Raw genomic sequence first — 72089 nt, forward strand, 5'->3', positions numbered from 1 at the left:
CCCTTCAACTCATAGTTGAGCACCACATATCATATGCCTCACCGTTTTGCCCACTCATCTTGAAATCTATAGACTTTTTAGTATATTGAAGTAAGAAGTCTTAACGGCAATTTTTTTACTTCATTCATTTAAAAATTAAAAGAATGCAATTAATTTAGAAAAAAATGACATTGCTATCTTAGATTTGAAATTTATGTATTGACTTTAAGAATATCACTAATATTTTAAATTTTATATAACTTGTAAACAAAGGGAGATGTATGTTTCAAGATTGTAACTTATTACTATTTCATTTTTATAGGATTCTCTTATCTCATTCTGATTTATGATAACGATCTTGGAAAGTGAAAATAATCTTATAAGATCTCAATATTGACAATCTTATTTTCAACCATTATAAACAAATGATAAATTTGAATTTTATTTTATTGTTACCGTGCCAAGCTTGTAAAATTTAGAAATGTTATAATAAAAAAGGAACCTCTTCTAACTCGTCAAACATCACTCATGACAAAATCAAGTGTTTATAGCCTCCTAGAACGGATCATTGTTTAACAATAGTTTTATAGTGACATTTAATTAATGGCTATTTATTTATACAGTCCACCCTATAACACTCCATTCTATTTTGACTTAGATTAATTAATTATTATTATTATTTTAGGCTTCTCGTACAAAACAACCACCTAGTTGCCGACAAAGCTCTTTGGGTCAAATACAATGCTTCCAATAACTTTTTTTCCCTTTCTTATTCAAATTTTATAAAACATAAGAAAAAGTTTTACTACGCAACGGGTAAACGAACAACAAGCTGTGCCGCAATCCTTTTTTGGATGACAAAACTAATTCTTTTAAAAACAACATCTATAGATCTTTGAGTCATAACATTACTATGCATGACCCGTTGGACTCTATTGAGTAGCTCCATAGTTTCTGGCGCAAGGAAACCGAAAGTATCAAATGCAAAGGGTATAAATGTGTGTTGATGTTCAATGCACACTTTCTTATGTATTGCCACTTCGCTTGATGCAACTTTTAAAGCAGTTTGCCCCACAGTGAAACCCCACTCCCCAGACCCACAAGAGGGGAAACCTCTGTTAGATCCATGCATGCATGTTTTTCTCCAACCCATCCAAATACTAAAACATTAGTTGTTCTAAGTGCTGATCTTCCTTCCAATGGGTCACTCAAAAAACTAACAGATGCCTCTTTCTTGGCGGAAACCCCAGCGCGCCTAAATATGTCGAAAAGAACATCCCTAACCAGATCGTGTTGGTACTTGAAACCCGAGAGCTATTTACAATGAACTGCATGCTCCCCAAAAGAGTCCAAACATGCCTTACGACAAACAGGACAAGTCTCGTCAGCCGGAAATAAGGGGATCATAAGACGATACTTGAGGATGACATGATACTCCACTGACGACATATGTTGGCCAAGACTGTCAATAGGAATAGTAATAAGGAAATCCTGAGCATGTGGGACCCTTAGACACTCAAAAATTGCTTTCTGCCAAATCGTCATGTCGAAATGAACTTCCGTGTCTTGGACAATTTTACTAAAAATGACACTCACCAATGAATTATGGGCTTTTGGATGGGCGATGTCCTTATTAGTGAAACCGCTGAAATCAAAGCCCGTGATTGTATCACGAAGACATGTTTACTTTTTAATGTTTTTTCTAAATTTTGGTATTTATAATCATTTATTGTAAAAAAATGTTTAAAGAAAATTTAGAAAATAATAAGCTTAGTAAAAATTTGAGGGTCCTACTAAAGACACATTTTTATTGTTCTTAATAATAATTGTTCTTACTTTATTATTGTTTAATTATTATTAATTATATTATTTAGCAATTACATTTTTATTACCAACTAATTTATTATATTACTTTTTGGTTATTTAAATATTTAATTTCAAACTTATTTTTTCATAAATAAGTTAAATAGAACAAAAATATAAAATTATTATACTTTTTAAACTATGATATACATCATTAAATGCATTAATACTTTAAGTTACAAAATGGTTTTACGACTTAATGAAAAAAAAGTTACTTTATTTTTCAATTTCGTTGTTTTTTTTTTGTCTTGTTTTCATTTTTTTAAGTTAAGAAACACATAAAAACAAAATAATAATTAAAATTTAAATATTATTACGAAAAGTAAAAATAAAAAGTTCTATAAAATCATAGTTTTCTTTAAAGTACTTAGTAGTGTATTATTTGATTTAATGAAAATACTCAAAAAAAAAAAATTATGGGTTTATTTTACGATTTTGTAATTTATTTATAATTAAAAGTTGATTAAAAAATTAAGGGCGATAATGATAGGAGGCATTGGGTACATCAAATAGTTATGCACACATAAATTAAAGATTTGAAATTATATGCCGCCGTCGTTTCTCCAGACCACCGAAACCACCAAATTGTAGTCGTTGGACCACCCTCAGCTACCGAGTTGCCCCCTTGTCGAACCACTGTTTAATATTATTTGTTTACGTATTCTGATTAACTTATGTAAAAGTCTAACGACCGAGCAACTGAATAAGTTATTATTATTATTTTTAATTTTAGCCTTAAGTTTAAAATGAGAAAAAATTATATATATATATATATATATATATATATATATATATATATATATATATATATAATTAACTATGTGTAGTTAAAATATGTTATAAAGTATAGCATGGTTAATATATAAAAACTAGTTATAAAAGGACATTACAAATAAAAGTAGCAGCGATATAAAAAAAAAACAAAAGAGAATTATACTATTAAAAAAAGTGGGTAAACAGTTTGACAAGAAAAAAAAATGAGATTAAAAAAAAACAGCAGACTCATAAGAATTAGTCAAAATTCTAGATTTTAAAGAATTTTAGGGCTAAAATTAGATAGGTGTGCAGAAAAAAAAATATGATTTGAATATGGTCTTACAAATGGGAACTGGTATACATACCCCGATTTTATATACCTACGCCCTTCATCATTATTTTATTGGTGGCACCGACAGCTTTTTCGTTTTTTTTACCAATGAGTGAAAGTTACTATTTTCAACACATTGAAAAATGTGCTCTGCCATTTACCTGATATCTAAACAATGGATCCCCTCCATAAAACTGCCGCTGTTTTTTTTCTTTTACATACAAACTCTCTATTTTACATTCATGCTCCCTTTACTTTAGGAGTTTTTCAACTTATTTATAATTATTAACAATATTTTCATTATTCTTTTATAACACAACAATAACTTAAATTTTATATAGCCCTATTAATTTATTGTATTTATTTGAACGTTATTATAAATTAGTTTTTATACATTTATTTTTGTATAATAATTTATTATTTTTTACAACTTGAAAATTTTAAAACTACAAACATACATACTTTTTCCATATAACTTTTACACATTTCGAAAAATAATTCATTACTTTTTATAACTTGCAACTTAAAAGAATAACATATCACTTCATATATAATTTTTATAATATTCAAAAAATAATTCATCATTTTTTTTACAACTTGTAAATTGAAGGAATAAAACATCACTTCGTTTATAATTTTTACAAATTTCAAAAAACAATTCATCACTTTTTTTACAACTTGCAATTTCAAAGAATAAAACATCACTTCGTTTATAACTTTTACAAATTTCAAAAAATAATTCATCATTGTTATTGCAATTGTTATTGCAATTTCAAAGAATACAACCAACTCATAAAACGCATTGTTATTGCAATTCGCCTCGTCTATGGTAATCATTATGTCAAGCTAGAGCTAGAAGGAGAGTACCCGATGTCTCCTATTGCCCCACAATGGACTCACTGCAAACGTCCATGTGCAGCTGAATGGGTCACCCCGTATATCGAACGGCTAAATATATATAATCATTATTATCGTTCTAGTTTTAACGGCTAAATATGTATAATAATTATTATCGTTCTAGTTTTAATGGTTAAATATGTATAATAATTAATATTCTTTTAGATTTATTGTTTGACAATTTAATTGCAACGTTGATTAATTATTTATAATTGTTTTTTATTTATAATAATATTTATTAAAAATATACTTATATATGACAAACTATGTATTGGCCGCGTTTGCTCATCTTACCACCATCTTCAGGTCTGAAAAAAGTGAACTTATATCCCCCCATTCTTAAATCGTGAAGATCACATGAGAGAATAAATTCGTTGAAATCAGCAGCAGACACATTACAAAATCTAGAATTTATCCTCTCCTCACGCCTACGAACAGTGTTAAAGTCCCCAGCAAGGATCCGTAACGCCGATCTACTAGATATTATTTGAGCTAATTTTTGCCATAATCTTCTCTTTTCAACAGGGGAATGAGGCGCATAAACATTAACGATAGCTATGTCAATGTTTATGCCCACCCAACGACCAAATACAATCAGGAAGTACCGTGATTTTATTGTGTCTGTAAGCCTGAATGCTCCATCTTCCCATATTGTGATCAGCCCTCCAAATCTCCCAGTTGCTTCAATTAATTCAAAACCAAAGTTGCCATCGGTCCAGCAATTTCGAATATTTAATTATAGCGAAGAGGCCAAACCTAGTTGAGATTCTTGTAAACACATCACCGAGATCTTTTGCTCTGTGCATAATCTCCTGACCCACCTTTGTTTTGGGGCATCGCCAATTCCTCTAACGTTCAAAGAGAGCACATTCATTGTGGTTATTGCTCTCTCCTTCCATACCCAATACCTCCTCCAATACTTCGTTCCCAAATTCAATGTCCACATCAACCATTTTACCAATTTCTACTGTTAGGGTAGCCTCGGAGTTATCAACAAGACGAACAGTAGATTTAATCTGACCCGAAGATTGAAACGAGCGGTGCGAGATTGTTTCATCATCGCCAATATTTAAATCGTGAGTAGAGTCAGAAGAGTTGCAGGGGTTGCAATTTAAGTCTAGACGTGAGAGGGAAGAGCGTCGCAGCTTCTTTCTAGTAGATCCATCATCTATCGAATCAATCTCCAGCTCCGAATCATCTTTATTTTCATTTAGGGGCCCAAACGATTTTGGCAGTTTCCTACCACCCATATTAACAGGCCCACATTTGAATGGCCCAAAACATCCAAGTTTTAATAGATCCGGGTTTAGCATACCGATATTCACGTTATTTACCACCTGGGTAGCAACGACGTTTGAGTGGTCAACCAGTTGGTCATCACCTCTATCCACCCGTTGGCATTTATCCGTTGGAGTCGGTTGGAATTCCCCATGAGTTGGATCTCCTCCCGACGGTCTAGCTTCACAGATCGGCGTTTCCCCCACCCAAGTTCTGATTTCCGGCGAAGGCTCACGTCTTACATCCATCGCCTCCATCACTTCGTCTTCGGTGAATTCACCATGTCGGAATTCTCCTTCTTCCAACTCATCCTCAGGTAAACCTCCATTAATAGGTTTCCATCCTGATGAAATAATAGTTTCTGAAATACCTTCATCCTTATCCTCCGAGTTTGAATCTTCATTCTTCTCTAAATTCTCCAAATCACCGGATCTATCGTGCCCGTCATAATCATCCATCGACCAATTGCATGATGGAAAAGGAGACCATTCGAAGTCAACTTCAGAGATCCCCACCTTTATTATATTTTTATTAAATTCCACTGCAACCTCTTCATTGATTCTTATCTTCCTTTTTGTAAGGACACAAATCTTACCACACGACACATCTTGCAGACGCATTGAAATTTCGGATGGACTTAGCACCTTCCCGACCGTCCCTGCAATTCGTTCAATTCGTTCAAAATTTCCTTCACTCCACATATGTAGTGGTAGACCAATTATCTTCAGCCAAGCAATTCTTCCCGGCAACGCATCATAGGAGTTCCCCCGTTTAGTTTCGATGAACCATTCCCTCCAGTAGTTCTCATTCTTAAGGAATTCGTCAACGTCACCTTCACTCCTGAACCGAATCCCAACCGATAGGCCTCCTAAGTATTTCATTCCATAAGCAGAGGAATGTCCCAGCCTTATCCCTGTTGGTAAGTTCTTTAGATGTTCTAGGCTGTGTACGACACCAATTAAAGTAAGTGGACTATCAATCCAATGAGCCCAAAACGTATCAACCTCAAGGGAGATAGGTTTTCTAGTTAACTCTGGAGGAGGAGGAGGAGGCGGAGGTGGACCTTCACGCCCAGATAGAACTGCAGCAAAGGATCTGCCGTCCCGGAATGATCCCATAGCATTGTGGTGCAATTTTCTCATGTTCGTTTCGAGGCTCGATCCGGCCTGGTTCTCGTCGAGGCGGCTTTCCTTTCAAAATTTGCCACGTTGATCTCCAGTATTGCACCCATACATTTTAATCCTTGCAGAGACATTTCCAATTGCATCTCATCCTTCGCCCCTTTGAATCTGACCAAAGCAATTTTTTTTTTGCTTGAATCTTTCTTTGTCGCCATGTACACATCAGAGACGATTCCATGTCTTGAGAAGAGCTTCTTTACGGTCTCCTTTCTAGATCCATGAGGCAGATTGGTAACAAACATAGTTGTTACATCCGGAGCTTTCTTTGTCGCCATAGCGTTGAGTATAAAAAAAACTATTAATAATAACTATGTAATCATAATTTAATTATTAAAATAATTAAAAGTAATAATGATTAGTAAAAAAAAGTAAAATGATTAGTAAAAATAATGATTGGAAAAATAATTAGAGGGTAGAGATAAGTGAAAATGAGGTAGGAATAAATGAAACTATTGAAATGTGTAATAATGAAATAATAAAGTTAGTGTAATGACTGAGAAATGTAAAATAATAAAGTTAAAGTTAGATAGAGTTTACTAGAGTAGAATGGAGTTTCTGCAACAACACCCTTAATTATTTATAAAGCTCGTGAAAAAGTGTTGATGGCTCAAATTTAACCTGACCTGTTTTATAGGGGAGATGTTCTTCATAGGTTGAGACGTTTAGTTAAAGATATCGTTTAACGAATCAAATGCAAAATAAAATAAAAAATATTTGGACGATGAAATATGTAAATTCGAGTTTTGGAGTTTTGAACACGTAAATGGTTATTTGTATTTTTATATCACGCACCAAAAAAAGAGTGGGTCGGGCCATATTGTCTCTCTAAATTCCTGTTTGCCAATTGGCGCCACGAATGCCGGTCTTCTTCTTTTCGGCCATTGTGACGCCAACGCTATCATCAGTCTCATCTCACCCGATTCCGGCGTGTAACATCATCACTATCATCATTACGAAAGAAAGGTTGTACCTGGATAATTTCTAGTTCTGTTCGAATAAGAATATACGATATGATGGGTATTTGATGGAATATAACATATATCACTATTTCATGTAGTATGCTCTACATCTATGAACATCTTTGTCTAGTTTGTGAGCTTAATTTTTTTTTTTGTGTGAATCACCTCACTTCGTATATAGCGACTTCACATTTGGCGCGAAGATACTGTTAGGTCTTGCTATTTGTTACAGAATGGTGACTAATAACCTAAGATTTCAGACTTATGATCCTTGCGGTTTCGTTTCAGGCTCATGAGCCCTAGCTAAAGTGCTTAACCAAAATACATTTTTTATGTTTTTTTCTGAGATGAGTGAGGGTGTGAGCTTTATTTCTAAAACCCTAGAAATACCCCCTTTCATTTGTCTCTCTTATTTGTTCCACATGTATCCCGCATATTTGTAATTTTCTCATTTCTTTGCATTTTAAACGGTATCATCACTAGTGGATATCTCAGTAGTCTCCTCTGCCTGTTTTTTTTTTTAAAGTAAAACCTCAGAATGTGTGTCTGTAATCTTAATTTCTTTACTTATTATTGTTGATTCTCATTAGATCTTAGTGATTTGGGTGTTATTCCGCATTATCAAATCCTTGCTAAACTTTGCTAATAAGGAAAATTGTTTATTGTTTTTGCTCATTCGTTTTTATCAGTATTATTCAAAAATTGTCTGTTTAAATCTCTAATAGTTTTTAATCCAAATTAACAGACACATGAAGAAATCCAAGGAAGGAAAGGTGTTAGAGGTAGATATGATCAGTAACTTGCCAGATCCTGTTAGGATCGAGACACTTAACACACGACTCTAAACACACACACAGCTCACGAAAAACAAGAACACAAGGATGAACATGAGGGATTTAACGTGGTTCGGTCCTTCTCTGACCTACGTCCACCGGTAACTAGGAATTTACATTTCTTGGTGCTAATCTGCACTCTTTCTGTGTTACACTAGATACAAGTTTTACAAATACAGAATAATCTCTTATATAGAGATGGAAATCAGAAGTAGTCAAAAAACACAACTGGGTCTTCATTCAACAATTGTGGCTTCACAACTTCACATTGTTCCTGCCATTTTTGACCAGCTTTTCTGTGGATTCATACTCAACATTTCTGTGGATTCACACTCAACATTTCTGTGGATTCATACTCAACAATCTCCCACTTGAAGCCACGGAACAATCTTCACCTGTGCTTCAACTGTGCATCTGTATTTGATCTTAACTCCTTCCTAGTTACCCTGGCCTTCTCTTCAATTAACCTGAAGGCCAGTTGAAGCTTTCTTTAGCTCCAACGAATCAGTCATGGCTAAGTCTGCCACTGACCTGTTCTCTGTCTCCACCGGCTCCCACTGAAATGAACTGCCCGATCCTGGAACATCCTGAGAACAAACGACACTCTCCATGTGAAGCAGATAATCTGGAGAGACTATTACAGATGGAATACTGGTTCTCTTAACCCACTGTGTTCTGGGTATTCTAGCTGAAACAAAGCCCATGCTCCCACTGCTATGAATGCCCTTGACTGGTTTTTTTTTTAACCGTTCCAAACACGTTCAACCTGAATCTGACCTGTGACTCTGGGTTTGCCATCTGCAAAGCAAATCTTCTTCTGTCCACGAGACTCTATGAACCGGATTTTGTTTTTCTTCTGAACTGGGACGGTTACTCCCTCAGACGGTAAACTGACCATATATAATGAACCCCTCTTATGTCCACGAGCTATCACAAGATTTCTTTTGACAACCTTCCACTGCCCATTCCTGAACTTAACCTCGTGTCCCTGTTCATCCAACTGCCCAACAGAAATCAACTGTTTCTTCAGACTTGGAATTACCCGGACATCCTTCAAAGTCCATGGACCGACTGGAGTCTTCAGATCTAAGTCACCTATGCTCGTCACATCAAAAACCTCATCGTTCGCCAGTCTTACCTTACCAAAATCTCCTTCTTTCAGATTCCGCAGTGCTTCACGGCTGTGGGTAGCGTGAAATGAAGCACCCGAATCCATAACCCAGGAATCCACATTGCTCTCCACACTACAGATCAAAACATCATCATCTGAATGGTCTACTGCAACGTTAACTTCTTTCTTGTCTTTTGGACATTGATTCCTGAAATGTCCAACCTCTTTACAGTTCTAACAAGTCACATCATTTCGAGTCCTTGACTGACTCCTTCTCCTGTTCCCGCTCCCACTACCTCTGTTATTTCTTCTACCTCTGACCGCATTCAATTGTTCACTTGATGATTCCCCGGAATTTCTTCGTCTGACGTCTTCGCCTAGAATTAAATCCCGAATTCCCTCAAAAGTGAGCTCTTTCGATCCTGCGGAACTAGTAACGGTTGTAACTGTTCCGGACCAACTGTCAGGTAATGATGATAACAGTAGTAAAGCTTGAACTTCGTCCTCAAATTTTATTCCCACTGACCCAAGTCTGGATAAAATCGAGTTCAAATTGTTGATGTGTACTGTAACTGAACTTCCTTCCCTCATCCTCGTGTTGACTAGTTCCCGAATCAGGAAGACTTTATTTGCTGCCGACGGCTTCTCGTACATATTAGACAATGCCTCCATGATTCCCTTTGCCGAGGTCTCCTTCAAAATGTTGAAGGCAACATCCTTTGACAACGTCAGTCTAATAAATGCCTTGGCCTTCTTATCCAAAGTCTCCCAGTTTGCCTGTGTCATCGCCTCCGGTTTTTCACCTAAAACTGCGTCCAAGTCTTTCTGTACGAGCAAATCTTCAATTTGCATCTTCCACCAACCAAAATCTTTCCCATCAAACTTCTCAATCTGAAGCTTACTGCTTTCTGCCATTTTCTGAAAGATTAGGGGCTAAACTGCAATTTTCTGAAAGTTCAGGGGCTAAACTGCAATTTTCTGAAAGTTCAGGGGCTAAACTGCAATTTTTCAAATCTGCTACAGTGTCTGCTACAGTGTCTGCTGACATCACTGCTGACGTCGTGCTACAGTCCTGCTACAGTGTCGTCTTCTCCGGCGGACTGCTACAGTGTCTGGTGCTACAGTGTCGTCTTCTCCGGCGAACTAGTTTTCCCGGTCAATATTCCGGCAAACCTTTGACCGGCGATTTGGACGTCTTCCGGTGGTCAAAAAATTCAGAAAAAAATATTTTCGGAATCTTCGGAACGAGACCTTTCCAACGGTATACACCAAAATCGTTTTTGACGAAAAAAAAATTTCGACCAAAAAACAGAAAATCACCATCTGGAGCTAAACCAAGGCTCTGATACCACTTGTTAGGATCGAGACACTTAACACACGACTCTAAACACACACACAGCTCACGAAAAACAAGAACACAAGGATGAACATGAGGGATTTAACGTGGTTCGGTCCTTCTCTGACCTACGTCCACCGGTAACTAGGAATTTACATTTCTTGGTGCTAATCTGCACTCTTTCTGTGTTACACTAGATACAAGTTTTACAAATACAGAATAATCTCTTATATAGAGATGGAAATCAGAAGTAGTCAAAAAACACAACTGGGTCTTCATTCAACAATTGTGGCTTCACAACTTCACATTGTTCCTGCCATTTTTGACCAGCTTTTCTGTGGATTCACACTCAACATTTCTGTGGATTCACACTCAACATTTCTGTGGATTCATACTCAACAGATCCTATTCTTCATTTGATTCTTTCACGTCTTCCAACCACAGAAGAAGTTATTCGAACCAGCATCTTGTCGACACGATGGAGGCATCTATGGACTTCAGTTCCCTCTATAGACATCGATTACAACCGTGGATGGAAGTCTGTTACAGAATTCAAAAAGAATAGTTTCGAAAAATTTGTGTCTCAGGTTTTGGCAAACAACTCCATTGATTTGGATAGTGTTCGTTTAGATTGCTTGTTTTTCTACAATATGTCGGCAATATGGCAGTGGAGGAAGAGAGGCCAGCTCTTTGAAGCAGATCAAGTATGTCATGGGTGAAGGTACTGGTTTGGAGGAAGAGAGGCCAGCTCTTTGAAGCAGATCAAGTATGTACTTTCGTTGGGATAGAAGGATGGAATCCGTTTGATAGTGTATCTCGACACCTAGAAAATAGGACAAAACACCCAAATCTTGTATAGCAAATGAGTTGCTTAGGTTGTGCACCACCTGATTAATGGCGTGGGAATTGTTACCTGTGAGCACAATATCAACATAAACCAACATGTACATTAGTATTCCTTAAGAGGAATAAACAAATAAGGATGGGTCGGTGCGAGAACCCCGAAAACCAAGAGCAAGAAGAGCAGTGGAGAGCCTATGAAACCAGGCTCGTGGAGCTTGTTTGAGACCATATAGTGACTTGTAGAGAAGACAAACATGCTTTGGTCTAGTGGGGTCAACAAAACCCGGTGGCTGCTGTAAATACACAATTTCTTTTAAATCCCTATGTAAAAAGGCGTTTTGCACATCAAGTTGTCGTAACGGCCATTTTTGTGAAACGGCTAAGGAGAGAATAACACGAATGGTCGTGGCTTTAAAAACTGGGCTAAATGTCTCCTGATAATCAACACCTGGTTGTTGCTTGAAGCCCTTGGCAACAAGTCGCGCTTTGTACCGTTTTATCACACTAGTTTGATCTTTCTTCAATTTGTACACCCATTTACAATCAATAATATTAATATTCGGTTTCCGGGGTACCAATGACCAGGTATCGTTGCACATTAAAGCAGAGTATTCTTCGAACATCGCTGAGCGCCACTGTAGCAATGAATTGGCAATGGTAAAGTTAGGAGGTTCGGTTCGAGAATAATCTGAAGTGGTGTGAAAAGAGGAATGTTGGTAAGGCTTTGTTGGTTTTGGGTTGGGACGAAGATTAGGGGGTCGTGAACGCGGAAGAGGAGATTGGATGGGAGGATCTTGAGGTAAGGGAACCAATGTATTTTGTGAATCGGTCTCAAGGGTATGATCATCACCCATCGAATTTGGAATGGTGGTGGTGGGTTCGGGTGATGTTTGGGTGGTGTTTTTAGTCGGTTGACGTGGGAAGGTGCCACGTTTGTAGGTATGAAGTAATGGAGGTCGATTAGTGGTAGGGGATGTAGAAGTGGTGAAGTGAGGAGTAGTGGGTAATTGAGGTGGCTCAGGTGGTGTTATTGGATTAGGATAGGAGGAGATATACAGATCAGGGGATGGTGGTTGGTCATTTGGTGGAGAGTGGTGAGATAAGGATGTGGAAAAAGGAAAAAAATGTTTCATTAAAGCGGACATGACGGGCAATGTAAATGCGGTCTGAGGAGAGATCAAGGCATCGATAGCCCTGATGGGAGGGGCTGTAGCCCAAAAAGACACACGGAGTGGATCGGAAATCCATTTTATGTTTGTTGTAGGGACGGAGGTGGGGGTAGTAGCATTGACAGCCAAAAACCCGTAGGAACGAGAAGTCGGGTTTATGATGAAAAATGTATTCAAAAGGTGAAATATTTTTGGTAGTTCGTGAGGGCATTCGATTTATAAGGTATACGGCTGTTTCAAAAGCGAAATGCCAGAACTGTTGTGGTACATGAGATTGGGCAAGTAAGGTCAAACCAGTTTAGACGACGCGTCGATGTCGTCGTTCAACAAATCCGTTTTGTTCACTTGTGTGAGGACATGATAATCGATGAGTGATGCCGAGAGGAGCAAAAAATTGAGAGAGATTCCGAAACTCTCCACCCCAATTAGTTTGAACGGATTTTAGTTTAGTTTGAAATTGGCGTTCAACCATGGCTAGGAAACGTTTAAAGGTAGGAAACACATCGGATTTCAGTTTCAAAGGAAATAACCACATAAAAATAGAGTAGTGATCAACACAAAGAAGAAAATAATTATGACCATCACTAGAAACGGTAGGTGCTGGTCCCCATACATCACAAAATACAAGATCTAAAATATGAGAACTCTTGTAAGAAGACGGTGATAAATGTAATTTAGATGATTTTCCAACTAAGCACGAGTCACAAACAAAAGAAGAACATTTATTTGACAAAAGTAAATTGTATCTAGATAACATAGATTGTAAAAGTTGAATATGTGGGTGTCCTAGTCGTTGATGCAAAATCTGGGACGAAGCACGAACAACAGAAAACGCAACTTTTGGAAGAGATTGGAGCTGAGGTAGACAAATGGAGTAAAGCCCGCCATTACTTGGACCCGTGAGGAGGGTATTGTGAGTAGTTGAGTCCTTGATAGCAAAAAAAGAAGAGTGAAACTCAAAATAAACATGATTATCAAGGCAAAATTTTTGGACAGAAAGAAGGTTGCGTTTAATATCAGGGACATGAAGAATATGATTTAGAGCAAATGATTTAGTTGGTGAGTAAAGTTTGGAAGAGCCAATGTGAAGAATGGATAAACCCTTACCACTGCCAACGTGGAGATTATCTTCGCCATAGTAAGGCTCAGTTCTGTCTAGGCCATGCAGATCATGTGTGACATGGTGACTGGATCCTGTGTCAGTTAGCCAGGAGGTGGATGCTTGTGAGCGGTGATCTGCATAGTTAGCCGATGGTGGTGGTCTTCGAAAAGTAGCGGGGTCACGGTTTGGACATTGAGAAGGAACATGTCCTATTCCACACATGTTACATGTACCATAAACAGTGTTTTGATTAGAAGCCCAAGAAAACTGACCACGGTTACCTCCACCCTGGTTCGTGTTGTTGAAATCTCCTTGGGTACGGTTGTAGTTTCCTCGTCCACGTCGATTGAATTGCCCTCGACCACGATTGTTTCCAGCCCTGTTTGTGTAAAAGGCTTGAGGAGATGAAGTCTTTGTTGGCTGAAGTTGTAGACCAAGTTGTGATAACAAATGTTGTAGGTTTTGCAACTGATTTGTGATGGCTGTTGAGGAGGGTGCAGTGGTGGTGTTATGGCTTGTAGTAGCAGTCGTTAAAGCTTGGACATGTGAGATTTCAGGCACTGATTTACGTATCATGTAGTCGTGATCTGAGAGAAGACCATTCAATTCGGAGAAGGCTATGGGAATTTGGCGAGCAAGGATGGTTGATTTTAAACCATTGTATTCTTCCCTAAGACCAGAGATCACAAGCATAACTAGGTCTTTTTCTTTCATAGGTTCACCAATATTAGCTAAGGCATCGACATATCCTTGAGCTCTGTTTAGGTGGCAGAGGAGGTCTCATCACCTTTCATCTCCAGTTTGAGAAGTTGGGTTTTGAGGGTATACTCCCTGGAAGATGTATGTGGTGCATAGGCTCGTTCAAGGGACAGCCAAAGTTCACGGGAGGTAGTCCCCTGTACATGCTGGAAGGAAGATTCAGAAATTGTAGATAGTAAAAGCATACGTACATGAGCATCGTTAGCTATCCAGATTGCATAGCTAGGGTTTGCAACAGCAGAAGAAGTTTCTTTCTCAGAAATTGTAGTTGCTTGTGGACATAGAATGGTGCCATCAACATACCCGAACATATTATTTGTGGTCAAGAAAGGTTGGATCATGGTTTTCCAGTAACCATAGTTGGTTGGTGATAATGTAAAACCAAATTTGTGAGAGTTATGTGCAGTCTTTTCTGTTGTAGAGAAAGCTTTGAGTGGTTCCATGGAGAAAGAAGCGATTGGCAGAAGCAGGGACCAAAAAAAAAAAAACACTGTTCACGAATGCACTGTTCACGCGGTTACTGTTCCGAATGTACTGTTCATGCGCCCACTGTTCATGTCATCTTCTGTCTACTGATCAGTCAGCGAGGTCTTAAAAAAAAAAAGAAGTCTTTGTTTGACTCCTAGGCTGCCGCAGAATTAGGGTTGTATTTGGGAGCTCTGATACCAAGATAAACTTGGTAAAAGATATCGTATATCATTATTCAGATGCGTATACATGATATGTATATAACTATACATAGTAGACACATTTACACTTTAGACCCTATATTATTATTATCATCTAATTTGTACTCCCAAAGGTGTAGGGTAGAAAAATGACCATTTCCATGGTTGTGGGATGATTTTGGCCTTTGGGAAGGAGAGAAAAGCTGATGTGGACAGAGGGATTGAAAGGTGTACCTTGGATTTTACCTCATAGTCTTCTTATTAGTCTGTTAATATACTGCCTTGTATTGTGGAGATAGTTTAGCTAAACGTGGGTGTTGGACCCTGTATTTATAATACCCTTATAATCTGTTGAATGAAACACACAGAGAATTACACATGATCTTCAATTTTTTATCGATCCCTGATTATAAATAAATTCCGAGTGTGGCTCTAGCTTTTCATCCAAGTTGATCGCTAGGAGCGAATCGCCGATCTCCTTCCTTATCAGCCAGCCATATGGTCACATGTGACGCTAACGCTATATCATCAGTCATCATCCCATCCGATACCGATTACTTCACTTCCACATTAATTAACGATATCACTATCATCATTACGAAAGAAAGGTTCGTTATAATTATTAATTTTTTTTTTTTAATCTTTTTGTTGTCTATGTTCATGAATCATTCCAAGTTCTGTTTGAACAATATATGATGCGCATTTGACGTATATTATGTTGTTTGTGTTGTACATTTGTGAAGATCTTTTCTAATATGTGCGAGTTTTGATTTGGCGTCTTTATGCACCTGAATCATTCACTTGTATATAGAGACACTACATTTGGCAATCTCTTTGGTTCTCTAATAATTGTATTATTAACATGATCACCAGAGTAATTGCACAGGGATGAAGAAATCCAAGTTAGGAAAGGCATCAAAAAGTATGGATATGGTGGATATGATCAGTGCCTTGCCGGATCCTATTCTTCACTCGATTCTTTCACGTCTTCCAACTACCGAAGAAGTAATCCGATCCAGCATTTTGTCGACTCGATGGAGGTACCTGTGGACTTCAATTCCCTCTATAGACATAGATTATTCCCGAGGATTGATGCCCTTTAAAGAATTCAGAAACAACAAATTTGAAGAGTTTGTGTGTGGTGTTTTGGCAAACAAATCCATAGATTTGGATAGTTTTCGGTTATGTTGTGGGAATTACTTCAGTATGTCAACAGTAAGGCGGTGGATTAATGCTGCCATCACTAGAAACGTCAAACTACTTGACTTGATGTTTCACCCGACGGAGGAAAGTAAAATAACTGATGTGCCCCATTGTCTTGTGAATTGCAGTTCATTGGAGGTATTAAGGTTGTGTTTGTTCGGAGGATTATTTTTGTTGCGTAATTATTCAGGGTTTCTGACAATTAGGGTTCTTGAGTTGAAAACTTGTATCTTAATAGACGATGATTTGGTAAAAGATTTTCTCAAAAGCAGCTGCCCATTGCTTGAAGACCTGAGTTTGGTAAACTGCATGACATCCACCATTACAGTTTTTTGTATTTCATGTCCAAAGCTAAAGAATCTGAGAATTGATAACCGGAAAGTACTTGATTGCGAAGAGTTGGGGGATGACATCGACATGTGTGATAACCTAGAGATTTTTTGTCCAAAACTGGTGTTTTTGGAGCTTTCAGGCCATGTAGCTTATAATTTTCTCTTTGAAAATCTAGTTTCTTTGAAGAAAGCTGAAATTCACCCTAGTTTAAGCTGCAGAGAGAATTACCATCTGAATCGATGGACACCATAGTATGTGCTTTGTTTTATGAAATTTCCAATGTGGAACTTTTGTCGACTAGCCTTTTCTACGACCATAAGGTAGATGCTTATTCTCATATGTTACAATTTCGATTTGGCTTTTTATCGGTTAAGTACGTACATGCCTATTTATTGATATAAGAGATCAATCCAAAGTCCAAACACTTACTTGCTGTCATTATTGTAGTGCATTAATCTAGAAGATCTCCCTAAATCTCTACCTAATCTCAAGACTTTGGAGATAACCACAATAGCTGATGCCTTCAACATGGATGTACTAATCCGAATTCTCACCCTTTCTCCGAATCTGGAGTCTCTTCATTTGATAATTGAAAAGGTATATATTCTCATATCAACTGTTATTTTTTTGTATCACATTCTTTGATGTCTTGTGCATTTCAAATTCCTGAGATAGGCGGAAATTTTTGGTCATTTTCCATTTTAAATGGGTTGATCTGATTATGTTTTATTAAATGAGTAAAATAAAAAATTAGCTAAAACTGAAACGGGTCAGTGGGTCCATATGATCGAAGGTGCCCTAGTTGTGTTGAAATGCTTACTGTTGGAAATAAAAGGATCCAAATAGCTGTATGCTATTGTGTTTTAGTACTCAAATCAGTGAGAAAAAGGTGTTTTCTGGTATGGAAGATAGAGGAAACATGGGCTGTAGGCAAAGCTGAATTTTTACTCATAAAAAGGAAGTTAACAGTTACAATTTATTACAATTCAAAGCAATGAAATAGATAATACTTATTATAAGCTTATTGCTCCTAATACTTTAATATAAAAGTACTTTACTAAAGATGGGCACTAGATCGATGTAGCCCGTTTCTGTTACAACTTCTTGCCGTTCTTGAATGGCAGTATTAATTTAGAATTTTTATTTACTTATGAAGGTTTAATTTATAACTTAGAGAAGCTTATATTAATCTTGAAGATGAAAAGTAACCCATTTGAACCTAAGCATCAATGTTCTGATTTTTTTTTTTTTTTTTTTTTTTAAATTTTGGATCCACCGTGTTCATCATCTCTAACAGAAGCTTCCAGTTTGGATTTCTGGGAGATGGAATGCCCCTTTGACTACATATTTGAACGGCTTAAGATGGTAAAGATGACTTGTATATCTGGTGTTCCACACGAGATGGGATTCATAAAGTTTCTGCTTGGGAGTTCACCGGTTCTTGAGACTATGAGCATCTCCCCAAGTGGGAACATAACAGATGGAAGATCAAGTTTTTCAATCGAGTTGCCGAGGCTTCGTCGAGCATCACCAAAAGCTGAAATCATATTTGTTCAAAAGTAGGTGTAAATGATATTTCATATCTCAATCTCTCTGCCTTTGATTTTGATTTGTGATCGATCTCACTTCAATATGCAACCCCTCTTGTGAGGTTGGGTAACAACAAATATTTTTTGTGGCCTTCTCAAAAAAATTCGGAAAAGCTAAGGGCGTTTCTATCATTAACCCTTTATAAAACATATAAAACTATAGTCGGTCTCTTCCTCCTCGAACCTGTAATGAAAGGTTCACCTTTTTTTTAATGGTTTTTGAATATCTTAATAATCTTTTTGCCTTATGTATGGATGTACCTGAAACATTTCAAGTTATATTGGAATAATAAATTATGTGTATCTATGGAATATGAAAGAATTTATAATGTAGTATATCTGTTTCTACTCTACATTTGTAAAGATTGTTGAATTGTGAAAATAGTTGTTAGTCCATTGATAACCAGTACAACCAATAAATAATATTTACACATAGGACCCTATACTCTCAGTGAGCCGAGGTTCACATACGCTTACATTGTTCAAAAAATCAAGAAATAATTGTGTAGGAAGATGCTTTGTAAATATATCGGCAAATTGATGAGTAGATAAAACATACAAAACGCAAACATGACAAAAGACATTTCCTAACAAAATGTAAATCTATTTCTACATGTTTGATTTTTTGGTGCAAAGAATTAAATTAGAAGTTAAGTACATGACACTTACATTGTCACAAAAAATAATTGTAGTACGAGTTAAGGAACATGATAACTCCTTATACTGGGCTTTGGCACTAGACTAAGAAACAATGTGTTGACGTTTGGAAAACCAAGACACAAGGTTGTAACAAAGATAAACGCAAAACCTTGATGTCTATTTAGATAAAGGAAAAAGAATGATTCATTACATAAGGAATACGTACCATTCCTTTAGTTCTTGTAACTTGTCATTCATTTTATGACCTTTTTTTTCATTTGTTTCCCCCTTCTAATAAAGGATGACCATTTGCATTTGATACGTTTGGTTTCCTCGTGCCAGATGCGAAACTTCTTAATAAAGTACAACGGATCATACATAACAATGTTATATCCTCTAGATCTATGGATGTAGTCTTCAAAAGAATTGACTGAGCATACAAAAAGGCTTAGCAGTGCAGCTTGTTGCCCGTTTTCCATCCCACTCGTTGTACGATGATAACAAAGTTTTATTATATTAATATATTACGTTGTCGTGCATATTTATAATGACCAATCACATTGATATCCTATATCAACAAAACTTGTGATATGTTCAACATATCATTCGAAATCACAAAAGTATATTGCCTATAATGAAAAAAACATATTTCTATTTTACATAGAAACTATACTATATAAAATAAAAACTGGTCTAAAGTACGTTGCTATTGTGTGCATTTAACCCAAAATTTAATACATCTCCATAACAGTTGTCCTAACTATCCGAGTAAAATACAAACCTTTTCCATAAACCGACAGTTTGGATTTTTTTTAAAACCAAAAATTTAGGTTCATTTGGGTTTATTTGTCATTAAATTGCGTCGTTTAGGTATATCATTTAACAGTTATTAGTTTATATTGAGAGAGTTATAGTCTCAGTTACTAAAAACTACATTTAATTACAGAAAAGAAGACATATTTTCTAGTAATAATTGAAAATGATACAACATGAAGCAGGGTACCACAAAACTCCAAATCCAAAAGGCATCCACATGAGACATTAATGAAATCTAGTTAGTGCATAATTCAGCCTGATAGGGTATATAAAGAAAAGACAACATAATCATAGATGATCACATCCTCGTTGATAGTTATAACAAATTTCTTTTTCCACAAATAATAAAATTTAGTGTATATCATAATAAGGTTAATGTATCAAATGACAACAAATAATACTTTTAATTTGCTTTTGATGAGGTAATTAAGTAATTTATCTTCTAATTATACTCAATAGGGTATTAAACTCTTTTTTGGTTTTATATTACACAATTGAATGAGACATCAATATGGTAAAATAGTTTTTTTTTAATCTCATTTGGAACCCAGTGTCACAGAATTTGTTCACTTATTTTAGTCACCTGGCTTCCACATGTCGTCCATGTGGATATTTTTAAGCTAATTATAACATTTAGATCTCGCAATAAGAAAATGCAAATACAATCGGTTTAGGTTTAAGTTTACAAAATATGAAGTCACATTAACCAATGTACCATCACCTTTGTCTTTACTGGTTTTATAATCAAGCGAAAGCCTCGATCTATTCTCCAAAAAAATGTGTTATATCCACTTTTTTCCATGACTCTGTAGTCACTTTGAAAACTTACATGTAACTATAGTTATGGCAGCTCATTTTTCATCTTCTAATTTGCTTTTTCAACATCTAACAACCCCATATAATACTTTCTTGCCCCTCCCATCTAACATCCTTCTATTTCTTTCATTAGTTTGGGTATCCTTATTACACAATAGTCATCGTTTTAATATAACTCTATAGTTGGCTGGTTTATGATGACATCGTAACTATACCATTTTGGTATTTTACTAGTGAAGTCATCATCTCTTAACTTGGTGAGAAATACATTTAGATTTTGTATTTGTTAATCTATAAGACAAGCGGTTATTTAAACAGTGATATGAGAGTGTCAAAATATGACAAAATATACTTTCTTTTTTTCTTTTATATAAAATATGGAGAAAATTACATGATATGCAAATGTCAAAATAAGTGCTTAGTTTCTATTTTAAAAAATTAACGCGGACCGTCTCTTATATTATCAAATGTTGCACGTTTCGGCCATATTCTTAGACATGAAATGACTATATTTCTCTTTATCTTTTTATTTTCAGTTTTTTAATCGTTGTTTATTATTTATAAATTAAAAAAAAATTGAATTAATATGATTTACATATTAGTGGGTTCCACCACCTCACACACTCCCATTCTCCCTCCATACACTTCGCCTATTCCGGCACAAATGCACCACCACTACCCGTCTATTTGAGGAAGTACATTTTATTCCCATTCATTTTTACACATCTTAATTTCCTAAAATAACAAAGGATATGTTCAACATATAGTTCAAAATGACCAAAATTATATTGACTATAATTAATGAAAAAACATATTTCTATTTACAAAGAAACTAAACTACATATAATAAAAACTGATATAAAGTACGTTGCTATTGTGTACATTTAACCCAAGATTTAATACATCTCCATAACACAATTGTCCTAACAATTCAAGTAAAAAAACAAACCTTTTCTATAAACCAGATAGCCAAAAGTTTAGGTTCATTTGGGTTTATTTGTCATTAAACTGCGTCGTTTAGGTATATTGTTTGACAGATATTAGTTTAAATTGACAGAGTTATAGTCTTAGTTACTAAAAACTACATTTAATTACAGAAAAGAACACATATATTTTCTAAGAATAATTGAAAATGAGACAACATGAAGTGGGGTACCACAAATCTCCAAATCCAAAAGGCATCTACATGAGACAAAATGAAATCTAGTTACTGCTTACAGTTTAACATGTTTAACAGGAAGACTTGGGAGAGTTGCTCAGTTTGACAGTTGAGGAAGCCTTGTGAAAATCTGAAACTTTCTTCATAGCCTCCATCGACTTCTCATGTATGTACATGTCTTTGTCATCCCAAATGAAAACCATTTCCTCCAGTGCATTCCCATGCTCAAGTAAGCATCGCGCTACATTTAGTTCCCACTCTAGTCCATCGAATTCAACAAACTCCACCTTTCTCAGCTGACGAGCCAAAATTTTCATTGTTGCAGCTTTTTCTAGATTCCAGTATTCCCGCTCAAATATTTGCTAGAAAGATCATCAAAAAAATCATAAGTTAAAGCTTGCAATGTAATAGTTTCAAGGTAAAAAAAAAAATCACTAAAGAAAATACCATCTCATTTGTCAATGCAACTGGGGCATAGTCATCAATTGTTAGCTCCAAAGTCTTGAGATTATGTAGAGATGTCCAGACATCTACTTGTGACAGGCACTACACCATAAAGACAGCAAGTAAGGGTTTGGAGGTTACTACTCATGGCAATAAATAAACATGTAGGTGATCAAATGATAAAGATTTAATGAAAACCAATATATAGGCATGTAGGTGCTAAACTTTTTGCCATTTTCACTTGATATAAGAATTTTAACATTTGGCAAGCATTACACAACCGTTAAGGTTGGATAAAGAGACTTTTTCATACAAGTAACTGAGGTGTGTTTTAGTATGGATCTTTGTTTTTTGTATTGTATCCCAACATGTAATTAAATCACTAAAGACAAAGATTTCAACAGATGCACTACAATAACAAAAAAAAGGAAACATTTTGACCGAAATGAATGAAAAGTTAAGCATAAATAGAGTAAAAATCTACCCGTAGAACGATGTAAAGGTTAAGCGACAAAGATTCCACATGAGAAATTCTAGACAACGATAATCCTTCGAGTTTTATACTTTCGGCATGAATCATAGCTTTCTTCAAGTAATCTAGACTTTCAAAGAAAAAATTCAAAGCTATACGACCTATAAGCTCCAAAAACACCAGTTTTGGGCAACAAATCCGAACCTCTGAACACATGGACTCAAGTTCCTCTTCTTCTCCGTCCCATTGCTCAAATCGTGCCATTTTCTGGTTAACAATTCTCAGGTTCTTGAGGTTCGGACATGAAATACTAACAACATCATGTTCATCTATCAAGCAGTGTATCAAACTCAATTCCTCAAGCAACGGGAGGCTTTTAAAAAAAACTTCTAACTTTTCATCCTCGCATGCAAACTCAACAGCGTTTAACTCAAGAACCCTGAGTGCCAGAAACCCTGTCAACTTAGGCAAACGTAAACCATGTCCGAACAAAAACAACCTTAATGCCTCCAAGGAACCGCAACTCACTAGAGAAAGGGGAAGCTTGATATCCTCAAAGTCCCACCTATTTATCCAATGATCCGCATGGATGGTATGAGCATCCTTATACTGCTCCCTAGGCCGAAATATCAAGTCAACTACTTTGACGTTTCTCCTAACTGCAGCTTCAATCCACTGCCTTACTGTTGACATACTGTAATCATTCGCACAACATAAACGAAAACTATCCAGATCCAGGGAATTCTTTAATAAAACTGAATACACAAACTCTTTGACTTTTCTTTTTTTGAATTTCTTCTGGGATGTAAGTCCTCGGAGATAATCTATGTCTATAGAGGGAACTGAAGTCCATAAGTATCTCCATCGTGTCGACAAGATGCTGGTTCGAATTACTTCTTCAGTACTTGGAAGACCCGAAAGGATCAAGTTAAGAATATGATCTGGCAATTTACTGAACATATCAACCCCATCGTTAGCTTCTGATGCTTTTGCTTGCTTGGATTTCTTCATGCCTTTTGTACTGTATGTCAAAAGTTATTAACAGCAGTAATCAAAGAAGAACATTTTATCAAACACTTTGTGAACAACAAGAAGCTACAGCTTCTACTCAAAGTGAAACAACATAAGTTTCACAAATCTCTGTTTCTCATGTGTGAGATTTTCTGTCTACACCCGGGGTTAATATCATAATGTGGCAACTTGGCATTTCAATTTTACATCCACTTTATTGTACTGCTAATTATTCGCACCTGCTAGACCATAACGTTCCTATGTATTATCTCATCTCATCTCATAGATAATAAGTTTAAACATATCAGTTACAGTAAAGCATATAAACCCTAGATAATCACTAATGAAACGAACCAAATTCAAATTATGTAGCTGAAATTAAAGATATTTAAGAGATATACCAGAATTCACATTTGTTTCCCAACGGATTGATCGCTGTATCTTCGTCGTAATCGTCCCTCACTCCCTCCTAGTAATCGTCTAATCGACCGCGATTGTCTCGCTGATTCCAAATTGATGAAATATCTTTTACGATTAACAGGATCTGGGCTGGGCCTGGCAGTAAAGAGAGGACGATAGAATGATAGTGATCGATAATCAATAATCATAATCACATGGTGAACTCGAAGAACATTATAACAAATTTCTTTTTGCACAAATAATATTATTTGGTATATCATTGTCACCAACCAATAATACTTAAAAATCTTTTTTAAGGTATTTATTTTTTAATTATATTCAATTGGATAGTATTTTTTTTTTAATTAAACCACTGAATAAGTTTTCATTTCGGTAAAGTTCCTTTTTAACCAGTATGGCCTATAATGTTGGAGAGTTTTTTCATTTACCGGTTTTTAATTAACATAGCCAAAAAAAAACCTAATTTTTATGCAATTTTACTTCCAAAAAAACCAAATATAATTGGAACGGATTTTCTTTTAAAGTTCTTAAAAAACCCGAACCAGTTCAAAATATAAATCGATATATGTTTTGTAATGGACCCAACTTGGTGGATATTCAAAAGGAAAAATATTTTTAAAATTTTTCTTTAGTATTAAGTTGATATATGGTTAGTTTAGTTAATTTTTCTAAAAATAAATTTTGGAAATTTTGAGGAATTTTATAAACAACGGTGCTTGTTCCGGGCAATTGGAAATAAAAAAACGAAACTTCATAAATGGTCCATGTGGTTTTATAAAATCTAAAGTTTCGTACCAAATTTTAAAAAACCTCACGAATGGTCCATGTGGTTTCAAAACTTTTAGCAAAAGGTTCTTATTGCTAACTTCGTCAAGTTTTGTCCGTTAAGTAAAATACATTTCCGCCATTTCACTACTACAAGGACCATTTATGAGGTTTTTGTTATTTAAAAAAAATTATTTTAATATACAATGGGTCTCTCTCTCTCTCTCTCTATCTCTCTCTCTCTCTCCTCACCATCGTCCCTCCTTCCAGCCACCACAAACCTGTCACCAACACCACGATTAGAATTAAAATCATGCCAGACGGCCGCCTAGGCTTCATTTTCTCCAAAAATTTCTCTACTCCACCTCTGCCTCCTTTGTTTTCTATGAAATGGGTGTTAACGAAATTGGAATCGAATTTGGATAGAATCAAAAGGGTTGTGTAAGAAACGATTTGCACATATGAACAGAAAAGGAAATGGTTGATTATGGTGTCATCAGGTTTTTTTAATCCAAATTGTAAGAGGGATTCTATCACCTAGAGACCTTGAAACACCTACTCACTCGCACGTTTCTAAATTGGCACAAAAAACTTGATTATACAGCTTATGCGTTCAATACTAGGCCAACTGCAGGGAATCCCTTAAAACGATTGATACTATTGTGGTGTAAAAGAATGAAGATAGTCTTCCCCTGATAAATCCTTGTAAACCCATCAAATTTTTTTATGAAGATGATGAAATATGAAATAGATTGAATAAGGTTTTGACGGAATGATGATCGAATTATGTTTTTTTACCTGATACCTAATTGAGATTGAGAATCTATTTTTGATTCCATCCATATTCGAAGTCAGTATGCATCCTATATAAATTTTCATCACAAGGTGATGAATATAACATCAATCCTTTAGAGTCAATTTAACCCACTTCACCACATTGAAATCAACATAAGCAAAGCCTAGATAAATCGTTCAGAAAACTTATTCCAAACAACAATACATGCGATTTTTGTACCAGACAAAGCATCCATACCATTCGCCTTATATAGATGTCGACCTTCTTGGTGTTGCAGACCTTGCAAGGGAAGGACTTCTTTTAGTGGTGATGGTCATGTTAAGGCTAATACCAAGTAGAATGGTGAGAGAGCAAAGCGGAAATGATGATGGTTGGTAGTCTTAAACCAGTGGGAGTGGTCATTATCTCTAACCATACCTACCCACGACGGAGCAAATCAATGCAGGGTATATGAGAGGGGTTTTCCCCTTGGCTAAGTAGGTGAAAGGAAATAAAGGATATCAAAGGTTTGGGAGGCGGTAGAGGTGCGTATGTGAAGAAGGGGAGGAGATATAGGAGGTGTGAGGCGGTGGAATTGGTGGTGTTCTACGTGGGGATATATATATATATATATATATATATATATATATATATATATATATATATATATATATAGGGAAATCTCTAGAAAAGTCCTAAAATTTTACCCTAATTTATGAAAATTACCAAACTAAAATTTGTTTACGAAAAAACATGAATTACCGGTAAAAATGACGATTTGACCCCTTTTTTCCGGTTTACCAGTTTTATTACTTACATGTTTCACTAAAGTCCCATTATTTTACCCTAATTTGCGAATAAGTCCCAAAATAAAATTTATTGATGATTTGACCCTTTTCTTCATGTAACATACATTTTATCAGTTTCATTGCTGACTTAGACACCTAGTCATTAAATTAGCTGATCAAATGAATACGATGGGTTATAAAATGTCATATTTACTGTAAAATTTGATATTCATCTCATCGGCTCATTTGTGACTATGTATCTACGTCAGGAAGGAAACCAATAAAATGTGTGTTTCCAAGAAAAAAGGGCAGAAAATGAGTTGATGTCTGATGAGATGGATATATTGGGTTACATAAGATTAGATAGACAATTTGATATTTCTTATAAACGTAAAAAAATAACGCAGTTGTTGTTAGTTTATGTAATTATTGTAGTCTTCGTTGGATGCATTTTATGTTCCAAAAAGATATACAATACATCATGATATCAAGTTTTATGCTAAACATAGCATTATATAACTCAACATATCCATCTCATCATCTCATTTAATGACTAGGCGTTCGGGTCAGCAATGAAACCGATAAAATGTATGTTACATAGAGCAAAGGGCCAAATCATCAGTAAATTTTATTTTGGGACTTATTCGCAAATTAGGGTAAAATAATGGGACTTTAGTGAAATAGATAAGTAATAAAACCGGTAAACCGGAAAAAAAGGTTCAAATCGCCATTTTTACCGGTAATTCATGCTTTTTCGTAAACAAATTTTAGTTTGGGACTTTTTCGTAAATTAGGGTAAAATTTTAGGACTTTTATGGAGATTTCCCTATATATATATATATATATATATATATATATATATATATATATATATATATATATATATATATATATATATATATATATATCAAGGTTGTAAAAATCGCTCGGCGATAGCTCGGCGGTCGAATGACGATAAGCGATTAATCAGACTCTGCGGAGATTAATCGGGGACCCTAAATTATTAATAAAATTATTTAAAAAATTAATATTTCCAAAAAAATTAAGTATTTGGAAATTTTAAATTTTAAAACTTTGAACATTTAAAAATTTTAGTATAATATTTTAAAATTTGAAAGCTTAAAAATTTAAAATTTTAAAATTTTGGTGTAATATTTGAAAATTATTTTTTTTTGAATTTTTTGAATATTTCCCGCCTATGACCGCCGAGGACTGCCAAGGACCGCCAAGCCCGAGTTTGACCGATTTTTACCAAATTCCGCCAAGCACCCTAATCGTAATCGGTTCGAGGTCGCCAAACGATTAATCGGCCGCCAAGGCCGATTTCTGCAACACTGATATATATATATATATATATATATATATATATATATATATATATATATATATATATATATATATATATATATATGACCCATTGTATATTAAAATAATTATTTTTTTTATTAATTTTTAAATAACAAAAACTCATAAATGATTCATGTAGTAGTGAAATGACGGAAATGCTCTTCACTTAACGGATAAAACTCGACGAAGTTAACAATAAGGACATTTTGTTAAAAGTTTTGAAACCACAGGACCATCCGTGAAGTTTTTTAAAATTGTGAGGAAACCTGAGATTTTGTGAAAAGCAGGTGACATTTAGGGGGTGTTTGATTTGTCTTTTTGAGAGACAAAAGTCCTTTTTAGAAAAGATAAGAGGTAAAAGATGTTTGGTAAAAACATTTTAAAAACTACTTTTGGATTTTGGATATAAAAAAAATTGACTTCTTGGAAAAGTTAGAACATGAACTTTTTGTAATTTTTCCAAAAAGGCTTTACCTCTCAAAAAAAAACAATCCAAACAAGTTTTGGCAATAAAAAACTATACGAAACCCTACCCTCGTGAAAAATCCAGCGAACGAAGGATGAGCGAAGGTTTTGAGTTCCGATCAAGATTTTTCGCCATTTAAGGTAAACTCGAGAATTAAAACTTCGAATTAAGTACATTTGTCATTATATTTTTGTGTTTAGTGTTGTTTGGTCGAGTCTCGTAACCTAATTCGACCAAAAACCCGAAGTTATCAATCGATTTCTGCTTTGAATTTTAGATTTTTAGGGATTATGATACCTAATTTCTGTTTGAATAAATTACAATATTGAAATGAATGGCTGAAATCAATGCTAAAAGTTTTGGTTATGGCAGAAAAAATACAGCTCTGCACTTTCGGGTAAAAGAGGCAAGGAAAACGGATTTGGTAATTCTAATCGGATATCAGCTGATGCCTTAATTAATCTGGGCTTAATCTAGGAATGTGGGAAGAAAACAAAATAAATGATGTCACCCAGTGGTTCACCACCAACCTGTCAGTCTTACCATTCTTCTTCAGCTTGGTCTTGAAGACCATTTAACATCTATGACTTTTGTTCCATGGGGGTGCATAACTCCCATTTGTTGTTTTTTTTCGATGCTTTAGTTATCATCATATCTCCAACATTCTTCTTTGGTTGCGTCATCATAGTTATAGATGTGGTGATATAGTCAACATCTCCTCACCACTAACATACACATCCATCTATCCCGCCATTATTCTGGTTATTCTTTCTTGATTTTCAATTGTGGTTTACACTCTTCTTTCCTAATTATCATCTTCTACTGACCTTTTACCTTTTGATTGTTCACTTGAATTATTGTTTAATTTGAGTGTATATATAATTATATCGTCCTCTTTGCCCACTTAAGTGGTAGAATCATCCCATTCAAGTTCATCTTGTCTTGTAGTATGGTCACAATCCCAAATCCAACTTGCTTCCTCTTCAAACTTCTCAGACACCTTTGCATGAGCAGTTAGAAGTTTTGGATTTGCCGAGTGCTAATAAGATAATTCTTTAGCTTTGGTTCTGAGTAGTTAGAAGCTGTACCATCTTGTTAACTACCATATTAACATATCTATACAAAAAGATTATGTGTATTTAATAACTTTTAACATGACAAAACCATAGAGACTGATATCAATACTGGTGCGAAAACATATGCCATTTCACTTTATGTAGAAGCTGTATAATGTGATGTGATTCGAAGATGTGTTTGCTTCTCTATATAATTTTTTTTTTCATGTCATTGCCACCACAGTAACATAACAAGTAACATAACAGAGGCATGGAGAATTCGAAGCAATCAAGAACATCAGAAGACAAAGATGGGGTCGATATGTTTAGTAAATTACCGGATCCTATTCTTCACTTAATTCTATCACATCTTCAAGGTACAGAAGAAGTAATTCGAACCAGCATTTTGTCAACAAGATGGAGGAATTTGTGGACTTCAGTTCCCTCTATAGACATAGATTATTCCCGACGATTGAATCCCCATCAAGAATTCAAAAAGAACAAATTCGAAGAATTTTTGTCTCGGGTTTTGGAAAACAACTCTCTTGATTTGGATAGTTTTCGTTTATCTTGCGCGAATTACTACAATATGCCGACAGTGAAGCAGTGGATTGATGCTGCTGTTAAAAGAAATGTCAAAGTACTTGACTTGATGTTTTGTATTGGGGATGAGTATGATGAAATCGAGTTGCCTAATTCTCTCATGACTTGTGATTCTTTGGAGGTGTTAAGGTTGTATTTGTTTGGACGTTGTCTACATTTGCCTTATAGATGTAGAGGGTTTTCGCGACTTAGGGTTCTTGAGTTGAACGATATGATGTTATTCGATGGTGGTTTAGTAACAGATTTGCTTAAAAAGTGCCCATTGCTAGAGGATCTGAAGCTCAAGAAGCTTGCGTTTGGTCAAAAGATGGAAATGGTGGATGGAGATTTCCATTGTAGCATTCAAATTTCTTGCCCAAAACTGGTGTTTTTGGAGTTAACAAGTTATATAGGTAACTTTAATTTTACCTCGAAAGGTTTAGACTCCTTGAAGAAAGCCGTGATTAACCTGAATGGATCACCACCTGAATTGATGAGGCGCAACATATGTGAGTTGTTTGCTGGAATTTTTCATGTGGAATCTTTATCGCTCAACCCTTTCACCATCCTTAAGGTAGATGATGCTGATTCTCTTTATAAAATGCACAGTTTTTTCATTTTGGTTAAAACTTCAAACTCTTATTTTTTGTCATTATTGTAGTGCATTGATGCTGCATCTTTACCTAATCTCAAGACTTTGGAGCTAAGGACAACAGTGGATGACTTCCCCATGGATGACCTCATCCAAACTCTTCAACAATATACACGTCTGGAGGCTCTACATTTGATCATTCAAGACGTATTCTCATATCAAAGGGTATTTTTTTTTTTTTGCATCCTAGCTCACTTTCTTTCATACTTTCATTGGTGTGGTGTCTTTTATATTTCAGATTCCTAACATAAATAGCGGGAAATTAACCTAAATAAAATAGAAATACTAATAATGAAATGGGTCAAACTTATGTTTTTGTTTGATGATGTACTGTAGAGGAATTTGTGGCGATCTGCCCACCTGAAGTTGGATGAAGTTGAGGCAAGAAGAATCTTGACTTGCCATCTGACAAGAGTTGAGTTTGTTGAATTCAATGGAGAAAATCCGAGTCTATTGATGGCACGTTCGTTACTCATGTATGGAGATGCATTGGAGGAAATGGTTTTCAGTTGGGGTGACAAAGACAAGTACCCTCGCAAGTCAATGGAGACTTTGAAGAAAATGTCAAAATATCGCAAGGCTTCTTCAACTGTCAAGCTCATAACTCTTCTAAGAGAATGATGTTACAAGTTTATTTTGTAGACTATGAGAAGTACATGTCTTGGGGTCACTAGATTTCTTGATCTCAGTTTAATCCTTTATCCTTTTAAATTCTTGCAACACCTATGCTAGAAAAATATTTGTTTAGTTCCTGAATTCTGTTCATATTGTATAAAAACTAGGAGTCTCCAACAAATGTTTCGGTTTGGTATTGGCCTAAAAACAAAACTAAATCATAATAATTTGTCTTGGTAACTCTTATCTTTTGCTCATGTTTGATTTTGGGAGGGAAATATCATTGGATTGTTATTTGAAAAAATGATGTCATGATATTGGACAATTGTGTTGGGAGATATTAAATTTTGGGTTAAATGCACAACATAGCAACTAGGGATGAGCATACGACCCGTTTGACCGGACCTGACCGGAAAAAAACCGGGACCGGACCCGGACCGGACCGTATATTCATATTAATGGGCCGGTTTTCGGGTTTTGTTTTTACCACTAATCGGGTTTCGGGTTTGGACCGGACTGTACCCGGAATATGGGATTTAACCCGGACCGGACCGAAAAACATTTTCACCTTAAAATATATAGATAAGGATATTAAATTATTAGTTAATGTTTTATCGGAACATTATGTATGAAGCTTGATGTTTTTATTGTAAGTTGTAACATTATTTACAAATCTTGATCAAGCGTATGTCCCTATCATTTTACAAGAATGAATGTATCTAGCATGTTATTTTTTGTTAAAATATGCAGTTTTTTATAAAAACATGCATTTTTTTTATAAAAACATGCAGTTTTTTGTAAATAATGTTGTTTTTTGTTGTTTTTTACACATAAAAGTTGTTAAAGTGTAATTTTTTTTATTAACAATGCTGTTTTTTTGTTAAAACATGCAATTTTTTTATACAAAGTGTAGTTTTTATGCTAAATAGTGTAGTTTTTATTTGTTCCAAATGTTAATAACGTTTGTATTTTTTTTGTAGACACCACATTTACACGTGATCTAAGTAAAGTCCCGCGGTGTACCGATTTCAAAGCCTAATTCGGTCCAAAACCCGAAACCCGGTTTATACCCGGAACCGGACCGGACCGAACCCGAACCCGATACACCCAAAAACGGTCCGGTTTTCGGGTAAGAAAATTCACGATTTTCGGTCTTCGGGTTTTCGGTCTTCGGACCGGGCCGGTCCGGTTTTGGCCCGTTGCTCATCCCTAATAGCAACATACTTTACATCAGTCTTTATGTAAGGTAATATACTTCTGTCATTTTTAACTGAAGGGTGAGTATATCTAATATTCATTGTTTTATAAAGTTAAGATGTGTCTAAAATGAATGGAAATATATTCTGTAAAATATATTTACCTAAAATTAGGGGTGTTAATTCTAACCTCAACCTCCCAAGCCAACCTGAATCTAACCTAATAAATAGTAGGTTGGGTTGAGATTTTTAACTCATTTAATTAAATAGGTCAATCCATCTAAAATGTTTATTTAAATGTGTTGAATTAGGGTTGAAATTCCTAACCCGTTTACAACTCGCCAACCCGTTTAAAATTTTTAAATATTTTTAATTTATATTTATTAGTATTATTATTTAGTTGATCATTATATTTTGATTGATTTTTATTTATCACAAATCATGGGTCGGTACGAATTCGAGTTGGTAAAAGTGATAATCGAGTTGCGTAGAATTTAGAAGTTAAACATTTATCATGTTTTATTGTTGTAAACACTTATGTGTGTTTGTGTTATGAGCCTGTAAAGTTATTGTTGTATAATATTCAAACTTGAACAACTAGTATAGCTTTTAAATTGTATGTAATTTTATTTGATGGATCATTTGATTTTTAAAGGGTTTTTTTTTCTGTGAAAATTTAAACGGGTCAACCTAGGTTTAACTTGTTTAGTAAATAGGTTGAGTTGGAAAAACAATAAACATGTCAACCCGATTTCAACTCATTTACTAAAAAGGTTGGGTTGGGTTGAAAATTTTCAACTCATTTACTTAAACATGTTGGGTTGGGTAGAGATTTCAACCTATTTAATTAAACAGGTCAATCTGTTTATGACCCAACCCAACTCATGGTCACCCATGCCTAAAATAGGAACCAACTTAAAATATCTATTGTTATTGTGTAAATTTAACCTAAGATAACAATAAACTTAGAATAAATATGTGTAATAAATGACTTTTCATGTATTGCTAGATATAAACTACTTTGGAATATCAAGATTTGGTCATGTTATCAATAACATTTGCCTCCACATGAGAAGCGCCTCAGATGGTGATTCAATGTAAAAAAACCTTTCCAACAGTCTTTTTATCTTCATTTTCCTATAACCGACATCTATAATCTATGGTTATGACTATAGTTTTTAGTAGGGATGAAAGTGAGTCTAAACCCGGCACAGATAGACCCGGACCTAGAAAAACCGGGAATCGGTTGACCAAATTTTATAAAATCGGATCGGCATATAGGAAATAGTTTCAGCTCGATTTTGATTAAGGTACCAAGTAAAGTAGGTCTAGAACCGGAAAACTTGGAAACATCAAAGTGGGTCGGGTGGAACCAGTAAAGTGGGTCTAGAACTGGAAAACGGAAAAACCCGGGAAAACCAAAATTTTTTGTTAATTACTTAGTGGGTTGAACTTTTAAAAATTTCTAGCTTTGATATTTCGACTTCAGGGGACTATAAGTCATTGAATATTAATCCAAAGATGACAAAATTATAGTAAAAAATCATGTACAAACTCTAAACTATACGTTGTAAAAAAACCTCATGATAATCCGACATCAAACGAATTAAATATGCATGTTCTAAAATTTCGCAAAAAAAAAATTGAAAAACAAAAATATATTCCAGCTTTGATATCCTGAGTTTGGGGGACTATAAGTCAATGAATTTGAAACCAAAAATATCAAAATTATAGTCTAAAATCATGTACAAACTCTAAACTACACGTTAGAAAAAAATTGTATGCTAATCCGACTTCAAACGAATTTGATATGCATGTTTTAAAACTTTCATAGAATACAAAAAAGTTGAAAAGCAGAAAGTTTACAACTTTGATATGCCGACTTTGGGGGACTTTTAAGTCAATGAATATGAAATCAAAAATGATAAAATTGTATTCTAAAATCATATACAAACTATAAACTACACTCTGGAAAAATCAGATAAAATCCCTTCTTTATATATTGTTTTTAGATTAATTTTTAGTAATTATTTTAGTATATTGAATTCTGTTCCCTGTGTTGGATACCCAACTTACTTTTCTATCCTATAAACTGATTAGATACACTGCCTATTAGTGCATTCGTAGATAAGTTCTGTTAGGAGTTAAATTTAATTTGATAGGAATATTTATGCACATCACTTGCATTGTTCAGAATCTTCACCACGACCGGGTGCTTGTTGATCTTCACAACTTTCTGCAATTTAATTCCATAGTTGCAGTTCTTCCGTTATGATATCTCTAACATGTTTTATCTGTAACAATCCGGGATTTTGATGTATTAAACAAAAGGAAGAACAAAATGGATATTTAACTTAAAAGTTAGTTGAATACAAAGCCAATACAATTAAAGTGTCAGCAGCTGCCTTTCTAGTTGACCAGTCAGAACTACTAAGACAATCATGAATACTTTGAAGCAGTGGCTCCAAGGCTTGTGGAAAGATACCACCAACATGCAAAAGCCAATAAGTATCATAATTGAGTAAATTTTCAAGAATCAAATGTTGTTATGAAATTATTTATACATAGGAATAATTAGGTAGCAAAAGCATTGACCAAACCTGAGAAAGCCTTGAAACGACAGGAAAAATGGCAGAATTTTCCAAGAAATTAAGACTATTAAGGAACTTGCAGATCCTAATACAAAGCTTTTGAAAAGTCAAAACACGTGATTACAAGCCATTTCCACCATCTTAGCCATACACGATGTTGCACCAGCTTGTACCGTTTTGTTCTGCTCATTCATAGCTTCAAAAAAGGCTTCACAAACAATGAAACCATAGACCCCATATTATTATCGCCTCTTTTACCCTTAAAATACAGAAAAGAAAGATGTCCAATTGACTCACGACACAAATATTTAATATCGGAATCAAAATCTTTAAGCCTCTTGAAAATGTTGGATATAACTTTGTCAAATGGTTGGAACTTGGAAGTTGATTCAGTGTGGGTGGTGTAACATCCCCATTTTCACGGCTAGAAAAAACTGATTTTGTTTATGCTTTATAAAAATCAGAGTACCTCTTTTAATAAAAATTTTGTGGAATTTGTTCCCAGTAAAACATGATAAATACATTATCAAAGCATTTCCGAAGAAAAGGATTTTTATTCATTTTAAAACATTTGAGATGTCATCGTCAATACAGAAACATAAGCATAAACAGAACTTACATTCATTATCACTAGTGATTTATATCTCCTTAATTTCTCAGTGTAATGTGACTTCATATCAACACCTGTGATATAAATAAACTGAGTGGGTCATGTTGGGAAACCTGGTGAGTACATAGGGTTTTCAACCCACAATAAATAAGTTTATTAACTTTATCAAACCAAACAAACCCGATTACCCGTTCCCGTTATCCTCGCTTTACGTCCCTAAAACATCTAACACAAGGGACCTAGTCTAAGGACTTTCATCGGGGTGACAACACATGCTTTGGGGGTTCCTCAGCAATTCATGTCAAATAAGGCAACCATGTGGGGGATGGAGTACTGCTGGTGAGCACACAGTTCAAATAAACACCTACAGGTTGCGAGCCTGCTAGCGTTCCACTGGACTGTCTAGAATAGTATGTGGTCGTCATCTATACTCCGCTAGATGACTGGATCATCAATAACATCTATAATGAGGCCTCTCATTATTTTATTTTGTCACACATAAACTATTACATCTACCCATGTTTTACCCAACACATTTTGTAGATATAAAATACATATACAGTTTAAATCATTTAAAACATGTATAAAGTCGTTCATCCAGCATAGATAGCAAGTATACAGATAATATGCACACGTAGCACGTAATGTATATAAAATACTTCATATCTATGTGTAAGATGAAAGTAACTATGCACTCACTTGAAAAGGTGGTGATTCCGAACTCAGACAGCGCTTCGCTTCTTAAAAATAATTTCCTTCGGCGAAACCTAGTATTATTTGTAACATCCATAATTTTACGCCAAATTTAAACTTTTTCAATCACAATTCAAAACCAAATAGTATTTGTTTACAAAAATGTTTTCAATCATTATTCATCAGAGTGTCCCAATAACCAGATCATAAGGATGAGGTGCAGTACGGTCACGCCTTCGCCTTACCATGATCTCCTGAAGCACCCGAAACAATAAACTGAAAACTGTAAGCCCGAGGGCTTAGTGAGCTACCCCCAAAATACCAATACTACACTGATAATACCATATCCATTATAATTAATCAATCAACATGCATACTGGGCCATCGGCCTGACTAGACCGCCCTACCGGGCCTACAATCCAACTGAATCTATACCGAGCCTTCGGCATGACTGGACCGCCACGTGGGCCTACAGTCTCCTCGGACCGCTCATAGGGTGTATTGGCCTTCAGCACAGAGCAGGACCGCCTCAACCCAAGCAACAAGCAAATAATCATGTGCGCATAACTAACATATACTGGAATATACTACTATCAAACATATCTATCTCACTGGTCACCAAACATAGCAATCACTCATAACTATAGCACTGACCTAGCAGGTCACTAACATAATAATCCCTTCGGATCACAAGAGCATAACATACTGTCTATCCTGATTCCGATCTATCAGATCATATCCATAAGTAGCATACCATCACGATAACAACAAAAAGGGCCGGCCTTGGTGCCTTAGACCCTATCGATATAGTGAGGATAACTCACCTTGCAGATGTCGACTCGGTAGATAAATCCCAACTCTCGAATCACTTGACACAGGCTCTACCACCTATTACCATAACACAATATACTCATAAGTCCTTAACCTTATAAGGTACTTCATAACCCACTAGCCAACCCCTGATCAAAGTCACAGTCCTCAGTCAAGGTCAACAGTCCATGTTGACCTTAACTCGTCGAGTACCCTCGGCTACTCGCCGAGTTCCTTGAAACACTTTCCAACTCGTCGAGTCATCGAGGTGACTCGTCGAGTTCCTACGATTCTCGATCACACTTTAAGGCCACCCGTCGAGTGTCCTTCATGAAACTCGACAGATACACACGCATACATATTCTGGAGAAAACTCATCCGACTCGCCGAGTTGTTCATCCAAATCGTCGATTCTACGGCGATCTTCATCGGACTCGCCGATTTGTTCATCCAACTCGTCGAGTTCAATGCCTATCTTCATATGACTCGCCGAGTCGACTATGCGACTCGCCGAGTCTCTTCAGCCCTTTAACCATGCAGACACTTTCTAAGCCATGCCAAGGCCCCAAATTGCAGATCCAACTTCCTTAGGCATGCTTATCACGTAAAGTTGCAAACTTTACGTGCATGCAAGGCTTTAAGACCCTAAAATGGCACAACTAAGCTTGCAATGAAGTCACATCCTTGAGAGAAGACTCATACTAGACAAGGCTGATGGCTTTATGAATCCAGAAGCCAAGGGGAGTCCAGATCTGAAGTTACAACTTCAGATCTTGGCTTAAACACAAGAATCCTTTTCTAAACTTATGCGTAAAGGGTTTAGAAGAGAATGAGCCAAGGGAAAACGATTTAATACCTTCAAGAGAGCCCTTTCTGATGCAGAACTTGAAACCCACAAACTCTTGCTTCAACTAGCTTGCTTCCCAAGAGATTCCCTCACCAAAGACCTTCCTCCAAGCTTAAACTTCCAAAGAATACACACACACTCAAGTTAGGGTTCTTCTGGACTCTCAATGGACTACAAAGAGGCCAAAGGAGGCTTATGATTCTTTAAATAGGGTGCAAAACCCCAGGATTAGGGTTTCATCTGCCAGCTCCTACTCGTCGAGTCCCTTAATGGACTCGGCGAGTAGGTCACTAAACACGCGTATCAAACCCGCTGCTACTCGACGAGTAGGGCAACCAACTCGTCGAGTAGGACTTAAAACCAAATAACCTTTTATTTAAATCCATACCTGGAATCGGGGCGTTACAATTCTCCCCCACTTGAACTAGACTTCGCCCTCGAAGTCCGCTGGACTAAACAATGTCGGGTAATGCTCCCGCATTTCCGCCTCCGGCTCCCACGTCCACTCGGATCCTCTCCGATGCTCCCACTGCACTTTCACCAAAGGTATCTCTTTGTTCCACAAAATCTTCTTCTTCTTCTCCAAGATGGCCACAGGCCTCTCCACATAGTTCAGGCGCTCATTGACCTGAATATCATCCAGTGATACCACTGCCTCCTGGTCCATAACACACTTCCGCAATTGCGAAACATGGAACGTGCTATGGATCCGGCTAAGCTCCTCCAGGAGCTCCAACCTGTAAGCCACCTTGCCAACCCTGGCAATGATCCTGAACGGTCCAATGAAACGGGGACCCAATTTTCCCCTCTTTCTGAAACGGATCACACCCTTCCAGGGCGAGACTTTCAGAAGTACCATCTCACCCACCTGAAATTCCAACTCAGATCGGCGTCTGTCGGCATAACTCTTCTTCCGACTCTGAGCGGTCTGCAAACGCTGTCTAACCTGCTGTATCTTTTCGGTAGTCTGCAGAACTACCTCCGTCCGTCCCATCATACTGTGCCCAATCTCACCCCAGCAGACTGGGGTTCTACACTTCCGACCATACAACAACTCGAAAGGCGGAGCGCCAATACTGGAACGATAGCTGTTGTTGTAGGCGAACTCTGCAAGCGGTATGTGGGAATCCCAACTCCCACCAAAATCAATAACGCATGCCCTCAACATATCCTCGAGGGTCTGGATGGTCCGCTCACTCTGCCCATCTGTCTTCGGATGGAAAGTTGTACTAAAATGCAGTCGCGTACCCAGCTCCTCATGGAACTTCTGCCAAAAACGGGAAGTAAACCTGACATCCCTATCAGAAACGATAGAAACTGGAACCCCATGGCGAGAGACAATCTCGCTGACATACATGTCGGCAATTTCTCCGCCGATGAACTCTCCCGTATGGCCAAGAAATGGGCACTCTTGGTCAACCGATCCACAATGACCCATATAGCATCAAACCCCTTCGTCGTCCTCGGCAACTTTGTAATGAAATCCATCGTGATCTGCTCCCATTTCCACATGGGAATCTGCAGAGGCTGCAGCTTGCCATGCGGCCTCTGATGCTCGGCCTTGACCATCCTACAGGTCAAGCACCTCTCAACATACCCAGCGATTTCTCGCTTCATGCACGGCCACCAGTAGCTCAAACTCAAATCCCGATACATCTTGGTGGCCCCCGGGTGTATAGAAAAGTGAGACTTATGAGCCTCCTCCATCACTGTCTGTCGGATCCCTCCGGTCATCGGAACCCAAACCCGACCGTGTCGGGTCAACAATCCGCGGCTATCCTGAACAAACCGGGCGTTCTCTCCCCTAATCCGCTCCATCTTCCAGTTCTCTGGTTTCATGCCCTTGACCTGAGCATCCCTAATCAAGCTCACGAGCGGGGAATCCACCGCTATCCTCATACACCTTGCCGGGGTAGAAGACCCAGCTGACTTGCGGCTCAAAGCGTCCGCGACCACATTCGCTTTACCAGGATGGTAAAGGATCTCACAATCATAGTCCTTGACCACATCCAGCCACCTGCACTGCCTCATGTTCAGGTTCGGCTGATCCATGATGTGCCTCAAACTCTTGTGATCCGTGTATATAGTACATCGGACCCCGTACAGATAATGTCTCCAAATCTTGAGAGAGAAAACCACCGCTTCCAACTCAAGATCGTGCGTAGGGTATCTCGTCTCATGCGGCTTCAGCTGTTGCGATGCATAGGCTATCACCCGTCCCCTCTGCATGAGGACCGCCCCCAGACCTGTGATGGATGCATCACAAAATACCACAAAATCCTCGACTCACTCGGGGAGCGTCAACACGGGCGCCTCACACAAACATTGTCGGAGGGTCTCAAACGCCCTCTGCTGCTCAGGGCCCCACCGGAAATCCACCCCCTTCCTCGTTAGACGAGTGAGGGGTACTGCAATCTTGGAAAAATCTCGAATGAATCTCCGGTAGTACCCTGCTAATCCCAAGAAACTCCTGATGTCGTAGGGAGATTTCGGAATCTCCCACTGCATAACTGCCTCGACTTTGGTCGGGTCGACCAAAATCCCCTCCTGGTTAACGAGATGTCCGAGGAACTGGACCTCTCGTAACCAAAACTCACACTTCGAGAACTTGGCATACAGCCGCTCTCGTCGCAGAACCTCCAGCAGCTCCCTGAGGTGCTCCTCGTGCTGCTTTCGTGTCTTGGAATACACCAATATATCGTCTATGAACACAATGACCGAGCGATCGAGCATCGGTCTGCAGACTCGGTTCATCAAATCCATGAACACTGCCGACGCGTTGGTGAGCCCAAACGGCATCACCACGAACTCGTAATGACCATAACGAGTCCGAAACGCGGTCTTCTCCATATCTTCCTCCCTCACCCTGACCTGGTGATATCCGGACCTCAAATCGATCTTGGAAAACCAAGATGCACCTTGCAGTTGATCGGAAAGATCATCTATCCTCGGGAGTGGATAACGGTTCTTCACCGTTAACTTATTCAACTCCCTATAGTCAATGCACATCCTGTGCGAACCGTCCTTCTTCCTGACGAAAAGGATCGGTGCTCCCCATGGGGAACTACTCGGACGAATGAACTGCTTACCCAGCAGCTCCTGCAACTGAGATGACAGCTCCTGCATCTCTGGCGGTGCCATTCGGTACGTCGCCTTAGCGATAGGGGCCGCACCCGACACTAGATCAATCATAAACTCAACCTGCCTCTCCGGAGGCACTCCGGGTAACTCCTTCGGAAACACGTCAACGAACTCTCTGACTACTGGGACCTCCGAAATCGTGGGCTGATCCCTAACCCGCGTATCTACCACATACGCCAAATAGCCGGCACACCCGTGCTGAATATACTGTCGAGCCCTGGCCGCCAAACAAAACCCTGATCCCATCCTGGTGCCCTCCCATATACCACCAGTTCTCCCCCACTTGGGGTTCGAACTACCACTCGCTGTCCCTCACAGTCGATCATGGCGCCAAATCGACTGAGCCAATCCATCCCTACGATCACACACACTTCCCCCATGGGAATACGAATCAAATCTATCGGGAAGGGCACCCCGAAAATCTCCAACTCGCATCCCCGGTAGACCGAAGAAGCAGAAACCCCGTGTTCGTTGGCGATCGAAACTCGCAACGGACACTCAAGCTCATCTACCGGCACACTAAACCCTCTACTGAAAGCCTGAGATACGAACGACCGACTCGCCCCCGAGTCAAATAAAACCAAAGCAGGCAAAGAGTTCACTAAAAACGTACCTAATCACAGGTACAACCAATAAGCATAATACAAATACAATAACTGAGATAGAGAAAAGAAACGTACCAGCAACCACATCTGGTGCTGCCTTGGCCTCCTTGGCCGTGAGCTGAAAGGCGCGGCCCTGAGCCTTCGGAGGCTCCACCTTGACTGGCCTCCCATCTCCAATCCTCACAGTAGCTGGCGCGGGACCCTGTGTCGGCTTCGCGGCGAGCTGCGGACAGTTGGTCTTCACATGACCAACCTGATGACAATGGTAACAAATCCTCATATCTGCTGGAGGGGAGGACTGACGGCAGTCCCTGGCATAGTGCCCCTCCTTGCCACATTTGTGGCACCCACCTCCTGCTCGACAAACCCCTGAATGTCCCCTGCCACACTTTCCACAAGTACGACTCTGCTGACTCCCAGTCCGAGTATCAGCGGTCTTAGACCGCTTAGGCGCCGGCTGAGACTGTACCGGTGCCTGACGCTGCTCCCTCAACTGCAGCTCTATCTCCAACTCACGCCGCCTCGCGGCTTCCTGAAGATCTAGGAGGGTATCACATCGCTGTGTAGACACGAACTGTCGAATATCAGTCTTGAGCATACTCAGATAACGAGTCATCTGAGACTGCTCTGAAGCAAACTCCGGGCAAAACATAGCCCTCTCCGTGAACATACGGGTAATCTCCATCACTGACTCCCCATCTTGTCTCAATGTCAAAAACTCCTAAGCAAGTTGCTCCCGCTCAACACGTGGAACGTAGCGGGTGCGGAACATATCCCAGAACTGCTCCCAAGTAACAGTAGCTCGCTGATCATCCGTGTACGACCCTGTCGTCAATCTCCACCAGTCCTTTTCCCCAAGCCTCAGCAGGTTCAGGGCACACCTGACCTTCTGGTCAGCACGACATGAACACGTGAAGAAACATCCCTCCACGTCAGATAACCACCTCATAGCTCTGATCGCATTCTGTGTACCATCAAACGTCGGGGGCGTCGTATTATCGAAGTCCCGGTAATGGAAAGCCCTGTTGGCTCCTCCTCCAACCCCTGCCGCAGTTACAGCCGCAGTGGCTGCAGCGGCAGCTGTCTCAGCTAGAGCTGCATATCGCTCATCAAAGTACTCGACCATCGCGGTCTTAATCGACCCAAACATCTCTGGCAGCTGCGCTCGGAACGCTGCAGCAATCTCATCGTGCATAATCTCCCGGATCCTGGCATCCAACTCCTCTGTCCCTATCTGTACCACGGGCTCAGGTGCTACCGGCACCTCCGACCCTCCGTCTCCCGATCCTGAACCCGATCCGGACCCTGATCCTGATCCGGGCCCAGCAGCAAACGTCTCGTCACCACCATACTGAAAGATATACTCAAACATCAGATAAATAACATAATATCAGGAGACCAAAACCCACAAACCCTAGGGGTTGTGACTTCCTTGCTACGCGTATGGGTCCTGTGCTTTCAGTAGTACGGGCCCATACTACCTTCCACACCTACCCATATTTGTCTCAAGTATCACCACAACACCCTAACATTAGCATCAACATAAAATGCGCTCAACCCTCATCCCTAGAGGAATATCAACTATTTCGCAACTGGTCTTACCGCTCCTCACAACACACACATCCATGAAACTTTCATCATCCCCTGCAGCGGCTAGTGTATACTAGCTGCACATAACGCTGGACCCAATAGACTTTCGAATGTCCAATCCTACCCGAAGGCCGAATCGTCATTCTCAGGCTATGAGGTCTTTATTATGTACAGCCGTGATGCATACACTAAACATCTACAGTTATGATGTCAATTCCATATACAAGAAACCCTAGGCTAATAGGCATCATATAATCAGGCAAATCTATCATGCGATTCCTGAAGATCCCTAGCCTAGCACTAGCATGCTGTTTTAACATATTAAAATATCAAATAACTGTATGGTATTTTGGGGTTTACTTACAAGCTCCGGCTGATCGTACCCTCTGCATCCTCCATCCTTTATTTTGAAAACCATTTTAAAGTTTTTACTTTTCAAAAACCTCCTTGATTTGAGACTGGATTCACACGAGTGTTCCTCTAATTCACTCAAACCAAGGCTCTGATACCAACTTGTAACATCCATAATTTTACGCCAAATTTAAACTTTTTCAATCACAATTCAAAACCAAATAGTATTTGTTTACAAAAATGTTTTCAATCATTATTCATCAGAGTGTCCCAATAACCAGATCATAAGGATGAGGTGCGGTACGGTCACGCCTTCGCCTTGCCATGATCTCCTGAAGTACCCGAAACAATAAACTGAAAACTATAAGCCTGAGGGCTTAGTGAGCTACCCCCAAAATACCAATACTACACTGATAATACCATATCCATAATAATCAATCAATCAACATGCATACTGAGCCATCGGCCTGACTGGACCGCCCTACCGGGCCTACAGTCCAACTGAATCTATACCGAGCCTTTGGCATGACTGGACCGCCACGTGGGCCTATAGTCTCCCCAGACCGCTCATAGGGTGTATTGGCCTTCAGCACAGAGCAGGACCGCCTCAACCTAAGCAACAAGCAAATAATCATGTGCGCATAACTAACAAATACTGGCATATACTACTATCAAACATATCTATCTCACTGATCACCAAACATAGCAATCACTCATTGTTGGGTTTTGAGCATTCTAACACTCCTAAGTGTACATGCAACCCTAAATACTTTGGATCTATGTTTTCTCTATTATACATGCAAATATGAACTTTCCAAGGTATTCATCCTAACTAGCATAATAACATTGCTTCATATGAATATATCAAGTTAGAATTACATACCTCTTTGATGTAGAATGACTTCATGAAGCTTGAGTGCCTAGTGCCCCAAGTGTGACACCTCAAATGGTTCACACAACACCAAATACACTTGGAATAACTTGAGAGAACATACACACTTCATGAAAATCGGCTAGCCCTTATCATCACCCTCTAGTGGCCGATTTTGTCAACAATAAGATGCTTATATAGTTAGTGACAATTAGGGTAAACCCTAATTGTCATGGCTTTCCATTTCCTTGGATCCATGGGTTCAAACATACCATGGAGCATCCATGGAGCATCTTATGGGTTTTATCCCAACTTGACAATCCATGGAGCATTAGCCCACTATACAAGTATGGGTGATTTACACAATCAACCCATATATTTAATTAGTCTTCTTTTGATCACTTAATTAATTCTAGATTAATTCTTGATCAATACTAATTAAATAATCTTATTAATATATTATAACTTATAATATATTAACAAACCTTAAGTGTTATTTCTCTCATTATAGTCTATCCAAATGCAAGATGCCATGCAACCCAAATGAACCATGCCGGGTCGGGTCAAGTCTTACCAATTATAGTTATGGACTTAGACATTAATCCAACAGTCTCCCACTTGGATAAGTCTAAAACTATTATTGCATATGACTTCAAGAACCGACTGGCAATCGTAGCTCTCAAAAGCTTCCGTCAAACTCTGACCTTGCCGATCATCTCTAACCTTTGTCAATGACTTGTCCATTAGATAAGTGATCATATATTCCTCCATTCTAGATATCATATGGAATGAGACATGGATTATCAATCATTCTCTCTGTCCATTTGTTGTTTCCCGATTTCCGATTCATGATGACTGACTGATTGAGCAAATCAAATCAGTCCTGGCTTGGCCAAGCACTCACATGTGTCATCACTAAATCATCGAGGGGCCCACAGATATCGCTTTTATCCCGAAGGTAAAAGGAATGGATAAACTTCGACTCATATGGATTGTTCTACTACATCATACACAAAGGCACGTTTTATAACATCGAGTTACCAATGCGTTTTCGTGCAATCAATGTATAACCAACTCATAGTAACAACTCATATCTCTAGGTTTTAAGAATATATGATATTATCATCTCATGATCACTCGTGATAAAATCCATGAAGTGATTCAAATGAGTGTGGGTTGAATCCAATACTCAGAACTTATGAGCACTCATGAGTGTTGTAGCACCACTTTGTCCAACATCTTAGACCTCTACAAGCCAACCCATGACAGTCTTGATTCATATCTACTTCCAACATATGACCGAATGTGGATATTTTGAATAACTTAGTCATTCGGGAAGAATAACCTAGTTTATTCTGGAAGTCAAAACATGCAAAATGAAACACAAGAATAAATGAATCAAATATGGTATCAAACCCTATGAATATAAATAAGACACTTTTATTTATCACTATACTGATTACTCATTATTCATTGTTTCGGTTTCATCAACTTTATACTTGAATTAAAAACACTAGTTGTCCCATGCTCCAAGCAAGTACACTATGTTTTTCAAAACAATAGCTTTGCCATACACCAAGTATGCACTCTATGTTTTTCTATGATCCTTACTTTGTGAAATAAACCAATTGAACATAATTTCAATGATTCTAATTTCACACTTCCAAATCCTTATCGAAAAATGTGAGAATTTCAAATTCCTATCATTTATCGAAATCTGTTTAGATTTTAAACTTATATGCACTGGCCCTCCTGTAATGAATATGTACAAAGTCACAAAGACTTGTCAACAGTCATTATAAGGTATTCCAATGGAGTTCAACTCCATGGAAACTAAGTCTCATATTCAAAGTACATTGCTTTGAACATGCTTCTTGCATTAAGTTTTCTAATCTTACACAGATAACTTCCACCTATGGAGACAACTCCATGTTCTCATTTTGACTATCACTTCTGAACAAAAGATGCCTCTTTTCAGAATATGTCAATATGGTCCTTCCAAAATTAAACACTATACTTCCAACTGTCCCAGAGCAACCAATCTTTGGTAAACCGTAGATTGTCCTCGACAATTGCTTAATCATTTTAGTCATATCCAATTCTAGACCTTTTCCCTTCTTAATGCCCCAGGCATTTGGAAAATTTTAGAAAGGATAAATATTATAGCACATGCAATCGATCCTGTACCCAAAGCAAATGGTACACGATTCATGATGTCTCACATAAAGACATGATTCTAGATCAGTCTTTTGCTACAAAAAATTTTATTTGCCATGTTCTCTAAATTTGACTATGAAGAAGGATGCCGTAATCATAATCGAATTTTGAGAACGCAATATATGGAATTTCCTTAAGTTGAACCAATCCAACATGAAATTCATATATATATTCTTGACTAAAGATGATTAAGGTCTCAATCTAAGCCTTTAGAACTGAAATGAAGTATATCCTCTCCCTTAATTATAGCAAAACAACTTTTTCAACCCCTGCAGCCTCACGAATTGAAACTTTTGTTTTCTATAATTAACATTGCTAACTTGCAACACTAACAATAATTATCATGCTCCCACTAACATGATGATTATTAGCATAACACTTATGCTCCCACTAGCTTTGACATGTACTCAGAAATCAGCTGGACTTCTAGAAGTTAATACTTTACTGACTTTCTTACCAAAGTTCAGATTTCTGAGACGAGATTGCCTTTATAAGACTTTATCAAAATCATACACCTTTCCTTAGATAGCATGCATGTGTGTCTAAACAATTTCAGAACTATGTAAAGGGATGCCGTAATCATAGTCTCAATTGTTTAGACCTTTTGCCATCTGCTTCAAATCTACTTGGTGGAAGTGTTTTCTCACCATCATTTTCATGAATCGGAGAAAAACCTTATGACCCTTAGATTTTATGGTGTATGTGTTCTTATCCATGTGAATTTGTCAAAACCATAATCACAAGACACGGTTAATGACAAATCCAAATTCATATGGACTGAACTCAATCTGAATTTCTTGCCACCTAGCAGCTCAAGGGTCTGCCATTGCTTCCAAGTTGTTATGCAACCAATTGAGAACTCTAAGAACTCATATCCAAAGCCAACTTTAACTGGAATGGGCACAGAAATAGAAATATGTCAACACAATAGGTTATAAACCTCACGTCGTGTGCTAGTGTTAAACTACAGGTTTTTATTCTTGATTAGACCTTGAAGCTTTCAGAATCTCTAAGACTCCCACTGTCCTCTTGACATATAAGACTATCTTGCCAAATATTCAAGAGATAGTGCAGCTTCTTTATCAAGACAAACACTTCACACACTTGGCCTAAGTTGGTCTTTGTTTAACCCAAAACATCACAACTTACCAATTTCAAATGTACAAGAGTAGGACACTTTTACTCTTACATTTGACAAGTGTTATAAACCTTTCTTTAAGATATGTCACTCAACTTATAGTCTTGGAGTATGACTCTAAGACTTGTTTTGAAACGAAGTATGACTCATCTTCTTGATTTAACCATTTCAACAATTCATGACTCCTCTTCTTAGTCATAAGAATGCACTAAGATGTCCTTAGAAGACCAATTGTGATGTGGTTCTTTAATCATTAAGATGATCACAAAACATGATACTAAAGTACTCTCCCATCTTTTCAGATTTGAGAAACTTTTATCTGTCTGCCTAATTTGATTCTTCCCATTCGTTCTGCCATACATTGAGACTTTTTCCAATGTTTCAGAATTATACTTAAACTTGTAAGTATAACCATATTTACTAAACTTTAGTAAATCATGACGAATAGTCTTAACGAGCTTTGTGGTGGACATGACCAGTGCATAAGAATGTGTACTCGATCTCTTTAGTCCTTCACTAGATTCACACATCCATGTGAACAAGTCTTAATTTTTCAATGCTTGAAAGTTCTCATTCATCATACTATTCAACTTGCATGATTCCAAGTTTCTATCCAACTGAAGCCTTCGGAATGAGAATCTTTCCTTATTTGGTAAATTATGACACTACCACAAGCGAAAGAATCAAGTCCATTTTTTTTCAAATATTGCTATCAATGGAATCATATAAACAACCATTTTTCACAAATGCCACTTGTAAGGATATTTAAAATAAATATAAAATTAAAACCTTTTATTTTATTTCAAAACTTTGCGGAAAAAACTTATCCTTACAGTGCAAATGCATATAAAAACTTGTTGTTATCTATTCCTAAGCAATATATCATAACTCCTAAGTAACAGCTTCAAAAATTCTGATCACCAAACCATGCGATCGAAATCCATCTTCGTGATCAGAATCAGCATGTACTTCCTTTAAGTTTCTTCACTTTTCTTTGATTCTTAAAACATCAACATGTGACCCAGTCACATCATGTAATGAGAATCTCATAATAGAAACTTAACAGAGTTAGATAGTGGACTTTTACCTGAAGAAGAGTTAAATTTCTTGACTTGATCAACCTTATGATCTTTCAAGTAAATAGGCAGCTTCGCAATCAATGCCCCTTCCTTTGGCAAGATAAACATATGGACTCTTTGGTAATGGGACTATCTTAGACTTAGCCTTTCTCTTTACCATTTGGTCAACCGAGTTGACTATGGCCAATCCCTTTCCATTGGGAAGAGAATGCTTTTTCTGGGTATCCAATGTTACCATTGTCAATGTCCATTGAAGGTTTTGGGAAGTTGATCTACTAATCAGATTTGCTCTGCCAGTGCTCCAAATCATTGTTGATTAAGCACCCCAAAGCAAATAGATAAGATCATTATGGGTCATGTCATAGTCCTTTACATGGTAGTCCAACTTTTTGACTTAGAAAGTGATTGAGCATCCAACTTTCTTAAGACTTTGACACCCAACTCTCCCGGCTTGTCAATATGTGACTTCATCTCCAAGATGCGATCACACATAGACCTTGCTTGCCAATAGGGCTTGAGTGACCTTAAACTTGTGGGTTAGGGAGAATAATTGGAGGAGGTGGAGGAAGTGAAGTTCCAAGAGATTTGGGAAGATCATAGATGTCTGAACTAGACATCTTTTGGGAGATATTCAAGATAGTTGATTTAAAGTCCTTAATATAACACCCAATATGAAATATTAAGGCTAGGATCCAACAACCTATTTATAACTGGAAGAGGGATGCCGTAATCTGAGTTATAAAATAGTTGAAGGTAGGTAAATGACGATTTACCAATTTCCACCATGAAAAACGAAATAATTTATTAGGTTTTTAATTGGATTTGAAACTCTTAGATCTTTTGAGATTCATTGAACTGTTCAATGGCATGTTTCAATCTCGGGTGTGCCCTTCAGGTTTTGTGACTGGGATGCCGAGGATCACAAAACAAGGTGTGAAGTAACCATGCAAATATACTTGGTACCCTTAATATTTATCCCTCAATCGATGTGTCGGTTAACCACACGAGCTCCACCGATACTATGATAAATATTAAGTTACCCTTTGCCTACCTTGTTAAATCCAGGTTAGAGTGCCGGTTAACCACACATGCTCCACTAAAAGTTTAAACAAAGTGCAAAGTGTAATTTCATGGATTAGCACCTTATTCACATTTTCCTAAGTAACTAAGATTGGGAATTTATAAGTGTTTAGTTACTTGGTATTTATCATTAATACTTTTAATGAAGGGAGAATTATAGTCCTTGTCCTACCTGTTCGGCTAACGACCCTCCACCAGTCAAGGAAGCGGTGGGTGAGAGTGGACACCCATTAAGCTGCCATTTTATAGGCAACAACCTTATACCCCCTTATAAACCGGCTTCGTGAATGAGGCCTACTAATGGTAAGACTGACTTGCCCTTATACACATACATATATTATTAACTTATAATATTATAAAGTATAAGGGTTGAATTTTAACTTTTAAAATTCTAAGGGCTTAACTTGGAATTAAAGTATTCATGAGAGAAACTTTGCAAATTCCAAAACTTGAGGGCAAGTTTTGATAATATTCAAAACCATTTAATTCCATAACTTGTGTGTTTAAAGTAGTTTTAATTAAAACTCTTCAAGTTCCATAACTTGAGGACAAGTTATGGAAGACTTTAAACTATTAAAGAATGTAACTCTTCTTCTTTTGTAACTTATGGAACTAATTAAGGTTACACATTTTAATGATTTAATGAAGTGACTCTTGAACCTCCATAACTTGAGGACAAGTTATGGAGTCATAAAACCATTTAATGAGGACAAGACTCTTCATTTTGTAACCATTGCCAACTTTTATGAGTTTTAAGAAACTTTAATGTGACTTTTCATGTAACTTGAGGACAAGTTACACAAACACATTTTATAATCCACTCTTAGATTAAAATGGATCAAAGACACATAATCAATCAACCTTTTCTATTAATCTAAGCAACTCATATGAACAAGATAATTGGAATCAAACTTTTTCATGTAATTAGCATAACACTTAAGCTAATACAAAACATGAATCTATTGACAATTATCTTTGAAATTGGATTAGCATGAACATTACCACATAAAAAACAAGTTTATAAGTTCAAAAACAACTTATGGTAATGTTCCTAGTCCATTTCCAGCAAAAAAACTCGAAGATATGCTGTCAGGGGGTCCAACTCGTCGAGTGCATGAACCAACTCGGCGAGTTGGATCGTTTTGAACACTTTTAAGGCATGGACTCGTCGAGTCCCTTTATGGACTCGGCGAGTCTGCTGTTCAGACAGCAACAAAATTCGATTTTTCAGCCATTTTTGCAAGTATAACAAGAAAACAAGCCTAGACTCTGATACCACTGTTGGGTTTTGAGCATTCTAACACTCCTAAGTGTACATGCAACCCTAAATACTTTGGATCTATGTTTTCTCTATTATACATGCAAATATGAACTTTCCAAGGTATTCATCCTAACTAGCATAATAACATTGATTCATATGAATATATCAAGTTAGAATTACATACCTCTTTGATGTAGAATGACTTCATGAAGCTTGAGTGCCTAGTGCCCCAAGTGTGACACCTCAAATGGTTCACACAACACCAAATACACTTGGAATAATTTGAGAGAACATACACACTTCATGAAAATCGGCTAGCCCTTATCATCACCCTCTAGTGGCCGATTTTGTCAACAATAAGATGCTTATATAGTTAGTGACAATTAGGGTAAACCCTAATTGTCATGGCTTTCCATTTCCTTGGATCCATGGGTTCAAACATACCATGGAGCATCCATGGAGCATCTTATGGGTTTTAGCCCAACTTGACAATCCATGGAGCATTAGCCCACTATACAAGTATGGGTGATTTACACAATCAACCCATATATTTAATCAGTCTTCTTTTGATCACTTAATTAATTCTAGATTAATTCTTGATCAACACTAATTAAATAATCTTATTAATATATTATAACTTATAATATATTAACAAACCTTAAGTGTTATTTCTCTCATTATAGTCTATCCAAATGCACGATGCCATGCAACCCAAATGGACCATGCCGGGTCGGGTCAAGTCTTACCAATTATAGTTATGGACTTAGACATTAATCTTAAAAGCATACAGAAATCTTTGTGTGATTATTATCACATACATTTATTAACACAATTTATTATTGTGTTAAACTTGTATTCCCCCCCGCCCCCTAAAAAGCATTTAAAAACCATTAAAAAGGTAAATTATAGGGGTTTGAACTCACTTTGATAAGCGGTGATTCGGGCAGCGTTTCGTTTCCCGGAAAAGAGTTTGTTTGACGAAAAACCGGCTCAAACCGGGCAGAGTTTCGACAGGAGAGAGGATGACTTCTCGAGAATTTCGGGGCTCCGGGGCTTGCTTCGGGCTTTAGACACGATACCGGGGCCTTGGGGGGTCGTGAGAAAGTCGAGGGGGTGAAAATGTGAATTTTGGGAAGTTTTGGGGTGAAAAAGTCCTCTTAGCCGAGGAGTCTCGCACCCTTTATATAGGGGTGCGAGGGTGCGGTCCGAGAAGGTGAGTCAGCAGCCACCTGGCGAGGGCGAGGGGTCAGCAGGACACTCGTCGGAAGGAGCGAATGACACCTGCGAGGCTCGGACAGATGGAGTCTTCGGATTGGGCTAGGCCTCGGTCCAATAGGAGGAGTACACGATACGAGGGGGGTGTCCGAGGGGCATCTTCGGGGTGTCTCCTGCGAGTGCTGTCCGAAGCTTATTGGACCTCGGAGTTGGTCCAATCAGAAGGCGACACGCGAAGCTCGGTCCTATCAGGAGGTGCCACGTGGAGGCCTCGCATGCGAGGTGACGTGTCCGAGGAGTGACTCAACGAAATTTCCCGGTTTTCCACATTTTCTTGATTTTTGTGCAAAAAACTTGCGAAAATCATAACTTTCGCATACGAGCTCCGTTTTTGGCGTTCTTTATATGCACGCGTAGTTAAAATCATACTCTACGAATTTCATTTAGACTTCGTCGGCTGATTTTGAATTTATTTTTAATATTATTATTTTAAACAGACCGGGACGGGAATCCGTTAATAATTCATAACTTCTTCATCTGACGTCCGTTTTCGTCTGTTTTTTTACCGTTGTGCTACTTTTGACGAGACCTTCGATTCTTGTTTAAGTTGCGTCGGCTAAATATCGATCGATTTATATTTCGAATTTTTAGCTGTCTACTGCGAAACCAAAACTTCGAAAAATCATAACTTCCTCATACGAAGTCAGATTTTGACGTTCTTTTTATGAACGTTCTCGGTTTAACATATTCTACAGCTTTCATTTAGATTGTTAAGGCTAAAATTCCTTTTATCGAAAATTCGCTTTTTACACTGAACAGTGTTTTGCCGGTTTTACCGCGGATTTTCGATTGGTCATAACTTCTTCGTTATAACTCGGATTTCAGTGTTCTTTATGTTTTTGGAAACCTTGTTACAAACTCTACCACTTGGTTCATCCCAATTACGATTATTGATCAATTTATTTTTGACCAAAATTTGACTGGTGCCACATTATCCCCCTGATAGAGGGAATTTCGTCCCGAAATTAAGTCTAAAGATATACTCATGGACTAGGTCTAATATTTCCTTTCCTAAGTGAATTCAGGTCCCTGGTTTGTAATCCAGTGAACCTTCACTAACGGGATAAGACTTTGCTTGGTTCTTTTGATTTCCATATCCATAGTTTTCATTAGTTCTACTACAGAGTGTAGACTTTTATTTGACTTGATTTCATTGAGTGAAATAACAAGTGTTTTATCGGATAGACACCTCTTTAGATTAGATATGTGAAATATGGGATGAATGATATTAAGTTTTTGGTGGTAGTTTAAGTTTAAAAGTACAAGACCGATTCTGGTAAGAACCTCAAATGGTCCTATGTACTTTGAGTTTTGTATTTCACGCTTTCGCAAGCGCATCTTGTCCTTCCTGAGTGAGACCTTCACATGACAAGGTCATCAATCCTGGAATTCCAAGGGTTTTCTTTTATCGAAGCCGTAGCTTCTCTGGTTAACCTTGGAAGCTTTATGGCGCTTCCTGATTCATATTTTGTTTTTGGTAGTTTCTCGGATGAATTCCAGATTAGCGAGGGTGCTGTGTGGAAATTGGATCTCTAGCTAGTTGCGTATTACCTACTTTAGTCCAGTGCAGATAGAATCTGCACTTGTGACCACAGAAGGTTTCGAATGAAGCAACTTGAATGCTAGTGTGATAATGGTCTCGACTAATTGGTAAATGGGTATCCCATTCTTTACCATAGCCGTGATGGGTTTTTGAGCATTCTAACACTTCCTAAGTGTACATGCAACCCTAATAACCTTGAATCTATGTTTTCTCTATATACATGCAAATTTCTTTTTCAAGGTTATTTGCTAACTAGCATGGCATGGGGATTACATAAAACATAAAAACTAGTAGAAATACATACCTTGTTGTTGCTTGGATTCCTTCAAGACTTTGTGAGCCTAGCACCCCAAATGTTGTGCCTCAAATGCTTCACACAACACCATAAGACTTGGAATAACTTGAGAGAATACTTCTAGCACTCAAAATCGGTTGTGCCCTCTCTAGTAACTCTAGGTCACGATTTTTCTAGCCATAGGGTTCCTTTTATAGTGTTGTCACAATTAGGGTTTACACATGAATGCCCTTAATTGTCATGACTCTTGATTTCTCATGACCCATGGGTTTGTAACTCCCATAGACTATCCATGGAGCTCCATATGGTTATAACCAAACCCATAAACCATGGATCATTAATCCACCATAAAAGAATTGATGATTGTCATAATCAACCCTATATATTTAATTAGTCTCACTTTGATCACTAGATTAATACTAGATTAATACTTGATCAATACTAATTAAATAATACTATTATTAATATATTAGAACTTATAATATATTAATAATCATAAGTGCCTTATTCTCTCATTTAGTCTATCCAAGTATTGCAATGCCATGCAACCCAAATGGACCATGCCGGGTCGGGTCAAGTACATACCAAATAAAGTTATGGACTTAGACACTATATCCAACAGTCTCCCACTTGGATAAGTCTAATAACTATATTTGCAAATATGACTTCAAAATCCGACTAGCAATCGTAGCTCTTTCAAAGTCTCTCGGAACTGAGATGATGATGATACGCCATTTAAGATAAGTGATCATATAATCCTCTGTTCTCATGATATCAGCCGGACAAACACATGGAACATGGTCTTACTTATTGTCGAGCATTTGTTTCTCGATCTCTGATTTGTTTCGACATGGAACTAAATTGAACACATTAATTAGGTTCTGACCGGGCCCGGTACATAGGTCAAAACCAAATCATCGAGGGGCCCAGATATCGCTTCTATTTCTAGAAGGAACAGATAAACTTCAACTGATATGCTTGTACTAACTACTTGTTGAATTATTCACAAAGGCACGTTTTATGACATCGAGTTACCAATGCGTTTTCGTGCAATCAATGAATAACCAACTCATAGTCAACAACTCATATCTCTAGGTTTGAAGATTTATATGATATTACCGTCTCACGATTACTCGAGATAAATTCCATGAAGTGATGCAAGTGAGCGTGGGTTGGATCCAATACTCAGCCCTTATGAGTACTCATGAATGTTGTAGCAACCATTGCATTGTCCAAAGCACTTTTAGACAAATCATACAAGCCAAATTCATGACAGTCTTAAATCAATACTTACTTCCAAAGTTTGACTGACTGTGGATGGTTTGAATAATAACATAATTATTCTGGAAGTAAAAACATGCAAAATTGAAACATAGTAAACAATCAACATAAGATAGTAACACCTTACTCATAAATAAATAACAACTTTTATTTATCATCAAATGTCAATTACATTTTACAAGTTTCAGGAATCTAATTATTGAAACTAATATCATCCTTCAGCCCAATGCGCCTCGCATGCTGTAAATGCTTAACCCTGCTCATACATGGACTGAATCTCGCTGTCCATAGCCTCCTTCCATTTAGCAGACTTAGGGCCTGCCATGGCTTCCCTGTAATTATTAGGTTCATCCAAATCTATTAGTGTACTATCACTAATAAATGTATCACCTTCAGTGGTGATGTGATAACCATAATAAAAATCAGGTGTGTTCCTCACCCTAGTGGAACGTCTTGGAGGTACAGACTCATCTATCGGATCAACAGGAGTTTCCTCCTCAGGTTGGTCGATAGCATTTGAGGTTCCTTCACCACTTGACTCTTGAAGCTCTTCAAGGTCAATTTGCCTCCCACTGTCCCCTTGGCTTATGAATTCTCTCTCACGAAAGACTCCTCTTCTTACTACAAAGACCACATTATCACTGGGTCTGTAGAAGAGGTAACCAAAGGATCTCTGTGGATAGCCGATGAAAATACACCTCTCACTTCGAGGTTCAAGCTTATCATGAGTCTCACGCCTCACGAAAGCTTCACAACCCCAAATCTTGATGTGGTCCAAATTGGGAACTTTCCCAGTCCACATCTCGTGAGGTGTTTTGGCAACCTTTTTAGTAGGGACTAGATTAAGGATATGGGCGGCAGTCTCTAAGGCATACCCCCAGAAAGAGATTGGTAACGAAGCTCGACTCATCATGGAACGAACCATATCCAACAAGGTTCGATTGCGCCTCTCAGCTACACCATTCAACTGTGGTGTTCTGGGAGGTGTCAATTGTGAGACAATCCCACATTCCTTAAGATAGTCAAGGAACTCAATGCTAAGATACTCTCCTCCCCGATCGGATCGGAGCATCTTGATGTTCCTGCCCAATTGATTCTCCACTTCCTGCTTAAACTCTTTGAACTTTTCAAAGGTTTCTGACTTATGCTTGATTAAGTAAATATATCCATATCTACTGTAATCATCAGTGAAAGTCACATAATAGCGATTAGCATCCCTTGTAGCAACTCTGAAGGGCCCACACACATCCGTGTGTACAAGGTCCAACAAACCTTCACCCCTATCACAAGTACCTGTGAAGGGTGACTTTGTCATTTTTCCAAGCAAACAAGACTCGCAACTATCATTTGACTTGAGGTCAAATGATTCCAAGACTCCAGCCTTTTGGAGTTGGCCTATGCGCTTCTTGTTAACATGTCCAAGACGACAATGCCACAAGGATGCTTTATCCAAGCTATCTGAAGAATCAATATACAACACATTATTTCCTAGATTGTCTACAACATTCACAGCTTCATATACACCATCACAAGGTAATGCTTTAAAGTAAAATACATCATTGTAATAAACATTAATAGCACCATTTTTATTATCAAATGAAAATGAAAAACCTTGTTTGTATAAGCCATGAAAAGAAATAATATTTCTCGCCATTTCGGGCGAGTAACAACACTTATTCAAATCTAACATTAACCCATTATTAAGCAATAAAGAATAAACTCCTATCTTGGTAACAGGTGATGTTTTCCTGTTGCCCATGACTAAGTTTATCTTCCCGTGCTCCACTTGCTCACTTCTTCTTAGTGCCTGCAAATCAGTACAAATGTGAATACCACAACCTGTATCAAGCACCCAAGAATTAGCATTAGATGAGTTATTAGACAATATTGTGTAAATACCTGCATGGGTGGGTTTAACCTTCCCATCCTTTACATCTTGCAGATATTTAGGGCAGCTTCGCTTGAAGTGTCCCTTATCCTGGCAATAGAAGCATTGTGCTTCCTTTGGGTTTGAAGAAGGAGTAATGGGACCTTTCTTTGTCCCACTTGAAGAGGAACCATCAAGAGTCTTACCCTTGGTACCCTTAGAAGGGCTTTTCCTCTTCTTACCCTTTCCCTGCCCAATAGCCAGAACAGGGGCTGTTGAAGGAGTAGAAGTAGCAACCGCTTTACCCTTAAGGCCATTTTCAGCTGTCCTTAAGAGTCCTTGAAGTTTGCTAAGTGTGACTTCCTCCTTGTTCATATGATAAGTCATACGAAACTGATCATAACTTGGAGGTAAGGAATGGAGAATGATGTCAATCGCCATTTCCTCAGGAAAGTCAACATTTAGCTTCAGCAACCGGTCAACGAACCTTTGCATCTTCTGCAAGTGATCGGTGATGGGTTCACCATCCTTCATCCTTGCGGTTATCATGGAGGAGATGATTTCATACCTCTCCTGACGCGCGCTCTGATGGTACCTTTCCATCAGATCCAGGTGCATCTTATAGGGGTAGAAATCTTCATAGGATTTTTGAAGTTCAGGAGTCATGGTGGCCATCATGATGCATGCTACTTTAGTAGCATCCTTTTCATGTGCAACAAACTCCGCAAACTCTTCAGGAGTAGCAGTGGCTTCACTCACAACCTTAAGCTCCCTATCGAGGACATATTCTTTGTCCTCATAGCGGGTAATCATTCTGATGTTTCTGATCCACTCATTGAAATTGGATCCATCAAAGATGACCTTACCACACAAGTTCATAAGGGAAAAGGAGCCTGTTGGGTTTGAGCCAGAAACATTGTTGGAAGACATCTGAAAGGAAAGAAAGACAAGTTTCATTAGATTAGGAATCCTTAATAATTCACCCAAATGAAATATTAAGGCTAGGATCCAACAAACTATTTATAGTTGGAAGAGGGATGCCGTAATCCATACTATAAAATATTTGAAGGTAGGTAAATGACGATTTACCAATTTCCACCATAAGAACGAAATATTTTATTATTAGGTTTTATTGGTTTTGAAACTCCTAGATCTTTTGAGATATATTGAACTTTTCAATGACATGTTTGAATCTCGATTGTGCCCTCTCAAGTTTGTGACTGGGATGCCGAGGATCACAAACAAGGTGTGAATAACCATACAAATTGACTTGGTACCCTCAACAATATTACCTAATCGATGTGCCGGTTAACCACACACGCTCCACCGATCTATAATAAAGTCAAGTTACCCTTTGCCACTCTTACTAGTCCATGTTAGTGTGTCGGTTAACCACACACGCTCCACTAATGACTTGGTAAGGTACAAAGTGTAATTTTATGGGCTAGCACCAATTTCACATTTTCCTAAAGTAACTAAGATTGGGAATTTATAATGTATAGTTACTTTATAATTAATTATACTTTTAACGAGTATTTAAAGTCGTATCCTACCCGTTCGGCTAACGACCCTCCACCGATCAAGGAAGCGGTGGGTGAGAGTGGACACCCATTAAGTCACCATTTTATAGGCAACAACCTTATACCCCAATTATAGACCGGCTTCGTGAATGAGGCCTACTAACGGTAAGAATGACATATTCTTATACATATCTATATAATAAAATTATAATAATAGTATAAGTGTTGATTTTTAAACTTTTTAAAAATCTAAGGTTTAATTTGGAATTAAAGTATTAAAGTGTAAGACTTTTCAAATTCCAAAACTTGAGGGCAAGATTTGAAACTATTCCAAGTCTCTTCAATTTGTAACTTATGAGTTTTAATGGTTCATAAAAATGAAGACTCTTCATTTTATGAAACCTCTTTAGTTCTTTAATCACAATTTAAAGAAGTGACTTTTGGTTATCCATAACTTGAGGACAAGTTATGGACACCATCATTTCCATTAAGATCATGAATTAAACACACATGGAGGTTACACATAATTCCTATGATCTTCTAAACTCATATGAACACAAATTCATGTCAAGCAATTTCAAGAAAATCATATAAACATATACAATACTTGAAAATTGATAAAAGTCATGTAAAATGGGTTAACATAATCATTATCATTTTGAAAAACAGATTTTACAAGTCCAAAACAGATTGGGATAATGATCTTAATCCATTTCCAGCAACAAAACTCGAAAAAACTGCCCAGCACGCTCCTACTCGCCGAGTGCATTATTCTACTCGGCGAGTAGAATGAATTTGTTCATGGACTCGGCGAGTCCTCCCCATGGACTCGGCGAGTCCAGTCGTCAGAGTGCAGAATTTTCGATTTTTAAGCAGTTTTGCATCAAGTATACAGAAAACAATCCTAGGCTCTGATACCACTGATGGGTTTTTGAGCATTCTAACACTTCCTAAGTGTACATGCAACCCTAATAACCTTGAATCTATGTTTTCTCTATATACATGCAAATTTCTTTTTCAAGGTTATTTGCTAACTAGCATGGCATGGGGATTACATAAAACATAAAAACTAGTAGAAATACATACCTTGTTGTTGCTTGGATTCCTTCAAGACTTTGTGAGCCTAGCACCCCAAATGTTGTGCCTCAAATGCTTCACACAACACCACAAGACTTGGAATAACTTGAGAGAATACTTCTAGCACTCAAAATCGGTTGTGCCCTCTCTAGTAACTCTAGGTCACGATTTTGCTAGCCATAGGGTTCCTTTTATAGTGTTGTCACAATTAGGGTTTACACATGAATGCCCTTAATTGTCATGACTCTTGATTTCTCATGACCCATGGGTTTGTAACTCCCATAGACTATCCATGGAGCTCCATATGGTTATAACCAAACCCATAAACCATGGATCATTAATCCACCATAAAAGAATTGATGATTGTCATAATCAACCCTATATATTTAATTAGTCTCACTTTGATCACTAGATTAATACTAGATTAATACTTGATCAATACTAATTAAATAATACTATTATTAATATATTAGAACTTATAATATATTAATAATCATAAGTGCCTTATTCTCTCATTTAGTCTATCCAAGTATTGCAATGCCATGCAACCCAAATGGACCATGCCGGGTCGGGTCAAGTACATACCAAATAAAGTTATGGACTTATACACTATATCCAACAAGCCGATCCCATAGAATCATGACTACTCTGGTTCCTCGAGATTTTTGAGTGACGGCCTGAACTGGGAGATGATTCTATTATCTCAGTGGAGATAACAGATATTGGCATACCATGCACTCACACGTTCTAGTTATCTTCTCTACTTGCCACATTTTCAGGTTTCAAGGCTTCCCGTTGAGCCTCCTTACTTTGTGTGGAGAGATTTGAATGAGTTATCATAGTCCGTGATTGGCACTATGACCTGGGTACTCTTTCCGACTTAGGGTGTTAGCTACTATATTGGCTTTATCGAGATGATAACGAATTTCAAATTCGTAGTCATTTAGTAGCTCGACCCACTGTCGTGGTCTCGCGTTGAATTCCACCTGATAGCATACATGATGCAGTCTTTTGCTCCGAAGTTCATGATCAGACTCATACTTGGCTCATTGATCATCACCTCGTGTATACAAGTCGTATATAATTTAGATTTCACAAAACGTTCGGATGGGTGACTCTGCCCCAGGTCTACAGCCAAACAAGGAACAGGAGATAGGGCGGAAGCACACATCCTTAATCTTGTTAAGTCTAACTTATATACCACCCTCATGTATATACTTAGCAGCGATAGATTAACTTAATGAGTTCTTAGTCTCTATTCTTGAACTTGACCTGCGATACAATGATTTTCCTATGAGATCTATTGAGGTACTTCGGTAGTTACTGAATTCTAAGACTACTTCGGTGCTTTTCGTTTGAAGTTTCCTGTCTACTGAGTAGGCTAGAATGGCGTGGTACTCTTTGCATGGGTACTTCTGAAGTTTTGAAAAGAGAAACAACTTAAGGGTTTTGTGTTATGGATTGAAAGAATTTCATCTTACGACTGATTAAGAAAAAAGTTCTCTTATACAACATAAGAATTTTCACATGGTAAGGGCCAGGCCAAACCATGTCGAATGAGGATGTCATAATTTTCTCGATGAAATAGATATTAAGTCATTCTGGGACGAATGATTACTAGAATGATATCCTATGTATCTAAGTTTTCCGCGCTTCTGGTTTTATTCTGTTATTATCACTACGAACCCCTTTTTGATTCGAAATTGGCGGGTACTACCAATACGAGGGTTCTAATAATTTGAAATTATGAACTTTCATGAAACTATTCTTACTAGGTCTCTCTATAATCGCTTGGTGTATACAAGTCATGTATAATTAAGATTGGTAAAACCTTTGACTGAGCAACCCTGCCCTAAATCCACAACCAAACAAGGAACAGGAAATGAGGCGGGATTACTCACTCTAAGTCTACAAATCTTAATTATAAATGACCCTTATGTATACACTAAGTCATCATAGCTTACCTGTTAAGGTTTTAAATTTTATATAAGTGTTATGATTTAATTTGAACGGAAGAGTAATCATAATTATAGATATTTATCGGGGTTTGGAAGCGTACCAAAATATAGCAGGGTTCTTTGATGCTTTCCTATGTATTGGGATCAAAATCCTCCTACTCCCCTATTGTTCTTCTCTGTTGGACAGTCCCTCTTGTAATGTCCTATTTCACCACAAAGGTGACATATGGGAATGGTTCCAACATCGGTAGTTAAAGTGATGAACTCAACCTGAGTTCTACATATGCGGGCAGTATGCCCCTTCATGTTGCATCTATTGCAATGCAGCTCTCGGAAAACTCCATGATGATGGTAGTTGCACTTGCTGCAGTGTGGAAGGTTTCCTAAATACGACTTGGTCGGTGCTAGAATAACAGGGCTGATGGAGGTATTGACTGCCCCAGTTCGTTGCCCTCTGTTAGGTTCTTGATTTGAACAACTCCCTTCCTTGTTCTCAAACTTTCGTTTCGGGATATTAGGCTTAAGGTTCAAGGTGTTCTTACAAGTAGGTGCTCGTTGTTGTACCTGGCCATCACCACGATCGGGGTTACCGATAGCATTACTACTAACATTTGCATTATTAGTATTAAGGTGTGCCATGACAGCTGCTACAGCTGCTGTGACCACAGCTTGAAACGTAGCTGCATCTATCTGAAGGATTGGTGTTTCGTTGGTGGGTTGGTTACACTTCTTTGGAGGCATGATTCTGTTACATGATAAGAAAATGAGCTCGTGAGCGACTATCGTGTCTCTAGATGTATTTTAACCATTTGTATCCATGTATTAATCTTTCGTTTTGTTATATTGTTCTTAATGATTCGACCTGCATCCCTATGATGCAGTCCTGGTAAGGAACAGAAATAAGTTTCTAGAATGGTTATGAACCGAGTATCATTCGAACTAATTTACCTTCTTTTGGTGGATATCGTTTCCCAATTTTCGAAAATATTCGAAAATAATTCATAACAGTGTCTACATAAAATAGACTTATGAATTTGAGAAGTAATCACTATCAATTAAGATTCTGTGATCTGATTTATTGTTATTAGCTGTGACAGGAAAAGAGGATAAGCTCCAAACCTAATGTGAGTAATGAAATCACTAACTCACTAGGTTGAACCGATTTACTAGTTATTACTTAGATGAAAAGGTGCTCGAACACTTCATATGAATCATGCGTGGTTTTCCTTTGTTCTATTCTGGGTAGTAATGATTTGTTCTCTCTTGGTATCTATAGGGTGTCCTTCTCCTCTGTAGGTATATTGAATTCCCGAGCTATCTTACTTCCGATTCTGACACTGATCCCCATTACTTCGTAATGAAGATTTTGAATCTCGGAAGTTCATGCGAATCTCTCATTGGTGTCCTTAATAGGGTAAGGGCACTAAATGATTTCTATAGTTTGTTTACTTCTCCTATGTTTCTTTCTTGGGATTCTCCTAATGAAATTTTGTTGGATCCTCCTTGACTCTTCTATTGATTGCGGGAGTAACTATGTTTATCTAACGGGTTTATACGAGAATGGGAATGTCTAAAGAATTTATGAGAAAATTTGAATTTTTACGAAGGTGATTCTTTCTGGTCCTTCTATAATCACATGGTGTATACCGATTATATATAATCCATATCAAATAGACCTTTTAATAAATAATCCTACTCTAAAACCACATCCAAACAAGGAAAAGGAAGTAGAGTGAAAATCACCTATTCTAGGTCTATAAAATCTCGACTATATATAACCTTAACGTATCCACTTAGTAATTATAGACTTATCAGAAAAGATCTTTTTAACATTTCCCCAAAGGTATGTAACATACCTCCATGTTATTTTAGTTATGAGTTTGATTCTTGGACTTCTAGATATAAGAACTTGACAAGTTTTCAGTTTTCTTGTTATAGCATCCTAAAACACTCCCATAGTATTTTAGTCTTTATGTTTGGTTCTAGAATTCTTCTGGTACTTAGGTAAGTTTTAGACCAGTTGCAACACTACAATCACTCCCCAAACACGTGTTGGTCATATCTCGGATGAATATAGTTGATCAGGCTATATTGATCCCATATATGATTACGTCACTGTCTAGGTTTAACTGCAATGTCCAACATCCAAATACTTTTGTTTTGTTCTTCTTGTGATACTTATTCCGGTATATATACTCTGCATGTTGTAACGCCCCGTTCTAAGAGTAATTATTCATGGATCCCCGAGATCAAGAGTAAGGGCGTTTCAGTCTTTTATGGGCAATGGGATTTATTCGAGAAAGTTTCAGACCGGGTGTGTCGTTAGAAGCGTAGGGCTTCTCGCCACCTTTTCGTGGATATAAAGTCCGTCGGAAACGGACTTAGAATGAAGGAGTTATAACATTCTGAAGTTGTTGTCATTTATGGTCCCTTAATGGAAAAAGTTGTCGAAAAAGGGGCATGAATGCTTTTGGACACGCGTGGCTACGCCCAGCGTAAGCTGGGTTACGCCCAGCGTAGTGGGTCTTTGGATCGTGGAGGTGTGAGGCGTACGCCCAGCGTACGCAAAAGTTCATTAAACCCTAAATTGGGTTGAGCCACTATAAATAGAACATAATGGCTTCAACCCTAGCCCCCATATCAGCCTCCCTAACCTCAGAAGAAACCCTAGAACGTTCCAACCTCCATTTTTAGAGATCTTGGCCTTGAAAAGCTCATCTTGGTGGTTTTTAGCTTGGAAGAGAAAGGAAGAAGATTGGAAAGGGGGAACCTTGGAAGCTAGAGCTTATAGATCTGGGACAAGTGTTTCATTTCGGACCTCTTCAAGGTAAAAAGCTTTGAGCTTGATGAATAATCTCTTAGATCTCTCTTGGTACAATTTTATGGACTTTTTGGTCCCAAGAATGGACCTTTTTGGAGCAACTTCGATTTTGAGCTTGGGGTTGCCACCCTCAGAGCTAAAAGTGTCCCACAAGTAATAAAGTTGCAATCTTGATGGTCCTAATGAGTTCATGCATGAGATTTAGCCCTTGTTATGGAAGTATGTTGTCACCTTATGAATTTGGGCTTATTTGGTGGGTTGCAAGTCACCAAGTTAGTGACTTTATGGGTTAAGACATGGAAAAGGACCAGGATCTGTAATGATAGCTTGTAGATCTGAGTATTGAGCACTTATTGGGAAAAGGTCTTATCAGAGGTATTACGTTGAGCGTACGTGCAGGTACGCCCAACATACTCACCATTCTGCCTGTACGCTTAGCGTACATGGGGGTACGCCCCGCGTACTCTGTCTGTATGGATCATGAGTTTTTGGGCCGTGGTTTGGGGCATGTTTGGGTAATTGGGCCATTAGTGGGTCACTAGTAGGCTTGAGAAGCTTACCTAGTGTTGGACCTTTCATATTATGGTGTTGGGCCTTAGTCATGAACCAGATTGGGTTAAGGGTAAAATGGTCAATTTACCCTTAGAAGGATATTGTTTTGGGCTAAGTGTTATTGTGGCATTGATAGTTCGGGGAGCTAGAGGAGCAGTAGTGCGGGGATTATCAGATAGCAGCCAGAAGGGTACCAGCAGTGTTTCAGCAGTTCAAGGTGAGTTTTCCTCACTGTACTCAAGGGTCTAAGGCACCAAGGCCGGCCCTTTGAATTGTTGTTAGAGCTTGTTATATTATGTGATGATATGCTTGCTAGTATCCTGGTGGATAAGATAGTGATATGAGAGCATGCCTTTTGCCTAGTATCCTAGAGAAATGGATAGTTGTATGATGGCTAGTTCTGTTAGATCAGCGCCCTGGTAGTTGGGTAGTGATTATTTATAGACCGGTAGTGGGTCTTGCATTATGTACGCTGGTAGGAGGATACCTGCGGGTTATGTATGTTGAGCAGTGGTAGAGGGTATTCCATCCCGGTAGGATGATAGGGCCCTAGTGTGCTAGTTCTGTAGAGTGTTATGTGGTTGCCTGATATGTGTGCATGTCTGCTAGAGTAGATTGGCATTCCAACCCGATGGTTGAGGGGCCTGGGGTATTCCATCCCAAGGGATGATTGGACCCATAATAGTAGTAGTAGTTACTGTATGTATAGGAAGTGGGGCATTCCAACCCGATGGTTGTGGGCCAGGAGTATTTCATCCCGGTAGGATGATTGGACTCATAGTATGTTGGCATTCCAACCCCATGGTTGAGGGGCCTGGGGTATTCCATCCTAAGGGATGATTGGACCCATAGTAGCTATTGTTGTATGTATAGGTGTTTGGGCATTCCAACCCGATGGTTGTGGGTCGAGAGTTTTCCATCCCGGTAGGATGATTGGGCTCGCGTTATGTAGGCATTCAAACCCGATGGTTGAGGGCCGGGGATATTCCAACCAGAAGGTTGAATGGACCCGTAGTATGTTGTTCTTTGCTGTATGTGTATGTTTGTGTGTGTACGGGTACTTTGGGGGAAACTCACTAAGCTTTCGGGCTTACAGTTGTGGTTTATTGTTTCAGGTGCTTAAGGAGATCGTGGCAAGGCGAAGGCGTGATCGTAACGCTCCTCATGTTTATGTTTTATGAGATATGGTTCTGCGGAAATACTCTGATGTTTAAACTGTTTTGAAAACAAGATGTATGAACGTAATGGTTTTTAAATGAAATAAAATGTTTTAAATTGGTTGAAATTTTTGGTCGTTACAAGTTGGTATCAGAGCCTTGGTTTGAGTGAATTGGAGGAACATTCGTGTGAATCCAGTCTCAAATCAAGGAGAGATTTTCAAAAATAGTTTTCAAATGGTTTTCAAAATAAGTAAAGGAGGACGCAGAGGGTACGATCAGCCGGAGCCAGTAAGTTGCCCCAAAATACCATACAAGTTATTTGTTTATGAGATATGTTAGAACATCATGCTAGTACTAGGCTAGGGATCTTCAGGAATTGCATGATAGAATTGTCGGATTTGTGATGCCTGCTAGCCTAGGGTTTTCTTGATATGAGATATTCAGTATTCCTCTAGGGGTGAGGATTGAGTGCCTGCTATGTATGTTTGTGCTTAGGGCGTTGTGATGATACTTGAGACAAATATGGGTAGGTGTGGAAGGTAGTATGGGCCCGTACTACTGAAAGCACAGGACCCATACGCATGTCAAGGAAGTCACAACCCCTAGGTTGTTGGTTAGAGGTTATTTCTCGGCGGTTATGCGAGGTATCTGAGGTTCTTGTGGTTTATTGCAGTATGGCGGATACGAGACGTCTCGAGTCAGGATCCGGTTCGGGATCGGGAGAGGGTGGTCAGGATGGATCAGCACCTCCCGAGGTGATTGGTCAGATGAGTACGGATGAGTTGGATGCTAGGATTCGTGATATCCTGCATGATGAGGTTGCTGCTATGTTCCGGGCTGAGTTGTCGGAACTATTTGGGTCGATCAAGACCGCCATGGTTGAGTATTTTGATGAGCGTTATGCGGCTCTTGCAGAGACAGCGGCCGCGGCAGCCGTAGCGGCTGTGGCAGCGGCAGGGGGAGGCGCCAGTCGGGGTTTTCAGTATCGGGATTTCGACAATACGAAGCCCCTACTTTCGATGGAGTTCAGGATCCGATTGTTGCTATGAGGTGGTTGTCAGACGTGGAGGGTTGTTTCTTCACGTGTTCATGCCCTGCGGATCAGAGGGTGAGGTGTGCTCTGAATCTTTTGAGGCTCGGGGCGAAGGATTGGTGGAGGTTGACTACGGGATCTTACTCTGATGCGCAGCGGGCAGCGGTTTCGTGGGATCAGTTCCGGGAGATGTTCAGTACCCATTATGTTCCACAGGTTGAGAGAGAGAGGTTGGCTCAGGAGTTCCTGGAGCTGAAGCAGGATTCAGAGTCGGTGACGGAGATCACCAGGATGTTTACCGAGAGGGCGATGTTTTGCCCGGAGTTTGCTTCGGAGCAGGATCAGATGTCCCGATATCTGAGTATGCTCAAGAGGGATATCCGGCAGTTTGTGTCCACGCAGAGGTGTAGTACCTTGTTGGAGTTGCAGGAGGCCGCCAGGCGGCGCGAGTTGGAGATGGAGCTCCAGTTGAGAGAATAGAGGCAGGCCCCGGTGCAGTCGCAGCCTGCACTAAAGCGGATGAGGGCCGCTGATTATAGGCAGGGAGGTCAGATAAGTCGCACTTGCGGGAAGTGCGGCAAGGTGCACGAGGGTAGTTGCCGTTCTTCTTCGGGGTGCCACAGGTGTGGCAAGGAGGGCCACATAGCCAGAGATTGCAGGCAGTCGACTCCATCTGCAGGAGCCCGACTTTGTTATCATTGTGATCAGGTGGGCCATATGAAGGCCCAGTGTCCTCTGCTGGCTGCCAGGTCAGTGCAGGCCCCAGCGCCATCCACGTTGAGACTTACTGACGGGAGTCAGGGTCGGGCAGAGCCTCCGATGGCTCCAGGGCGTGCTTATCAGCTTGTGACCGAGGCGATCAGGTCTGAGCCAGATGTGTCAGCCGGTATGTTTTTCTGCTTTATCTTGTTTATGTATGATTGAGTTGTTGTTTCTTGCATGAGATATAAAATGTTGTATGTGTTAGAGAAGAGTTAGTATTGAGAGTTGTTAGAGAGATAGTATCCGTTGTGGAATTCGTGAGAAAGGAAGGTTATGGTTCGGGGATTCGGGAACTTTCAGCAGGAACCTAGGTTCCTTGAAGTTCGGTGTATTAGTGGGGTTCGATTGAGCAGCGTGTTAACTTCTCTGCCAGTGGATAGGGGTTAGTGCCCTAAGTGGGGGAGAATTGGAAATTCTCGGATGAGCCGTTGGTTGTAGAAGGTTGTCTGATGCGGTTTGAATGTTGGTTATTGGGATGGTGCGATGAGGCGGTTCAGTCATAGTAAGGGCTTTGCGAGTGTCGAGGATCTTTGAACCAGAGGTTGGATGATGCGTAGGCATGTTTTCAGTCTCCTTGGAAGAGGAGGGGGATAGTGTCTCCAGATTGGAGGTTTGGACAAAGGAAGGCGAGATAGTAGGTTAGCAGACTCGGGAGCAGTCTGGATCGATGATGAGGATTGTACAGTCGTAGGTCAAGGACCTAGAGATCGTGTTAGGGAAGTATGAGTGAGTTATACTCAAGTGTGTCGAACCGGAGAGTTCGAGGGGAACGCAAGGACAAGGTCCTTGGTTCCGAGTATGGTTTTGGGTTTGAGTTATGTATGTGGAGGTATTCCAATCTGGGGTATTCCATCATGAGGATGACCGGACCCTATGATTGATTGGACCTGATGTGTTTGGTATTCCAACCCGAGGGTTGACTGGGCCAAACATGAGTAGGATGCAAGGGTATTACATCCTAGGGATGAGCGGACCCGTCGTAGGCATGCCTGGTATTCCAGCTCGAGGCTGATTGGGCCAGGTGTGAGTGTTGGTTTTTGGTAAGGGTATTGATGTATGTACGTTTGGGTAGTCGGAGTTGACAATTGGCGATTTCGAGGGCGAAATCATATTTAAGTGGGGGAGAATTGTAACGCCCCGTTCTAAGAGTAATTATTCATGGATCCCCGAGATCAAGAGTAAGGGCGTTTCGGTCTTTTATGGGCAATGGGATTTATTCGAGAAGGTTTCGGACCGGGTGTGTCATTAGAAGCGTAGGGCTTCTCGCCACCTTTTCGTGGATATAAAGTCCGTCGGAAACGGACTTAGAATGAAGGAGTTATAACATTTTGAAGTTGTTGTCATTTATGGTCCCTTAAGAAGTTGTCGAAAAAGGGGCATGCGTGCTTTTGGACACGCGTGGCTACGCCCAGCGTAGCGGGTCTTTGGATCGCGGAGGTGTGAGGCGTACGCCCAGCGTACATAAAGGTACGCCCAGCGTACGCAAAAGTTCATTAAACCCTAAATTGGGTTGAGCCACTATAAATAGAACATAATGGCTTCAACCCTAGCCCCCATATCAGCCTCCCTAACCTCAGAAGAAACCCTAGAACGTTCCAACCTCCATTTTTAGAGCTCTTGGCCTTGAAAAGCTCATCTTGGTGGTTTTTAGCTTGGAAGAGAAAGGAAGAAGATTGGGAAGGGGGAACCTTGGAAGCTAGAGCTTATAGATCTGGGACAAGTGTTTCATTTCGGACCTCTTCAAGGTAAAAAGCTTTGAGCTTGATGAATAATCTCTTAGATCTCTCTTGGTACAATTTTATGGACTTTTTGGTCCCAAGAATGGACCTTTTTGGAGCAACTTCGATTTTGAGCTTGGGGTTGCCACCCTCAGAGCTAAAAGTGTCCCACAAGTAATAAAGTTGCAATCTTGATGGTCCTAATGAGTTCATGCATGAGATTTAGCCCTTGTTATGGAAGTATGTTGTCACCTTATGAATTTGGGCTTATTTGGTGGGTTGCAAGTCACCAAGTTAGTGACTTTATGGGTTAAGACGTGGAAAAGGACCAGGATCTGTAATGGTAGCTTGTAGATCTGAGTACTGAGCACTTATTGGGAAAGGTCTTATCAGAGGTATTACGCTGAGCGTACGTGCAGGTACGCCCAGCGTACTCACCATTCTGCCTGTACGCTTAGCGTACATGGGGGTACGCCCCGCGTACTCTGTCTGTATGGATCATGAGTTTTTGGGCCGTGGTTTGGGGCATGTTTGGGTAATTGGGCCATTAGTGGGTCACTAGTAGGCTTGAGAAGCTTACCTAGTGTTGGACCTTTCATATTATGGTGTTGGGCCTTAGTCATGAACCAGATTGGGTTAAGGGTAAAATGGTCAATTTACCCTTAGAAGGATATTGTTTTGGGCTAAGTGTTATTGTGGCATTGATAGTTCGGGGAGCTAGAGGAGCAGTAGTGCGGGGATTGTCAGATAGCAGCCAGAAGGGTACCAGCAGTGTTTCAGCAGTTCAAGGTGAGTTTTCCTCACTGTACTCAAGGGTCTAAGGCACCAAGGCCGGCCCTTTGAATTGTTGTTAGAGCTTGTTATATTATGTGATGATATGCTTGCTAGTATCCTGGTGGATAAGATAGTGATATGAGAGCATGCCTTTTGCCTAGTATCCTAGAGAAATGGATAGTTGTATAATGGCTAGTTCTGTTAGATCAGCGCCCTAGTAGTTGGGTAGTGATTATTTATAGACCGGTAGTGGGTCTTGCATTATGTACGCTGGTAGGAGGATACCTGCGGGTTATGTATGTTGAGCAGTGGTAGAGGGTATTCCATCCCGGTAGGATGATAGGGCCCTAGTGTGCTAGTTCTGTAGAGTGTTATGTGGTTGCCTGATATGTGTGCATGTCTGCTAGAGTAGATTGGCATTCCAACCCGATGGTTGAGGGGCCTGGGGTATTCCATCCCAAGGGATGATTGGACCCATAATAGTAGTAGTAGTTACTGTATGTATAGGAAGTGGGGCATTCCAACCCGATGGTTGTGGGCCAGGAGTATTCCATCCCGGTAGGATGATTGGACTCATAGTATGTTGGCATTCCAACCCCATGGTTGAGGGGCCTGGGGTATTCCATCCTAAGGGATGATTGGACCCATAGTAGCTATTGTTGTATGTATAGGTGTTTGGGCATTCCAACCCGATGGTTGTGGGCTGAGAGTATTCCATCCCGGTAGGATGATTGGGCTCGCGTTATGTAGGCATTCCAACCCGATGGTTGAGGGCCGGGGGTATTCCAACCGGAAGGTTGAATGGACCCGTAGTATGTTGTTCTTTGCTGTATGTGTATGTTTGTGTGTGTATGGGTACTTTGGGGGAAACTCACTAAGCTTTCGGGCTTACAGTTGTGGTTTATTGTTTCAGGTGCTTAAGGAGATCGTGGCAAGGCGAAGGCGTGATCGTACCGCTCCTCATGTTTATGTTTTATGAGATATGGTTCTGGGGAAATACTCTGATGTTTAAACTGTTTTGAAAACAAGATGTATGAACGTAATGGTTTTTGAATGAAATAAAATGTTTTAAATTGGTTGAAATTTTTGGTCGTTACACATGTACTTATACTTTTATAAAATATTGTTATATTTTTAAAGTATAACTCTTGGTCAGAGTGTTTTTATCCCAATGGGTTTATAGTTGTATATCTTTTATGACTGATATACTGAGTTCACTATAAACACTGCTCTGATACCAATCTGTCGCACCCCCAAACCAGAATGGCGGAAACATTCGGGGGCGGAGGACTTTAGGTAAGTATCACAACACATGCAATATAGTAATAAAAGTACAAACAACCATTGCATTAATAAGTATA

General features: G+C 38.5%; 4 protein-coding genes across 7 annotated transcripts; 2 read left to right on the top strand and 2 right to left on the bottom strand.

The window, feature by feature from the left end:
* Positions 1 to 12909: 12909 nt before the first annotated feature.
* LOC145125759 (uncharacterized) lies at positions 12910 to 14876 on the bottom strand. Its single transcript, XM_079061181.1, has 2 exons — positions 13644 to 14876; positions 12910 to 13464 (listed from the first exon to the last, which is right to left on the bottom strand). The coding sequence occupies exons 1-2, from the start codon at positions 14350 to 14352 to the stop codon at positions 13424 to 13426; spliced, it is 750 nt and encodes a 249-aa protein (XP_078917307.1). The 5' UTR covers positions 14353 to 14876; the 3' UTR covers positions 12910 to 13423.
* Positions 14877 to 15348: 472 nt separating this feature from the next.
* Positions 15349 to 18448, top strand: LOC145125320 (putative F-box/FBD/LRR-repeat protein At1g78760). The gene is made up of 4 exons (XM_079060789.1): positions 15349 to 15673; positions 15939 to 16921; positions 17049 to 17198; positions 17899 to 18448. The coding sequence occupies exon 2, from the start codon at positions 15954 to 15956 to the stop codon at positions 16851 to 16853; it is 900 nt and encodes a 299-aa protein (XP_078916915.1). The 5' UTR covers positions 15349 to 15673; positions 15939 to 15953; the 3' UTR covers positions 16854 to 16921; positions 17049 to 17198; positions 17899 to 18448.
* Positions 18449 to 21532: 3084 nt separating this feature from the next.
* On the bottom strand, positions 21533 to 24191 carry LOC145123289 (F-box/LRR-repeat protein 13-like). The gene is made up of 4 exons (XM_079058504.1): positions 23949 to 24191; positions 22549 to 23557; positions 22068 to 22166; positions 21533 to 21982 (listed from the first exon to the last, which is right to left on the bottom strand). The coding sequence occupies exons 2-4, from the start codon at positions 23545 to 23547 to the stop codon at positions 21692 to 21694; spliced, it is 1389 nt and encodes a 462-aa protein (XP_078914630.1). The 5' UTR covers positions 23548 to 23557; positions 23949 to 24191; the 3' UTR covers positions 21533 to 21691.
* A 3925-nt stretch (positions 24192 to 28116) lies between these two features.
* LOC145126086 (F-box/LRR-repeat protein At3g58900-like) lies at positions 28117 to 31252 on the top strand. 4 transcript variants are annotated; one of them, XM_079061494.1, is made up of 5 exons: positions 28124 to 28248; positions 28481 to 28532; positions 29408 to 30319; positions 30407 to 30562; positions 30734 to 31252. In XM_079061494.1, the coding sequence occupies exons 3-5, from the start codon at positions 29435 to 29437 to the stop codon at positions 31016 to 31018; spliced, it is 1326 nt and encodes a 441-aa protein (XP_078917620.1). In that variant the 5' UTR covers positions 28124 to 28248; positions 28481 to 28532; positions 29408 to 29434; the 3' UTR covers positions 31019 to 31252. The 4 variants fall into 4 exon arrangements, with proteins under 4 accessions (XP_078917619.1, XP_078917620.1, XP_078917622.1 ...); XM_079061493.1 differs by lacking the exon at positions 28481 to 28532 and having other exon boundaries at positions 28117 to 28248; XM_079061496.1 differs by lacking the exon at positions 28481 to 28532 and having other exon boundaries at positions 29420 to 30319.
* Positions 31253 to 72089: the final 40837 nt, after the last annotated feature.

The sequence above is a fragment of the Lactuca virosa genome, chromosome 7 (genome assembly GCF_052849685.1).
Source record: "Lactuca virosa cultivar CGN04683 chromosome 7, Lactuca_virosa_CGN04683_v6, whole genome shotgun sequence".
Taxonomy (NCBI): domain Eukaryota; kingdom Viridiplantae; phylum Streptophyta; class Magnoliopsida; order Asterales; family Asteraceae; genus Lactuca; species Lactuca virosa.

Excerpts from the sequence above, each read along its gene's own strand:
- LOC145125320 (XM_079060789.1), top strand. The coding sequence starts at position 15,954 with ATGAAGAAATCCAAGTTAGGAAAGGCATCAAAAAGTATGGATATGGTG.
- LOC145123289 (XM_079058504.1), bottom strand. The coding sequence starts at position 23,547 with ATGAAGAAATCCAAGCAAGCAAAAGCATCAGAAGCTAACGATGGGGTT. Across the intron at positions 22,167-22,548 it reads ACCTTTACATCGTTCTACGG|TGCCTGTCACAAGTAGATGT; the intron begins GTAGATTTTTAC and ends TTTATGGTGTAG. Across the intron at positions 21,983-22,067 it reads TTGCATTGACAAATGAGATG|CAAATATTTGAGCGGGAATA; the intron begins GTATTTTCTTTA and ends TGATCTTTCTAG.
- LOC145125759 (XM_079061181.1), bottom strand. The coding sequence starts at position 14,352 with ATGAAAGAAAAAGACCTAGTTATGCTTGTGATCTCTGGTCTTAGGGAA. Across the intron at positions 13,465-13,643 it reads TAATCTCCACGTTGGCAGTG|GACTCAACTACTCACAATAC; the intron begins GTAAGGGTTTAT and ends TTTGCTATCAAG.
- LOC145126086 (XM_079061493.1), top strand. The coding sequence starts at position 29,435 with ATGGAGAATTCGAAGCAATCAAGAACATCAGAAGACAAAGATGGGGTC. Across the intron at positions 30,320-30,406 it reads ACCCTTTCACCATCCTTAAG|TGCATTGATGCTGCATCTTT; the intron begins GTAGATGATGCT and ends TCATTATTGTAG. Across the intron at positions 30,563-30,733 it reads ACGTATTCTCATATCAAAGG|AGGAATTTGTGGCGATCTGC; the intron begins GTATTTTTTTTT and ends GATGTACTGTAG.